Source organism: Arvicola amphibius, chromosome 2, assembly GCF_903992535.2.
Source record: "Arvicola amphibius chromosome 2, mArvAmp1.2, whole genome shotgun sequence".
NCBI lineage: Eukaryota > Metazoa > Chordata > Mammalia > Rodentia > Cricetidae > Arvicola > Arvicola amphibius.
The window spans coordinates 20,440,743-20,512,831 of record NC_052048.2 but is presented as its reverse complement, the minus strand read 5'-3'; positions in this window follow the sequence as shown (position 1 = coordinate 20,512,831).

The following is a 72,089-nucleotide window of genomic DNA, read 5'->3' as shown; positions in this document are numbered from 1 at the left end:
CACAGAGCCCCAGGCCTTTCGGGGGCGGAGGGGTGGGGGGGTCAGACTCAGGTCTGAAGTTTTCCTGGAGAGGAGAACTTGAGGAAATTAACCTTACTTTGACAAGGCAGGGTACAGCAGTCAATCTAAAAGTGTCCACAGTTTGTGCAGGATCCTGGTGGCAGGTGAGCACGAGGCAGTTTTCCCAGTGGTTAGCATTACCACAGTCCAGGAGGAGTCATTGGTGTAATGTTTTATCTGTCTTCCTTGGAGACCTTAAAGTTTTCTCGTTGGAGGGGAGGGTGTGTGTGTGTGTGTGTGTGTGTGTGTGTGTCTGTTTATTGTGGGAAGTTTTGATTGAAAAAATTTAAATGCCTTATTCATCAGGTCTCTGAGGAGTTTGAGGTCCATTATCTATTAAGTGTACCTGGACCAGATAAATTTTGTTTCAAGTTATTTATTTCGAAGACTTAACTTTGAACACACACACATATATTTATGGCTAAATAAAGTTTATTTTTGTAGTTAATCATGACTGTAAGTACAGCTATCATATTAAATATAAGTATAGCTAATCATATTAAAGAATATGATTATTTGTGAATAACTGATAATTAACTTGCATGTTTTAATTATCTTTAACAGTTTTTAGTAAGTTAATGCAGTTTTTATAAAATTAGGATTTGCATTTTTATCCCTGTTAAGTTTGAGTTGAAGATTTTATTGGAGATATCTAATATGAAAATCATGAACCATAATGTAGTAAACTTTTGTCAGAATATTATAGTGAAGGAAGTGTCAGGACAGGAAAGGGTTAAGGTGAGAAAGTGGCAGCTGCCAGGACCTTGACTGAGGGAGGTGTGATCAGGTTAGAATAATCTATATTCTATTTTGTGTATGTATATGACTAGGCCATAACTGAAAGTATAGGTATTTATATAGGCGTGTGTGTGTGTGTGTGTGTGTGTGTATGCAGGCCAAAAAAAAAAAAAAAAAAAAAGACTTCTAGACACCAAGTGAAACTGCTGCTGGTTAGCATAAGACTTTAAATGCAAATTCATCCAAAGCAAGGCTCTTCTCTAGCTTCTTCTGTACTAAAGTCACACCAACACTCAGGAAAATGCCAAAACTGTGATGGAAAACGCTAAAAGTGTTGCTGTTCCAGCTGCAGAACTTTCCACTGCAAACTAAACTAGGTCAGTTGTGTGTGTGTGTGTGTGTGTGTGTGTGTGTTTCCACAGGAAATACCAACCACAAAGATCTCCTTAGAAACAGACTTTTGTAATTACGGGTGGCAGGCATGCCACCTGTGGATTAATAAGGCACTACCCACTCGCCTGAAGTCTCTGGGGATGGGAAGAACTAAAATTCTTTTTCCACCGGTTGTAATGGCTCAGACTTTTAATCCCAGCACTGAGGGGGGAGGCAGGCAGAGCTGCTTAGTGAGTTTCATGCTGGGTCATTGTAATAAGGTCTTTTCTCAAACACAAGCGAACAAAGAAAACCCCAAACCACACACATGCACACACAAAACCAAAAGTTGTCTTTCCCAAGCTAATAATGGTGTTTATTTTATTTGATTTTTTTAGCATAATGTAGGTCACATAATTCTGTGAGATCGAAAACAAAGGGCTGTAGATGAGAGCAAGGCAGCTGTAGAAGTCAAAATTCTGAGTTCCCCTTTTATGAAGCAATGTAACCATTCAGTCAGTCAGTTGCTAATGAACGTTCATTCATGTTACCCTCCGTATTATTTGTCGGGAGAGACACACATAAAAGTGGAAGTATGAAACTCAAGTGCATGACATAAGCTTGGCAACAGGAAATGTAAAGCAAAAAGCTGCATCTCCATAATTAAAAGTAGAAGCTGGAGTAGCTGCTTGCCTGGTGTTATACAGATGGTTGTGGTGTTGGGGGTGAAAATCAGAGAGTTTACAGAAAACACAGGAAGTCCCAAGCTAGCAGCCAGGAGGCTTTAGCTTTGTAATTCTGGTTGGTAGGTATGCTAAACACTAGAATATTAATAGGCCTATAACACTTGACTGAAGTCTGTGGGGATAGACAGTGTTAAAATTTTCTTTTCACCAGGCATAGTGACTCATACAGTTAACTCTAGCACTCTATAGCAGAGGCAGGCAGATCTCTGCAAATTGGAAGATAGAAATTTATATAAACAAATTTCTATGTCATTTATTATTAAGTATTTATGATGAATACACAAAATACATGCATGCAAATAGTCTCTAAAACTTCAGATCTACGTTTTACCTCGGAGGGAGCAAAATGGAAAACGACATCTTAAAAGTACATCTAATAAGATACATTTATTAAATACATTTTAATAAATATTTGATTTTAGACATTCACATTTTAGCCTGACACATGAGAGCGAAAGCCTTGATATATGCTGTAAGAGCCCTGTTGCGTTTTACTTTTAATTATTCATAGTTCTGTGCGGGCTTGTGCCCGTGAGTGCAGTGCCTGGGAGACTAGAAGAGGTGCATGCCGTCCGTACACATTCAGCCCAAGGTGCCTGGACCTTGGCAGCCATTGTTACAGCTCTCAGTCCCAGGTCTGAGACCCTTGTCTATGAAGCTCGGTAGCACCGGTGGCTGTCTATCCTTCAGCCTCCCCTTCCTGCTCTCTCTTGTCATCTTTCTTCTGTCTTCCTTATTCTTCCGGTCTTGGTCCTCGCAAACGGTTTGACTGTCTTCCTTTAACTGTCGAGCCGGAACTGCCGGGTTGCTTTCGAAGCGTAGGGTACTGACTTCTGTTTCTGCTTCTGCCATTGTGCTTCTACCATCAGCCTCGAATCACCCAGATGTGCTCAGGGCACGCCTGTGAAGGTTCGCTAGACTGGGGGAGCCTCTGAGCAGGGATGTGAGGGATCGTCTCAGCAACGCTAATGGATGCAGGAAGACCCATCTTTATAGGGGGCAGGAGCATTCCTGGATGAGGATGGGGGTGGTTGTGAGAGGGACAGACAGACAGACATACAGACAGAGGGAGACAGAGACAAAGACAGAGACAGGAAACCGAAAGCGGACGGGGGGGGGGGGGGGGAGGGACAGGGGACTGGAGGGATGGTGTATGGAGGAGGGGAGATAGGGTGCTCGCCCTTGCTGGTGGGCTCCTTGAAAGAGGTGTGGCACGCTGGGGAGGAGTTGTGCTCAGGAGAACCGAGGGAGGACCCGCAAGAACCAACAGTGTCTAGAAAATGCGTGAGGAGTAGAAGTTTATGAACCGGGCGAAGAGGATGAGATTGAAGAGAAGGAGAGTGGGTGCTTTGCTGGAATCCTCAGTTCTTTGTCACATTTCAGACAGACAAATAGAAACCATCAGGCCACTTACGTCATCAAAATGAAACGTTAACTATTGAGTTAGAGAGCCTGTTAAGTGCCGGTTCTGGTGGCGCAGGCCGGTAGGATTTGCTGAAGGAGGCAGAGGCAGGTGGATCTGGAGTTCGAGGACAGCCTGGTCTACACATTTTTTCCCCCTGTAATTGAATTTACGGCTGCACAACTCTCACAACCAACAAATCCCCGAACATTGGACTGCTCCACATGCTCCTTACACCCAATCCTTTTCGCCCACTCAACTCGACCCGGACCAGCGCCTCCAGACGTACCGGAGCCCGCTCCACACCGCCGCTCACAAGCCCTTGCCCAAGCCCACGCCCGACCCTCACGCCAGTCCGCGCCTGCACCCCGCAACCCTCTCCGGACACGCTCCCCTCCCCACAATCCGGCCGCTCAGCCCGCCCGACTCTCAGGTTCCTTTTCTCTAGTCCTGCAGGGCGAAACGACGAGTCAACAGCCACCGCTCTCAGCACAAATGTTCGCAAAAAAGAGTCTGCTTTTATTTTTTGTTTTGTTTTTTTAAATCTCGAGTCTTTAGTTTTCTGCACGACCCGAGAAAACGAAGATTCTTTGGAACTGAAAAGGAAAAGGCGGCGTGTGGAGGCGTGGTTGCGCAACGACTGCTGACTACTTGAGGAAAAGAATGCGAGCTGCTCGCGGGCTGGAGAGATGGCTCAGCCGTTAAAGGCTAGGCTCACAACCAAAAATATAAGAGTTCGGTTCCCAGCACCCACGGCTGTCTCTCCAGCCACCTTTTTTGTCCTCCACCGCACCCACGGACACGGACGGCATACACAAAAACAATCTTAAGAAGGAAAGAAAAGAAAGCAAGCTAAAAGAAAGAGAAAACGAGTAAAAAGATAAATGGAGAAAACCCTATCTCTCCTCGTTAAAACTCTCTCATTTCATTTGAAAAGGCCAGCTCACCAATGTAGCTGCCCCGAAATCCTCAGTCTCTTTCAGTTAACCTGTTTAAAAGCCAGCTTTTAACCAGCACCACCCGCAGCGCTCACTCTCAGAGACCTTGAGCCGCACTCTCCCGCTGCCCTGCGCCGTCTCGTTTGTGCCTGGCGTTCTTGACGTCAACGTCAGGGCTCGCAGTGTGGGGCTCGCAATGCAGTGAACACCCAGCATCCCACACACCCTGCGTGTGACCCACGGATCTGTGCTCTGTGACTTCTCTGTTCACTTAGCTCCACGACCGCCTTCATCTTCACTGGACCGGGAGCCTTTTCTTCCATCCCTCCCGGTGACTCCAAATCTCCTCCCCATCCCCCTTCCTATTACTCCTTTCCTTACCCTTTCTCCCCTTTTGAAAAACATTTTGGGCATCCATGACCTTCCCTCAAGCCATCAGGACCTAAGAACTAACTCCCAAGAGCTTTCTCGTTCTTCTGGACACTTGTGCTCAGCTGTGTCCAGCTATTCACCAGGTTTTCCAGAGTTCTCCCTTCCCTAGACGTCTGTGGCAATCCCACCACAAGCAGGATGAAAGACCAACTCTTGTCCATGGCAGCCATCGTGATTTTCTGCTCACTGACCATTTTCTCCCATGTGTCAAGTCCGACTGGTTCAACCTCGCAACTGCACGCATTCCTAAGGTCTGTCAAAGGTGGTGTGTGATGCAGGCTACCAGCAGGACCCTGGCAGAAGTGCTCCTGCTAAGGGGGATGAGGACAGCCCTTCCATCCTAGGCTGAAGAATTTCTGGCCCTATGCATACATTATTTACAAAGTAGTTAACCAACCATTCCTAGGAACAAGCAAATTTGCCTGTTGCTTTGGCCCCTGGGCTGTTAGGGATGCTGTTGCCATCAGCATGAGTGATTGAGTATGCACCTGTTGAGGACCCCGAATTTACATTCACAACCATGGGTGCATGTGCCCCATAAGAGTTACAAATACAACAAATATGTAAACTTACTTAAAACAGTGTGTGTGTGTGTGTGTATGTGTGTGTGTGACTCAATACAATGGATTTCAAGGGTGAATTTTTGCGACGCCGCTGTCCTGCTGCAACTTCAAAAAGTTGGACATACTGTGTCAACACTGAATGGGTCAGGATGCTGAAGCGTGGGACTTGGTGGGATTCCTTGCTGGCTCCCCTCTTCACTCTTGATTCCCGTTTCACCTTTTCACACATGCTTCTTCCCTTGGGATGCTGTTTTCTTGAGCCCCTCACCAAGGGCTAAATTCATGAAGTCACCTACTCTTGGGTTAGTGTTGCAGGGAAGGCTGCTTGTTGGTTCCCAGCCGCTCAGCCCCAAAATAATCACACAGAAACTATATTAGTTAAATCACTGCTTGGCCTATTAGCTCTAGCTTCTTATTTGCTAACTCTTACATCTTAGTTTATCTCATCTCCATTAATCTGTGCATCACCACGAGGTCGTGGCCTACCAGCAAAGTTTCAGCACATCTGTCTCCAGCAGGGGCTCCATGGCTTCTCTCTGACTCTGCCTCCTTTCTCCCAGCATTCAGTTTAGTTTTCCTGCCTACCTAAGTTCTGGCCTGCTATAGGTCCAAATCAGTTTCTTTATTAATTAACCAATTGTATTCACAGTATACAAAGGGGAATCCCACATCAGGTTAGCCTTCAAAACTATGAACCAGAGAAAATCCTTTTCATGAAAGTAGAAGTGTTATTTGTGAAGGGGTGGTCAATATGACCAAAACATTGTATGTGTATACATGGTCATGTCACAAGGAAGCCCGTTGTCTTGTATAATTAGCAAACTCTTGCTGGGTGTGGTAGTGCATCCCTTTATCCCAGCAGTTTTCTTTATTTATATTACCTCACTTAAATATTTCAATTACTGCAATTACAAAAAAATAGACATACAAATGATGTCTTCAAATTGGGGGGAAAACCTAACTCCAAACAAAATACTATATTCATCACAAGTAAAGACGACAGTTAGAAGGTGGCTCAGCTACCAAACATGCTGGCTTTGCAAGTCAGACTGCCAGAGTCTGGTTCCTGGAACCCATGTTGAAAGCCATGTTTCCTAGTACATCCCACATTTCCTTCTGCTGTTCTTTCTTGATGGTTATATTTGGTTTTGTTGAAGCTGAAGTTTTAGTGATTTAATATAACAACCGTTGTTTTACGTGACAGTCTGCAGGTCAGAAGGGTGAGGTAGCTGAACTGGCTACTCTTGTTTGGTTAAAAGCATCACCTCAGTCCCTAACATCCTTATCCAAAAAAGTCTGGAAGATTTGATTGGGGGTTTTCACTCCAGTCCCCTGGCATCCATTTTGAAATTTTGGCTGGAAAGTTCCATCTAAAAGCTCCCTCCCTTGGGAGTTGCCTCAGTCCAAACTCCACCTTCAAGAAAGCTCATCAAAAGGTGACCCCCTCCCCAGGGACGGTCAAGACCCCTCCCCAGGCTATTTAAACTACCCCCCAGAGAATGAACACATGGCCTCCCTGTTTTTTGTGTTTTTTTTCCGGTTCTTCTCCCCCCCCCCACTCCATGTTTCCTGGGGGTGGGGGAGACACCCAGGAGCCCTGGCATGCATTAAACCTGGGCGTCTTCTAATTCCGTTGGAATAGTCTGATTGGGATTATTGTCTCAAGGGAGAGGTTTGTTGGTCAGAAAAAACTTAACGACTCTCACCAAGTTTCTTTCAAGACTTCAATCAAGGAACATAGCAGGACTGACATGGTCTCAGGCACAGGTGGGAAATACGGCAGAACTAGGACAGACAGAGGGGCTCAAGTTGTTGCTCAGATGCTGGAGTGCTTGATTGAGATGGGAGATTCTGAGGTTGATACAGAGAGCTTGCACACACACATACGCACACGCAGACATGGGTGCACAGGAAGAGAGAACTGGAGACTTCCTTTCAAATACATAAGAGTTCACAATGTGCCCACTGAAGTTGCTTGGAGGCCCTGTTTTTGCCTCTATTCTGGTCCACAATCCATAGGAAGACAGCAGGGATTGAGGATGTTGTCTGCTTTGGTAAAGAGAACTAAGGAAATTACTGTTGGGAGAGGGTATTCCATCACACTGTGAACCCTGAGTTTGCATTCCCTAAAATAAACTAACCGTGGGTCAGGAGGTTGAGTTAGTAACTAGTTGACAGGACATAATCATAGAGCATAGGGGGCAACTGTAAGAGTAAAGGAGATACATAGGAAGTAGTCAGGATGGATTTGGGGTGGCCTGACTTTTTACACTTAGGTAGAGCTGAGGGCAGGGGCTCTCAGAGACGCCAGCAAGGAGAGAGGGTTAGCTAGTTGCTACTCAGCCTCTCTGAGCTTGCAGGTTTTCATCCCAGCCTTTGAATTTCGAGTCTTATTTAGAAATAGAACAATAGAGATTTAAAACTACCTTTAGTAACAGCAACAGGGCCAGTGCCTGTGGGAACAAAATTCCTACCAGGTTGTGGCCTGAGCGGCCAGGCTGTTGCCAGAGAAGCAAGCCAGTAACTGCAGAGTCACAATTGCTGGCTGAAATAGCAGTAGATCGCCACTGTGTGGATGGCAAAACAACAAATTACAGTCTGGTTCTTTCTTTCTTTGGGGAGGGGGGCTCATGGGCGTGGCTGTTATTCAGTTTATGCCTCCTGAAATTTTGGGCACATGGGTATAGTCCTATATGGTCTCTGTTAGGTTTAGATTTAGTATAGTGCCCTGCAGAGGCCCAGCGGGGGGAGGCTTGGTCTCAGATGACGGATGCATTCAGTGAGGGCTCAGCCTCCACCAATGGATCCACCCACACATGGCTTCATAATTTAGTAGTCTTATCAAATCAGTTAAGCGAGGGAAGCTTCCTAAGGTGGGGTCTCAGGGCTGAGAGACACTGGAGGTGTCTCTTTGGGAGCGATGTCTCGCTGCTCCGTGCTGAGGGAAGCTTTGCTCTGCCACAAGCAGTCTGTCATCTCCATGGGCCCAGAAGGAACTTGTTAAGACTAAAACTCCAAAACTAAGTGGAACGAAGTACCTTCCCACCTACACCTCTGCTGCGCTTTTCACCGAGATGAAGTCTAATGCATTGTAGAGAGACACACATTCCGAACCCATTTTTGAACATCACTATTATTGTAAAGCTTTCACAAAGCACTCCCGGATCCAGAACAATGCATTGTTAATATTTTAGGACGTATGCTCAAGAAGTTTTCCTTTTCTTTCTATTATATTTTTTTTTTCCTTTTAGGTAACAAAACAGTAATGGTTAAGTGTTAACGGACAACCTTGGACTGTCTATGAAAGAACTGAACTAGATTTTTGTCCACACTCCGTTTCCTTGGGCTTAAAGATTGAAAATTAATAACATCTTGCTACAACCAAGTTCAGGGCTTGCACAAATGGGGAGATGTCCTGAACCCACTCTTGGCAAGGACGCTTAAAGCTGGGGGTGTGGAGGTCCACCTGAGCAGGTGGGCACCTTGAAGGGGTTATTTACAGCTGAAGGAAGGCGAGTGCTCTGGTGATGGTGACGGGGACCACTGGGTAAGAGCCAGCGGTGTCCACGCACTGCTTTATTTCCATATCGAGTTCTCTGCCCTTCCTGACTTGGCCTCTCCTGGAGTCCCGCACGTGGAAATCAGTGTCAAGCCTCCAAGGGCTAGTGGCCGTAGCAGGTCCCCGGGGATTGAGTTTTGAGACCTGTCAGTCATCCCTGAGGAAGGCCACCTCCAAGTGCAGCTCCTTTCAGTCACTGATCTTCCACTGTGAATGTGGAGGGCGACAGGGCAGAGGGATGGCGAGTCCACGTGGGCTGCCGGGCAGAGCGCTGGGCAGCAGGGGCCCGGGACTTAACGGGATTGTGCAGGTGTGGTTCCCCGGAGTGAGGGCGGCGGGCGTGAGGCCGGAGAGTGCAGGCGTTCAGCGGAGTGTGTGCGTAAAGCTGGTGGAGAGCGTAGGTTTGGGGCTGAGAGGAGACCTTGTTGACGCCATTGAAGCTGCAGTTCTTCCACAGAACGAACGTTAGCTTGCGTCACTGTGAGAATCTTCAAAAGTATTATTTACACCACACTTACCGCCGGTTCTGGTGGCGCAGGCCGGTAGGATTTGCTGAAGGAGGCAGAGGCAGGTGGATCTGGAGTTCGAGGACAGCCTGGTCTACACATTTTTTTTCTTCAACTTTTAAGAATTAAATCTATCCAACACCCACAACCAACCCCCAGCATAGAACCACTCCCCAATGCTCCTGGATCCTCTTCGCCTACACACGTCCCGACCCAACTCAACCCGCACCTGGTCCTCCAGACGCACATTGATATTGAAAATTATACGAGATTTGTTCACATAAACCTTTGTCTTTAATGTTGGTGTATGTTGTTACTCTAGGTTTACTATAACGAAGAACTATGTATTCTACAGTCCTTACAAGTCCAGAGGAAAACATGGCCAACTCAAGATAACTATGAGAAAATCCTAAACACTAAGAGTGGCTGTTCTCTTCCTCCCCAGATTGAAAATTACTGGTGAAACTAAAATAAACAGCCATGTCTCCGTCTCAAAGGACAACGTGATTTCTGAGGGCTGTGCTTCGCGCAATAATTGGACCTGCCAAAAGGAACCAAACCTGAAACCTCGTGTAACGACTCCTGACTGCGAATCCCGTCGATTACTTTATCATACAGATCTCTGCACTCAATCTGTCTAGGCTGTCGGTCCCCACTCCACCCAGTGCATAGTGACTCCATAAAACTGGAGCGTAAGCTTGCCTGTCCGGAATTTTCTTGATTAATGAGAAGATGATCATACATAGTATAAGAAGGCAAACTGAGCAAGCCAGGAGGAGAAAGCCTCTAGTAAGTAGCCACCAGTCCATGGCTTCTACTTAAGCTCCTGCCTCCAGGTTCCTGCCCTGAGTTCTTCACCTGACTTTGCTTCAAAGGCTTACTGTAAAGCATAAATTGAAACGAACCCTTTCCTTCCCAAGTTTCTTTTAGTCATGGTGTTTATCATAGCAACAAAACCCTGACAAGGATACCTGGCAATGAAGGGTTCCACAATAGGTAGTTACTGACAAGCACACTGATTAAGCCAATACAAAGTTTTGTGTAGGCGCAATCGATCTTTACGATGAATAACCAGACCAGCTCAGCTCAAGAACAAGCTATATTTTAATAATTGGAAAAAAAGGAGTGGGGGAACTCATGTTACAAGAGAGGGTGGTTCGAAATCCAAAGTGGTCCCGCGAGCACCGCGTGGAAAGGGCGAGCGCACCTGGATCTCCAGGTTTCCTTCCCTGGGGACCAGGTCGCCATGCCCCAATTCACTGTGATTGGTTAACAGAGTTTCCCCATCAGTTTTGAGTCTTTTATTAACCGCCAGACAAGAATGGGTTCTTTCTCTGGAAGGTTTTTTGGTGCTTGAGCTCAGGGGTACAGTGCTTTAGAAGACAAAAACCATAATTACATCAGTGCTGGGGAGGTATATTACTGAGGGATGTAGAATTGCCTAGTAACATCTTCTTTCTCTACCAGGCTTGTGGGTATCTTCCAGACACTACACAATACACACGAACCATAGTCAAGGTCATGGACAGTCCCAGAAGAATCAACCCTGTGAATGTGGCTGTTGGAGGTGGAAGGCTGAGAAGTGACCAGGCAGGCACAAAGTATATTAGGACAGGACCCTGTTACTCTCGTCAGTTCATATAACTAATGTTACTTAGACATTTCATTTAAAACAACGACACCAATTATAGCAAAATCTGAAGGAACTATTATCATGAGCTTGCTTGCTTCTTTGCATGGTGTTGGAAACAACTTGGAATGATATTGGCAACAACTTAGCAATAAATTTAGAAATAAACCAAATTATCATGCAAATACTTTATATAGTGGAAGTCAGAAAGCATTGCTGAATCAAATTAAAGCAAACACTAATAAATGACATCTTGGGTTAATGGATTGGATGAATAAATATTGGGACGTCCATACTAACAAAGCGATCACAGATTCAAAGCAATCCCTATCAAAACCTTAATAATGTCTATTAGGGCTGCATGGATTTGAAACATTCAAAACACTTTGAAAACACACAGAGCTGTAGGAGTTAGGTAGGCTTATGTAAAAATATATTAGCAACCTATTATAACGAAATAAATATGGTACTGACATCGAGCTGCGGCTTAGACTGAGGAGCTGTCGGGCGGTGCGGGAGTGTTTCCCGGAAGACCGGCAGGGGTGGCGAGCGGGCATCGTCTCCAGGCTGCGTTCCCTTCAGGTAAAGAGCGGATAGGAAGGCCTGCCTAAAGTTCAGGTTTGGATTACGGGAAGGTGGGGTTTAGGACTGCATCTAAGACTCCGCTCTCCTCCTCCGGGAGGCGGTGCTAGTGGCGTCACTGGAATTAATCCTCAAGTAACAGTTTAACAAGTAATACCGTTGCCGGTTCTGGTGGCGCAGGCCGGTAGGATTTGCTGAAGGAGGCAGAGGCAGGTGGATCTGGAGTTCGAGGCCAGTCTGGACTACACATTTTTTTCTTCAATCTTTATCAAAAATTTTTAATCGATCGCTATACAACACCCACAAACAGCCAAAGACCGCTCCCCATTCTCCTTTCACCCGGATTTCCGGATCCTTTTTGTCTACCCGGGTCTCCACCCAACTCAACCCGCCCCAGGTCCTCCAGACACACACGTTACTACTGACAAGCACACTGATTAAGCCAATACAAAGTTTTGAGTCTTTTATTAAAGGTCAAACAAGAATGGGCTCGAGCCTCTGAAAGGTTTCCCTTTCATGGTACCCCAGCTCATGGGTACAGCGTTTTAAAAGACAAAACCATAATTACGTCAGTGCTGGGGAGATACATTACTGAGGGATTTAGAGTTCCCTAGTAACAGCTTCGTTCTTTACCAGTCTCGTGGGTATCTTCCAGACACTACACAATACATAAGAACCATAGTCAAGGTCGCGGACAGTCCCAGAAGCATCACCACCGTGAGTGTGACTGTTGAAGTGACCAGGCAGGCACAAAATAATGTTGGGACAGCACGGTGTTACCTTCGTCTTTTCAGTAACGCAATGACACCATCAGAGCACAAATTTGAAGGAAATAGTCCCATAAATTATCATTTGCATGCTCACCTCCTCTCATGGTACTGGTAACAACTTAGCATGGTGTTGGCAACAACTTTTTGGCACTGTTCATGACAGCTGAGTCCTTCCTGATGGCTCATGAGTCATCTCTCACACACAGATATTACATATGAAATCAAGGCACATTGGATGTTTTCCCATGACCTCAAAGAATTAGATTTCCTGTCTCCATCACTTCAGCTTCAGCCCTAATTTACTATTGGATCGGATCCTACTGAGATCATCTCTGAACTCCAGCTATAGAGGTGAAATTCCACCAGGAAAGCCTGTGAAACTTCAGGTCTAATTCAGATGTCACAGGTGGTCACTGAGCCCTGTCAGATCTGAGTCAGTGATTATCCACATAAACTATCTGCACCTCTAAGTCACTTCCAGAGGATGCAATTCCAAGCCCGCCTCCTGTCAATTATAAAACAAAACAGAGATGAGTGCTCATGAGGATACGGAGAAAAGATCAAGTGCCTACACTGGTGGGAATGAAAGCTGCCGTGGCTGTGATGCACAACAGTAAGGGAGTCCTCAAAAATTCAAGACACATCCACTTTACCGTCATACAATCTCATTCTGTGCCTATATCCTAATAAAAGAAAAACTGTGGAATTGTTTTACTTTTAACTTTCAAGGTTGGAGGATAGAAAAAGAAGAGATAGGGGATTTAATTAGTTATTAGCTATTAGTTCAAGGATTGCCATCAGATCCTTTTGCCTCTGCGTTTCGAGTGCAGGGTTTAAAGGCCTGGCCCCAAGACGTCAGTATGTGTCTTGATACCGTTCTGTGAATCCTGTCAGGGACCCTGCCTTCTAAGGCATCTTACATTTTTTTCCCCTATATCCAGGCTTTGAATTATGAAGTTTTTCTTTCACGCCAGAGTGTTAGCTCATAAATTTCAAAGGGGAGTCTGTCGCCGCCTTGCTTCCATAATGCGCAACTGCAACTTTGAATGCATAGCGCATTGTGGAGAAATTTCACATTTACCACCTGATGGAACCTTGGCAGCCCCTGCGGTGTAATATGGTCATAAAACGAGTGATGTCCCCATTTAAAAATTTTTGGAGGAATTTGTTCAGCAATAGATAGCACTTTTTAATAGGACAGATAATCAGACCAGCTTTATCTGCTTGCTTCTTCTGCCCGAGTTCAGCTGTCTGGTGGTGGCCTTAATGATGTGTCAACATCTCTGGATGTTTCTGTTTACACAAAAACAAAGTAGAGAACGTCTTGATCCAAACAAGCTCATTTCTTAAGCTCTTACCCACTCAAGCAGTTATAACACCCGCTGCTTCCCACAAGTGCATCCTTGGTGAAATCTTGTTTCCCATGGCTGAAGTGAACACTGTAATCATAAGGTTTCCAATACCATTTACCTTTTCCTATATTTAACTCCTTGTGCTTGCTTTGCAGATGAGGCAAAATCTGTGAAAGTGAGATATTGTATACTAGAAGTCTTTAAGTCCTCCTGCCACGTCCAGATGGCGTTTCTCTATGTAATAGCTTTGTCTATCCTGAAACTCGCTTCATTTCCCAGGCTGGCCTAGGGACTCAGGCAGATCCTGCTGCCTCTGCCTGCCCTGTGCAGGGTTTAAAGGCGTGAACCACACCCAGCAAATGTTTTCTAAATAGAGATGCCATATGTATATACCCTCCCAAAGACGGGTAAGGGTTTACTCTTCTGAGATGACCTAAGACAGGAGAGTCTTCTGTTTTATAAAAAATTTAGGAGGGAGATGTTGGGACTAATGAGTCCTGGCCTTGAACTGCTCTTTCCTGCTAGAACCTTCTAATTGAAGTTACTAGAAGCTGTGCCTAGCTTTGAGGATCAGAGGATGGGATTTTCACCTGTTGGCCATTGACTGCAGTGTATTTAAGCCTCCATGGTGCTATTAAAGATGGGCTTTTTGATACCAGTGTGTGAAGGTCTACGTGTCGGTCTGTCTCTGCGTGTGTATTCTCAACCTCCAGCCCCTTTCCCGAAGCTCGCGAACTGCGTTCTAGCGCACAGAGCGCAGACACGGGGGCGCGGTGCGCGGCAATTGGAGGTTCCCACTGAGATTTCGGGAACTAGGGAACGCTGAGAGGTCGCCCTCAGAAGGTGAGGGTGGTTTGGGGTATGTGTTAATCCTGACGTCCTTTGCTCGGTTTCTGTTCCAGGCCATGCAGGAAGCAAGTGGAAGTCCAACCGAGAAAGAGGGGTAAGCAGACAGAATTGTCCCCGGCCGGAGGGGACATATGTATTGGGGAAAGATAGAATATCTCAATATATATCTCAAAAAGATAAATGTGTACAGATGTATGATATGTTGATCGTGTTGTCTTTTGTGTTCTGGACTGGAGAAAGACATTCGATTCTAGGAACTGCCAAGAAAGGTATTTTGACTTTAAAGTGTGGGCTTAAGGGTTTGATGTTTTGGAAAAGAGGTGTGTGTGTGTGTGTGTGTGTGTGTGTGTGTGTGTGTGTGTTTTTGTCTCCACAGATGATGAGAACCTGAGGATTTATTCGAGATTCATGTGGTTTGAATCACCGAGACCTCCTGATATGTTGCAGTAAATACCCCTAAGAATGTAGCGTCCCTGCTCAGCAGGAAGTAGCCAGACAGATTGACAACGCCCAAATTCCCCTAAAAGATTGCTTAAGTGGGGCCCCTTCAGTGGTTGCATGTAGCGTGCGTGGTCGGCCGGCAATGGGAAATAACCAAACTAGCCTTATATGAAATACTCAGCTTTAATAAAGGGAGGAAATGGGAGAAACTTACAGAACCAGAGTTCCATCGAAGAGCAGGGACCCAAGAGGGAGCTTACCAAAACACGATCTTTTAAAGGTATTTTGTGCCCTGGAGGGGTCACGACTCTCAGACAAGGGATTGGTCAGCTACCCCATCAGTTGCAGAGCAGCAAGCCTGCTTCCCTGAGTTCCGCTCCACTCCATGCACCAGTTTGGACCCTGAATGTATGCAGCTGGGGCTAGAAGGCAGCTGGAGCAGAGCTTTGCTAGGTGGCTGTGGTGGAAGGCATATTGCCTCAGCCCAGTCAGTGCCTAGCCTGGCGGATGCCACAGCAGTGCCAGGAATATCAGCAAACGCAACAACAGGTGCTGGAGCTGAGACAAGCTGGAGCACAGACCCCACTGGGCTGCCCGAGAACGCAGCAGCGGGACAAGGAGAAGGCAGTGGCAGTTCTAGGCTCTGCATGCCGAAGAGTCTGCGGCAGAGCGAATTTAAATCAAGAGACTGCCCTATTGTAGGAGCAAGTGGACTTACAGCTAGTACAACAAATGTCTGTAGAACTTTAAGACAATTCTGAAGCCATTTCTGACAACTCTCAGTACTTCCCTTCCTCCCCTGGGAACCAAGGACATAACAGCTATGCATGCACATACTAAGATGTTGGGAACTTTCCATCTCCCTGATAGGGGGAAGATAACCCTTAGGTGTTGACTCAGTTACTGATGTTTTGACTTAGTTCCTGGGAAGGGGCAAAGTGACCCTCAGAAATTTCCCTTTACCTCATCTGATCTGGAAACCACTCTCCAGCCAATTATTGGTAATAGTCTTTTTGAATAAGCCAATCATAATAGTTAAAGAACAACCCCCAGACACCCCTTCCTTTTGTGGTTTTTTCTTTAAAAATAGCCTGTACCAGACATTCAGGGTCTTCTAGCCTCCTGACTTCTAGAAGACCCTGTCATGACAGAATTAATAAAATCCTCATGCTTTTACATCAGCTGTGATATGAGAGATGGTCTCTTGGGACGACTCCTCCTCCTCGGTGATTGGACGCTAGGGTCCAACAATGTCTTGTTATTTCATTTGTATGACATCTGTTAATATTGTTAATGCCTCTTATGTGGTGAAACGACTCAACGGTTACTTGAATAACCCTTGAAAGGTTACAATTAGCACACCAGATTGTAACTGTTTAGCCAAAGGGATAGTGAATACCATAGCTCAAATGGGAGGCTGGGTCCAGTGGTGATTGGGGACCCTATTGCTGGCAATCTTAACACCTGTCACCATGGGCACTCTTTTCTGAATTCTGTGTAAGATCAGACAACCCATGAGAATGCAGCACTGAGCCAGTTTACTGGACCTAGAACATATTATGTATAAAAACTCTAGAAGATTCTCTTTCTGTGTCTCTCTGTCTCTCTGTGTTTGTGTCTGTCTGTGCGCCTGTCTGTCTGTCTGTGGGAGATTAGAGTCCATTGTCACAGGATAGAGGTAACAAGCAGACATGGCAGCTGGAGCAGAAAGCTAAGAGCTCACTTTTTGAAACACAAGCATGAAACAGAGCAAACAGGAAGTAGGGTGGGACTTAGAATAGAAAGTCTGTCCCCAGTGACAGACTTCCTGCAGCAGGGTCACACCTTCTAACCCTCCCCAGACATCACCACCATCTGGGGCCCGGGTGTTCAAACATACAGGACCACACAGGACATTCTTATCTAAACCACCACAGTCACCTGTGTACATCACTTACCATGAGCAATTCGAAGAGAAAGTTAAAATAACTCCATAACGATACCATGGAAGAGGTTAAAATAGGAATAAACCAAACTGTAATGAGAATACTTTATATAGTGGAGGTCAAAACACAGAAAAAAATTAAACACTAATAAATGGCATCTTGGGTTAATGGGTTGGATGGATAGATATTGGGACGTACATACTAACAAAGCGATCTACAGCTTCAAAGCAATCCCTATCAAAACCTTAACACTGTCTACTAGAATTGCATAGATTTGAAACATTCAAAACACTTAGAAAACACAGAAAGTTGGATGACTCAGGTAGGCGTATATGAAAATATATTAGCAACCTAAAAAAACAAAATAAGTATTGTACTGACAGAGAAAATTAAAGCAAGGTAGAGGATTGCAGAACAGTGAGTATTAAATGTTCACGTCTGTAGACATAGGATCTTGATCATGGGAGTGAGGGGGACAGCCTCTTGGGCCAATAGCGATGGGAGAACTGGATGAGCACGCAGGTTTGGGTGGTGTTGTTCACCATATACAGCAATGAAGTCAGAATTAAGGAGCTAAAAGCCTATGATTGCAAATTCCTGTAAGAAAAGGTAGGAAGTACTAATGAGATTGTATTTTGCGCTGACTGGTTGGATATGTGGTAAAGAGCAGTGTGAAGACAGTAAGTAGGCGACTGAGGCTCGGTGAATGTTGAAGGTTTTTCTGCGGTGAGAGTTGAGAGTGAATGCAAAGCTGCGGGGTGTTTCCCGGGGAGACCGGCACGAGTGGCGCGAGTGGACGGCGTCTCCAGGAGTTGAGAGGCTGCGGTTCCTTAGAGACAGTGTGCAGAAGGCTAGTGTTGTGCTCAGATTTAGATTGCAGGAATTAACTTGGCTTTAGTTTTCTTGCTAAGGTTCGGCCCTCTCCCTTCAGGGGTGGAGACATTGACGTCACGGAATTCTTCCTCAATTACCAATTAAACAACGAGTATTCCTGCCGGTTCTGGTGGCGCAGACCGGTAGGATTTGCTGAAGGAGGCAGAGGCAGAGTGGATCTGGAGTTCGAGGCCAGCCTGGACTACACATATTTTTTTCAATTTTCAACAGGAATTCTTCAATCTATGTCTACAACACCCACAAACAACTAACAACTAACGCCCAACATTCACAAGACCGCTCACCCTTCTCCTTACACCGGGATCCTGCTCGCTTACCCTCGTTCCTGCACCAGCCCCTCCAGATGCATAGGCGCCTGCTCCAGACGCTGCTCACAAGCCCTGCCCATGCACTGGCCCGACCCTCACTCATGCCCATTATAGCCATTGTCTCTAAGGATATAGGATCTGCCTTTTTAGAGAGTTTACATAGGGAGAGAGAATGCATTCCATAAGCTACACCTGCTTTTTTTTTTTTTTTTTTTAACCGTTCAGACCTTCAATCTGTAGCTCTCCAATCAACCTGAACATACCCTTGAGGCTGCTGATCACTTGCAGGCCACACTGCATAATACCTGGGAACACCTGTGGAGGTGTCCTTATGACTCTAGGCAACCATTCCTCAAATCCCTCAAAAGGTGGACCTGCAATGAAACATTTCACTTTCTTCTGTAGGAAAATTTTTCCTTTCCATTCTCTCTCCTTCTCATTTTTCTACTGGGAAGATTTCCCTTTGCGTTTCCGTAGTTTTCCTTTTCTTTACTGGGAAGTTCCCTTTTCTGTCTGTCTCAGGAGTTCTTGTGTTTTTAAACGTGCAGTCTTCTTCTCAACCTTTCTAATTCCTAAATCTGTTGTTTCTAACGAAGGCGGAGGAAGAGTCATCTCCTGTGCTGTGGTTTTCCTCCCTTTTACTGTCCTCTGAACCGGCTTTCTTATCGCGCTGTGAAGGAGCATTCTCTGCGGGCTGACCGTTTCTAGCCCGAGAGTCTTCCCTTGTACTCTCCTGTTCTACTCCTGATGCAGCTTAAGTGACTCCTTACTCTGCAATGGCTCCACAGCGTTTGATATTAAATTACATGAAGTACAAAATTTTAGTGGTATGGGCTCTCCTTTTTGATGAGCTCTCTTCAAAGTCGCCCCCGAGATGGGAAGTTTCCCATGACCCTGCCAATCCTGGGGTCCTCTGTCCGTGGGAGCATTCCCTCTAGTTCTCAATGCCCCCGGCTTCGCTGTCCTTTAAGCCTCAGTTGGGCGACAAAATGACGCGAATATTTTTGGTGCAGGTCTGAGAAAGAAGACTTCAGAGATACTTGAGAATGAACGTAACCTCTGCGACTTAGGGAGGCTCAGTCTCGGAGACCTGAAGCGCTTTCCCTGCCCCTCTCAGCATCTCCCCCCCCCACACACACACCCTGTTACATTTTAGCTGGTAGATTTCCATATGTGAAAACTAACTGATAGAAACTTCTGTATCCATGGTAAATGAAAAGTCTTTACGACCCAACAAACCTCTCCGCAGATGCAATAATCCAAATCAGACCAAATCAAACAAAATTAGAAAAAGCCCAGGTTTAATGGACGCCAGCCCTGGTAAGATTCAAGCAGGGAAGGAAAGGTCTTTGTAACACAATGCAAGTCCTAGGGGCTGTGTGAAAATTCAGGGGCCAGTACAGGTATAACCCGGGGGTGTCTAAGGGCTACTGAAGGATTTGCTTGTTCTCCCTATGGCCTGGTGCCCAAGGGAAATTATGACACAAAATATGAGTGATATCTATAGTGGAAGTCAGAAAACACTGCTGAATCAAGTTAAAGCACACTAATAAATGACGTCTTGGGTTAATGGATTGGATGAATAGATATTGGCACGGCCATACTAACAAAGCGATCTACAGATGCAAAGCTATTCCTATCAAAACCTAATACTGTCTACTAGAACTGCGTAGATTTGAAACATGCAAAACACTTGGAGAACACACAAAGTTGGAGGACTTAGGTATAAACAACCTATCAAAACAAAGCAACCTATAAAACAAGGCAACCTATAAAAACAATATATATGATACTGACATAGAGAAAAACAAACCAAAGTAAAAGATTACAGAACAATGAGCATTATCAAATGTTCACTTATACGGTCTCACGATTTTGACAAGGGTACCAACACCACATTGTGGGAGTGAGGGGGACAGCCTCTTGGGCCAATGACGATGGGAGAACTGGACGAGCACGCAGGTTTGGGTGTTATTGTTCACCATATAAAGCAATGAATTCAGAATGAATTAAGGAGCTAAAAGCCTATGATTGTAAATTCCTGTAAGAAAAGTTAGGAAAGTACTAATGAGATTGTATTTTGCGCTGACTCGTTGGATGTGTCATAAGGAGCAGTGTGAAGACGGTAAGTAGGCGACTGAGGCTCGGTGAATGTTGAAGGTGTTTTTCTTCAGTGAGAGTTGAGAGTGAATGCAGAGCTGCGGTTTAGGCTGAGGATCTGTCGGGCGGTTTGGGAGTGTTTCCCGGTGAGACCGGCAGGTGGGGCGCGAGAGGACTTCGCTTCCAGGCGCTGTGAGGCAGCGGTTCCCTGGAGAGAAAGGCATGTGAGGCCTTGTATGGGAGACCCGTGTTGAGCTAAGGTTTAGATGCAAGAAGGTGGGACTAAATCCTGCAGCTACGGCTCCACACTCGTTCTCCGCGGATGGGGCTAGTGACGTCATCGTACTTCATTCTCAAGTAGCAGTTTAAGACGCTTGGCTCTCGCTGGTTCTGGTGGCGCAGGCCGGTAGGATTTGCTGAAGGAGGCAGAGGCAGGTGGATCTGGAGTTCGAGGACAGCCTGGTCTACACATTTTTTTTCCCTTCAATTCTCAACGAAAACACCTTTAGGCTACTCAACACCCACAAACAACCCCCAACAACCACAAGGCTGCTTTCCATCGTTTTCTTTGCCTACCCTCGTCCTCACTACACGCAAACCTCCACAACTCCTCTGTGCGCACATTGTTACTGAAAATTATACTGTAGATTTATTCATACAAATTTTGATCTTTAATGCTCTTGTATGTTGTTATTTTGGGTTTACTATGATTAATAACTATGTACTCTACAGTCTTTAGAATTCCAGAGGAAAACATGGCAAACTCAAGATAAGTATGAGGAAATTAGAAACACTAACAGTGGCTGTTCTCTTGCTCTCAGATTACAAATCACTGTTGTGCGGGGAGGTGGTGGTGCAGCCTTTATTCCCAGCACTCAGGAGGCATCTCTGTGATCCGAGATCTTTGGAGAGAAAGAGACAGTTGTGTCTCAGCCTCAAAGGACAAAGTGATTTCTGAGGGCTGTGCTTCACACAACAATTGGATCTGCCAAAACAAACCAAAACATCTGAAACTTCGTGTAACAACTCCTGACTGGGAATTCAGTCTCGATTACTTTACCATACAGATCTCTGCACTCACTCTGTCTAGGTTGTCGCTCCCCACCCCAGCCACTGCATAGTAACTGGCACAAAGCATGGATTCATAAAACTGGAGTGCAAGCTAGCCTATCTGGAAGTTTCTTGATTAATGAGAAGATGATCCTACATTGCAAACTGAGCAAGCCAGGAGGAGAAAGCCTCTGGTAAGGTGCCGGGGTCCATGGCTTCTACTTAAGTTCTGCCTGGAGATTCTTGCCTTGAGTTCTTCACCTGACTTTGCTTCAAAGGTTTACTGTAAACTATAAACTGAAACGAACCCTTTCCTTCCCAAGTTGCTTTTGGTCATGGTGTTTATCATAGCTACAAACAAAACCAGGACTAAGATAGCTGGCAACAAACTGGTGGTCCACAAGAGGTAGTTACTGACAAGCACACTGATTAAGCCAATTAAAAGTTTTGAGTCTTTTATTAAATTCCAGAGGCTCGAGCCTCTGGAATGTTTCTTGGTACCTGAGCTCAGGGATAGATACAGCGTTTTAATAGACAAAACCATAACTACATCAGTGCCTTGGCAGTCTCTGCGCTGTATTATAGTCATAGATGTTAAAGTGATCTAGAACATTTTGGAGGCATTTGTTCAGCAATAGATAGCACTTTTTAATAGAACAGATAATCAGAACAGCTTTATCTGCTTGTTCCTTCGGCCCGAGTTCAGCTGTCTGGTGGCCTTAGTGATATGTCAGCATCTCTGGATGTTCCTATTTACACAAAAACAATGTAGAGAACGTCTTTGTCTAAACAAGCTCATTGCTTAAGCTCTTACCCACTCAAGCAGTTATAACACCCGCTGCTTCCCACAAGTGCATCCTTGGTGAAATCTTGTTTCCCATGGCTGAAGTGAATGCTGTAATCATAAAGTTTCCAATACCATTTACCTTTTCCTATATTTAACTCCTTGTGCTTGCTTTGCAGATGAGGCAAAATCTGTGAAAGTGAGATATTGTATACTAGAAGTCTTTAAGTCCTCTCCCCCACGCCCAGATGGCGTTTCTCTATGTAACAGCTTTGTCTATCCTGAAACTCGCTTCATTTCCCAGGCTGGCCTAGGGACTCAGGCAGATCCTGCTGCCTCTGCCTGCACTTTGCTGGGATTAAAGGCGTGAACCACACCCAGCAAATGTTTTCCGTACATATGTATACAGTGTGTGTGAGTGTGTGTGTGTGTGTGTGTGTGTGTGTGTGCGTGTGTGCAGTGTATGCACACGATAAGAAAGTAACTGTGTTAGGAGTCCTTATTGTCCACCTGATCTCAAAATAATCAATTCAATGAAATAAGCAACTGAATATTTTTGAAATTCAATTTCTCTTTATTAATAAGAACATTAAAAGCAGTGATAATCTCTCTCTCGTACAAAGATTTGGTTAGATACATAACAGTGCCAGTAATTTTTGTTGAATTATTATTATTAATTTTATATTATGTGTATGGGTGTTTTGTGTGCTTGTATATCGTTGTACCATTTGCAGGCCTGGTGCTTGGAAAAGGCAGAAGAGATCAGATGGCCTGGAACTGGTGTTCGAGATAGTTGTGAGCCATCATGTGGGTGCTGGGAATCAACCTGGGTGCGCTGGAAGAGCCACCTGTGCTCTTAACCCCTGAGCCATCTCTCCAGCTCCAATACTATTTGTTATAAATACTCAGTATTATTATTTGAATTAATTATTGAAATTACTTCAAATAATAAAGGATTGGGTTTTTGAGGAAAAAAATGACGTATTCCTTGAGATGGAGAAAACAAAGTTCACAGGCCTGTGTTATTATTTGTATCACAGTTCATTACAGACTAATGCTACTTTACTCTGGATTTTAGCAAGTGTAGAATTTCAGGACAAACGTGCCTTTATGATTTGTTTCTAAAAATTTTACATATGCTTAAAACGTTTTGCTTTTCCACATCTTGTACATTAAAGTTCACCTCAGGATAGATTTACTTACTGAAGGAATGCTGATAGACCGGTAACAGAACAGCTACCAAATAGCATGAAAAGATGGGGCTGACAGGTCTACCAGTCAATCAGAGCTGAGGGCTGATGAAAATGTGTGAAAAAATAGGCTGAGTAGCAGAAGGTGGCGGGAGTGGGGAGGAGGTGGGGGGATGCGAGGGTGGGAGGTAGGTGGCGAGGCGGTGGGTGGTTGTGGGGGGTGTCTGGGCATGTGTCAACAGTAGGAGGATGAAGACAGGCGGAGGCGCTCTGTGACATTTTTCCCAGTCTCTGTGGTTTGTGGAAGTGCCTTCAGAGGCCAGATCGTAGATGAACACGCAGAAAGAATCAGAGATGTTTGGAATTGGAAAGTGAACCTTATTGCATCACTTGGATGGCAGCTTTCTTTCTAAAAAGTATTTTTATTATTTTTTAATTGCATGTGTGCACTCTCAAAGGCCAGAGTCCTTGGATTCCCCTGGAGCTGGAGTTACAGATGGCTGTAGATCACCTGTTGTAGGTGTTGGGAACTGAATCATGTCCTCACAAACTATCAACAAGAGCATCACGTGGTCTGAAGGACCAGCCAGGCTCTCCAGCCCCTGGTGGGAGCCTCTTGCTGTCTGAGAGCAGCTCAACTTCTCACTTAGACTCTCAAATGATGGACATCCATTTATCAGGACAACGATGATATCGGTTTTGTCTTCGACATGTCCTTTCAGTCAGAAAGTGCAAACTTCCAGGTCTTTTTTTACCTCCTTGCTGTTGCTGTGCCTTGGTACCTGGAAAGGTCGCTTCCTTCACAGGGTGACAGTGGCTTTTTTTTCATGGAATGTCTTTGAGAAAAGTAAATTTCCATGTTCATGTCATGAAGGAATTGCTTTATGTGGAAAAGTCGTTTCTATCTGTTTAACAGTAAGACTGGTTCTGCCTGGTCACACCTGCTCTGTGTGCCCAGAACGGCCTGCTAATGATCCTCCAAGGCAGAGTTATTGCTAGGCTTCTGCAACTGAATCCCTGTTGGCCACGGAAGACCCGGTTTCATCATTTTTTAGTATTTGAGTTCTGTGTGTTTTCTCTATTCTTTTTAAGTTAAAGACTAAAATTTCAAAGTTATTTAGTGACATCCTCAGGGAAGTAGCAAGCAGTGACCAAAACCCCTAGACACAGCTCTATTTGTAAGAAGGATGGCCTTTTACCTTTCTCTCTGGCGTTAGGAACATTGAAATCAGTCTCACAGACTGACTTGAATTCAGACAGAAGGTCATTTCCCCAGATTCAGTTTTCATAGCCTGCGTGATAATTTCAGATATATCATTACAAACTGAAATTACCCTTACATAAAAAAACATAAATAAATAAATATGACTTACAAAATAGCTCTACCAAATGCTCCTTCCCGTTATCCAAATCCTCTACTCCACTCTCCCGATTCCTGTGTAAAGACTGTAGTGAAACCTGGGAGACTAAAATGTTTTCCCTGACTAAAAACATTGACAATTTAATTTTTTGTAAAACCAGAAAGAGTCATGACCCACACACTTGCCACAACTGAAGGCATATCTCATTGGGAACAGCCTTATGGCTGATGTCAGGGCCCTTACTTAGAATGGGATACTGCAGCATGGTGTTGTGCTCATATTTTCTGGCCAGGCTTCTGGTCTCTTCTCTTCCATCCCTAGGTCATGCCCCTCATGTATGACCTCTTGTTAACCTTCCTTCCACATTTCTTTCACTCGGCTTACTGAGTCCTCTGAAAGACAGGAGAGCTGATTTCAACCCGTGTGGAACACAAGGATATTTCTGCACATGAAAACCAATACAGCACACAATGTTGATAGAGAGAAGACGAGAGACTCATGCTCATCTCAGGAAACACAGAAACAGCATTTGACAAAATCTGTTTTTTTGTCAAATTTTTGACAAAATCACCACTTGATGGTGAGGCATTTAACAAACTAGAGGAAGAATCCCCTCCACTCACATAGTGAACACCATTTATGAAAAGCCAGAACTCAGAGCATGTGTGCGTACCCCTGCTGGTCAATAAACACACTGCTGTTCAACATAGGACTGGAGGTCGTACGTGTATAACCCAGCCACGACAAGCTCAATAGTGTTCTGAGTCTCAGTAGTTTACCCTAAGGCAATACTTGTTTCGAAGAAAGACCAGAAACTGAGACCACACAGAAGCAAAGGAAATTTCTAATGTGTGTAGAGAGGATCACCTGCCAGCACACACCCATCCCTTTCCACCAGGATACCCCTAGACAAATGTCAGCCAATCAGGGGTTCTGAATCTTTAAAATTCTTCACCTCAACCTCTGCTATTATAAAAACCCCACCCAGTTGTGCTCATGGCTCTCAGATCACTAATACATCAGGCACACTAGAGCTTGATTTTTCCAGCTTGTGTAAGAATAAAGGCTCTTTGCTTTTACATATGGGATTCAGTCTCCCTGTTAGTTTTGGGGGACTCCACACATCTGGGTGTAACAATAGGCACACAAAAGAGGTAAAAAGCAAAGATATCTCTATTAGAGAAGATATCAAACCTTTCTCTGTTAGCAGGGAACAAACTCTTTAAAAGTTACATTTTATTTATTTATTTGTGTGTGCGCATATAGTGTGTACATGTGTTTACCCGTGTACATGTCATGGCACACATGTGGAGCTCAGGGGACAACTAACAGAAGTCTACTACATGGGTCCTGGGGGTCAAACTCTGGGTCCTCCTGCTTGGCAGCAGGCACTCTGGTCACTGAGCCAACTTACAGGACCTAGAACACATTATGTATAAAAACTCTAAAAGATTCTCTCTGTGTGTCTCTCTGTCTTTCTCTGTGTTTATGTCTCTCTGTCTGTCCATCTGTCTGTCTGTCTGTCTGTCTGTCTGTCTGTAGGAGATTAGAGTCCATGGTCGCAGGGCAGAGGGTAGCAAGCAGACATGGTAGCTGGGGCTGGAAGCTAAGAGCTCACACCTTGAAACACAAGCATGAAACAGAGCAAACAGGAAGTAGGGTGGGACTTAGGATAGAAAGTCTGTCCCCAGTGACAGACTTCCTGCAGCAGGGTCACACCTTCTAACCCTCCCCAGACATCACCACCTGGGGCCCGGGTGTTCAAACATTCAGGACCACACAGGACATTCTTATCTAAACCACAGTCACCTGTGTACATCACTTACCATGAGCAATTTGAAGAGAAAGTTAAAATAACTCCATAACGATACCATGGAAGAGGTTAAAATAGGAATAAACCAAACTGTAATGAGAATACTTTATATAGGGGAAGTCAGAAAACAGAATCAAATTAAAGCAAACACTAATAAATGGCATCTTGGGTTAATGGGTTGGATGAATAGATATTGGGACGTCCATACTAACAAAGTGATCACAGCTTCAAAGCAATCCCTATCAAAACCTTAACACTGTCTACTAGAATTGCATAGATTTGAAACATTCAAAACACTTGGAAAACACAGAAAGTTGGATGACTCAGGTAGGCGTATATGAAAATATATTAGCAACCTAAAACAACAAACATAAGTATTGTACTGACACAGAGAAAATTAAAGCAAGGTAGAGGATTGCAGAACAGTGAGTATTATTAAATGTTCATGTCTATGGTCACAGGATCTTGACACCGTGGGAGTGAGGGGGACAGCCTCTTGGGCCAATAGCGATAGGAGAACTGGATGAGCACGCAGGTTTGGGTGTTATTGTTCACCATATACAGCAATGAAGTCAGAAAGAATTAAGGAGCTAAAAGCCTATGATTGCAAATTCCTGTAAGAAAAGGTAGGAAGTACTAATGAGATTGTATTTTGCGCTGACTGGTTGGATGTGTGGTAAAGAGCAGTGTGAAGACGGTAAGTAGGCGACTGAGGATTGGTGAATGTTGAAGGTGTTTTTCTGCGGTGAGAGCTGAGAGTGGATGCAGAACTGCGGGAGTGTTACCAGGGGAGACCGGCAGGGGTGATGCGAGCAGGCGCCGTCTCCAGGAGTTGAGAGGCTGCGGTTCCTTAGAGACAGTGTGCAGAAGGCTAGTGTTGTGCCCAGTTTAGATTACAGGAATTAACTTGACTTTAGTTCTGTGGCTAAGGTTCGGCCCTCTTCCTTCAGGGATGGAGCCACGGCCGTCACGGAATTCTTCCTCAACTACCAGTTTAACAAGCAGCAATTGTGTTGGTTTTGGTGGCGCAGACCGGTAGGACTTGCTGAATGGAGGCAGAGGCAGGTGGATCTGGAGTTGGAGGCCATCCTGGGCTACACATTTTTTCTTCCTCCAATTTTTTCAACAAGAATTCTTCAATCTATGTCGACAACACCCACAAACAACTAACAACTAACGCCCAACAATCATAAGGCCGTCCACCCTTCTCCTTACACCGGGATCTTGCTCATTTACCCGCGTTCCCTCACCAGTCCCTCCAGAAGCACAGGCGACAACTACACATGCTGCCCACAAGCCCCTGCCCATGGACTCGCCTGACCCTCACTCATGCCCATTATAGCCATTGTCTCTAAGAATATAGAATCTGCCCTTTTAGACAGTTTAAGCAGATGCCCACTAGAACCCAGAATAACTGATAATGGTATGATCAACATATTATAACTTTCCAAAATCTATTAAATGAAATACATCCATTTGCCAACTTTTATTTTATTTTTGCATACCTTAGGATTTGGTTTTGCAGGTAAAGGAATTTGATTATAAAAGGAACAAACAGGACAGCTTTTTATAATTTTCTTAGCTTGTTGCCAAGTAACATATTTTTTTCTTTAATCCCCTACTGTTACCATGATGTATCTTATGAAATTTAGAGACTTTCAACACACTTCCTATTAATAATGGGAAGGAGTTCCAGTGAATACTGAAATCGTCCACGTTTAATTTCTAATTCCTTAAAATAATCCAACCCTAATAAGTAGGAGAAAGATAAAACAAACAAAAAACAAAACCCAAACTAAACAAAAACAAAAAACAAACAAACAAACAAAAAAACCACTGCATTAACATGGTACAAGGAAATGAACAGACCACTGTAAGGTTGGGTGCTACATCCGTAGTTGAACATTTTGTTGCTAGAATCAAGCAAACCATGCTTTTACCCAAGACCAAAACATTCTGTAGGCAAAACACGCCCTGAGTAGAATCCATTGTTATCTCCCTAAGGGAACTGGAACCTTAGTTGACTCCCTAGACTTTTGTTTGAGGTAAAACATATCTACTTCTCTATTACTAAAATATAAGGGCTGGATATTAGCCACACCTGATGACAATAATCTTGAGAGAGCAAAGGTGAGACCTTTGTTTAAGGTAAAAACACAATAACATTAAAAGAATAGAGATTAGTTACAACTCCTTGAATAGAGTCGAGTTCCAGCTCACAGCTCACAGACCTTTGGTCAAGGTGGAAATAGGCTCACATATTTGGGCCTCCACAGTAATTGATCAATTTTTGCTTTTTTTTCCCTTTGCTAATGGTCCAGGCAATCCAGTATAAGATCGAATCTTTGTAATATAAAGTGGACAATTTCTTTTTCAGATTGTGTGTTGTAGTTACACAAATAATAGTTAATTCTGAATCATTAGGAATAGGTTTAACAGTCTCTATAAGCAACACAATTTTTTTGCATATTGAGAATCAGTAATTATGTTGAGAGGTTCCTTAAAATCTAGTAAAACCATCAGAATGGCGTACAGCTCTGAGTTTTGGACTGAGTCATGTGGACTTTGAACAACCTTACTGTTGTTCCCTGCTTTATAAACAGACATTTCTGATTTGTTTGCACCAGTATAAAATGTAACAGCCTCAGAAATAGGTGCCCTTCTCACTATGCAGGGAAGCATCCAGTTAGTTCTTTTTATAAACTGAATTTGTTTACTTTTTGGATACTTGTTAACATTTTTAAAGAAATTAATACAAGCTCTTTGCCAATTATTAATCCCCCACATTTGCCTAATTTCAGCATTGGTATATGGTATATACCATAATCCTAGCTGGATCCATACCTGACAATTGACAAAGTCTTAATCTTCCTTCTATATTTACTTTAGAAATTTTTTATATGGGTCTTTGATTTTTTTTTACTGTTTGTGAGCTAAGAAATCCATTCCAAAATATTATTCTCTCTCTCTGCATAACAAGCTCAATATGGAAATGTTTTGAAGGTAAAACTGCCAAAATAAACCTCTTTGTGATGTCTAATCTATCCACTTAGGCTTTTGTAATTTTTGTTTTACTAGAGACAATTGTTTTTGTCAGCCTCAGATGTTAACTGTCTTGGATTGTTTAATTCTGAGTCACGTGGCAAAATTTGAAACAAATTAGTTAATTTTTGAGTACACAATTCAGTCGTAGGCCACAACTAGTTCACATCTCCTAATAACCTTTGAAAATCATTAAGAGTATGCAATCAGTCCCTTATAATTTGTGCCTTCTGTGGTTGAATTTTTAGTTTACTTAATTTATAGCCTAAGTAGCTTAGAGAATCTCTTCTTCGTATTTTTTAAAATTTTTAGATCTGTAATCTCCAATAAGGTAAATTTTGTGTACTGCATTAAACATTTTTTAAGGTATCTGTATCAGAAACACCCAATAAAATAATGTCCAGATACTGACAGATAATAAAATGAGGAAAATGTTTAGGTACTGGTTTTAGTGGTTGATTTACAAACTATCGTCCCAAAGCTTAGCTATTTACCATACCCTGTGGAAGGATATTCCAGTGATATCTCCTTACTGGTTGAGAATTGTAAAAGCAATTCTTTTTTTTTTTATCCTGTTCTTGAAAAGGAATAGTAAAAAAGCAATCCTGCTAATCAATAACTATAATAGGCCTGTTTTGGGTCATAAAGAAGGTAAAGGGATCCCAATCTATAAAGGTCTCATATGTTGAATTATTTTATTAATAGTTCTTAGATCAGTTAACAATTTTCATTTTTCAGATTTTTTAAAGAACTGGTTTTTATTTTTATTTTTACTTTTTATTTTCTCCACTCGTTTCCCTATGAATACAGCATGCATGCCTGCAGGTCAGAAGAGGGAAGCAGATCTCATTAGAGATGGTTGGGAGCCACCATGTCATTGTTGGGAACTGAACTCAGGACCTCTAGAAGAACAGCCCAAGCTCTTAACCCCTGAGCCATCTCTCCAGCCTGATTCTTTTTTTAAATACAAATACTGGGGAATTTTAAGGACTAGTAGTTTCCTCAGTGTGTTTTCTTCTAACTGTTTCTAACTGTTTTTTCACAAGTTCCTAAAAGGGCCTGCAATTGTTCTTTAGTTAAGGGCCACTCCTCTATCCACACAGGCCTCTTTGTTAGCCCTTTGAAAGGCAGAGCATTGGGGTTGTCAGCAGTGACCCCTGCTATAAATTTGGACAGCCGATTGCTGTCCTGTTTGCCTTTGTATAACTTGCAGAGCCTGTGAACTTCCTTTATACTTTTTCCTTATGCCCCTTCCAGAAATATATCCCAATTTAAAAATCAAATTACAAGCTGATTCTGAAATTGTAGGAATATTAATTTGAGCTTCCCATTGTTGTAACAAATCTCTTCTTCATAGATTTATGGCCATATCAGCCACATAAGGCTTCAAAGTTTTTACTTGTCCTTTAGGCCCTATACATTTAATCCATTTTACACTCTGTTTTACCTGAGATGAGGTTCAATACCACAATTGAGTGGAGACTTCTTGTAGAGGCCAGTTGAGATACCAAGATTCTCGTGAAATTATAGATGCACAAGCACCAGAATCCAATAATCATTTCATCTTAACCCCATTTAATTTTACTCTCAATTTAGGCCTTTCTTCATTAATGCCCATTAGCCAAAATACCCTTTTCAGTCCCTCCCAAGCCTCCTGTCCTGGTCACTGGAGCTGCTTTGACTTTTAGCTATGGGAATGTCAGCAACTGAGCGATTCTATCACCAGCCTCTATTTGTACACTCCTTTCTACATGTGCCATAATTGTAATTTCTCCCTGGTAATCTTCATCTATAATTTCCTTGAGATATTGGAGTGCTTCTACCAAAAATTATTCCTTCTGTTCCTTGGGGGAAGGGGACCATACACCCCAGTTGTTATACAAGGGTGAAGGGGAAGCCCAGCCAATCACCTTGTTTTTAAGGCGTGTCCCCCTTAGGCTAATATTTACTTATAAAATCTTGTCGTCCTGTGGCCCGCCTGCTCTTTGTTTTTCCTGTGCTCCTTGCTGGAACCTTGGATTTTTAAGTTCCCTTTTCTTTCCTTTATTAAAGCTGAATATTATATATATATATATATATTAAAGCTAGTCTGGTTAATCATAATTGCCGATCAACAACGCCACTTCATTGTGGCGTCCAACTTGGGGCATTTGGGAGCCTTTAGTTCCTGTTCCCATGCTGCCTGGCAGGGATTCGGCCTTGGGCGTTTGATTGCTTCAGTGGGTCGCCCTGCACGCAATTTTGCCCTGCAGCCACATGCATGCTCCTGCACTGGATCTCAGTGCAGTTTCCCAGACTAGCCCGTCCCAACCCTGCTTGTACAGAGCACAGGATGCGTGCGCTTGACTCAGCTGGAGCTCGCTAACCCCTCAGGGGGCACCAGTCCTGGCTGAGTTCGGCCTCGGCCCTGACCTGCCAGAGACAAGCAGTTACTGCCTGCATCCTGGAGTTTGATCTTATGCAGCAGCCACTGAATGAGCATCATCCTGCTACCATTACAGGGCACGCCTGACTAGCATCCCAGATTCCTCCACCGGTAACGCGGACTTGGTTTGGCACTCCTGCCTAGCGGTTACTGCCCATGCTGCGATTGTGGAAGTAAGGAATGAGCAACCAAGCCGGATCGTGAGCCAGCAAATGGACTGCAGGGCACGTGACTCGACCCGAGCTCACTCCCATGGCCACCTTATCCCCTCAGGTGGCACCCTCCCCAGCCCAGCTATAACCCACAAGTGCGTGGTCTGTGAGCTTCTATTTTTTAGAATTTCCTTTCCAGTTCTGACTTTTTCGGCTGCATGGATCCAGGTGCACCCTGCCACCTACTGGCAGGCAACAGTCATTACAGGTAAAATTTCTTTAGATTAAAAAAAAAAGTCTGACCATATCACCATTGAAGGCTTCTGCAGCCTATTTAATTATACTATGGTAGAGATATTGCAGGATATATATGATATTCCCATAACTTGGATATTTATAGATCTTGCAATTTTTCTCGTACTTGGTTTCTTCCTTACATGGTTTGATAATAAAGAAATGATAAAGTCCTTACAGAATGAAACCAGGATTCTTAGGGCAGAGGGTTAATGCTTAAGAGCAGAAGTTGAAAGCTTAAGAAAGGGCACAACTGTTTTGAGTGACAACTTTAAGTCAGTTGAGGTATTTGCAAACACAATTCAGACTGACACCAACCTCCTCAAGACAGAGTTTGAAGTTCTCAAGGAAGGGAATAAGTCTTAGTCTGATATGATTCTGTCAACTGAGCAAAATTTAGAAAAGGTACAGTCTGATATTAAGGAGAGGTTCATTGCTGTAGAGGAGGGAACAGCTGATTTGGATCGTAAACTTCAGTCCCTGTCTCTGTCTGTAGGAACTGAAACATTATTAGAGAGAATTAAAACTGCTGAATGTAACAATGGAACTTTTTCTAAAGGATATGACAGATTGGCTGACAGATTGTCAATACAAAAAGGCACAATTCATGCCATGAAAATTCTATCCAAGGATGAGATATTAACTCTACTGGACAAACATCATATTTTGGAATCCTCCATGAAGGCCTTGAAGCATAATTCTGGACAGGAGATCCAGGCCTTACAGAAGGCAATGGTAAGCAGATTTGAAAAGATTGAGGAAATTATAGACTCTGATGAACAGGAGCAAATGGTAGAAAGGCAAAATTTAACTCCGTCAATGAGTAAAACTCTCCGGGATAATTTCCATAAAGTTCTACCTGCCTTTCCAATAATAACATCAGAAAAGGTGACTGGTTCCAAAAACGCTAGGGTCATCAAAGAATATACATGGGAACCTGTCCATATGAATGATCTCAAAGAAATTAAACAAGCCATTATGAATTTTGGGCTACATTTGTCCTTTGTTAGAGAGATGCTCAAAACTTGGTCTATAAGCAACAAGAAAAGCCCCACGATTGGGTACAATTAGTATCAGCTGTTCTAGAGAGCGGATCACAATTAATTTGGAAATGCATGTTCAGACAAGAGGCTAGACTTTTAGAACAGCAGGAAAGAGCGAAGAGAATTGAGATTTCCCTAGATCAAATTCTAGGTGAAGGACTTTTCTCCAATCCTCTAGAACAAGCTAATTATGATGAACACACCTTATCCATATGTACTACAGCAGCCTTAAAGGCTTGGGACAGGATTCAAAACCCAGGACAGAAAATGGAATCATATATCAGCGTTAAATAGGGTCAGAGAGAACACTTTAGTGATTTTTTTACAAAGACTAATGAAAGCTGTACAAATAGGGATATCTGACCCAGAAGCAAGACGTATAATAATTGAGTCTTTGGCTTATAAGAATGCCAATGTAGAGTGCAAAAAAATCCTGGGGCCAGGCGGATGCCTTTAATCCCAGCACTCGGGAGGCAGAGGCAGGCGGATCTCTGTGAGTTCGAGACCAGCCTGGTCTACAAGAGCAAGTTCCAGGACAGGCTCCAAAGCCACAGAGAAACCCTGTCTCGAAAAACCAAAAAAAAAAAAAAAAAAATCCTGGGGCCTTTAAAGATCAGATCAGCACCCTTGGACGAATGGGTCTTGCATACAATGAATGTTGATACATTTGACTATGGCACTGAAGCATGGGTAGAAGAAGCAATTTCTAATGTAAAAAGGAGGCATCAAGTTACCAACTGTTTTAATTGTGGCAAAATGGGACAAATGAATAGGAATGGCAGACAACGAATTTCCAGAAATAATAATAATAATAATAATAATAATAATAATAATACCTCTTCTAGAAATAACAGACGTAGGTGGACTCAGCCTTCGGGTTTATGTAGGAGATGTGGAAAAGGCAGGTACTGGACGAATGAGTGTAGGTCAACAAGAGATAGACAAGGCAACCTGTTGCCATTGGGAAACGCAATGGGGGCCCTCTCGCAGGCTCCCATGGCGAATGTGGTCCAGTCATTACCGGTTACTGCAGAGAATATGCCTCGTCAGGAAAATTAGAAAGCCCCATGCCTGCTGTTAAAAGCAAAAATGGCCTGAAAGATGAGTTACGTGTATTTTGGCAGACTTCTATAAATGAACAAAGACCAAAGTTAAGAGTGTATGTAAATGGCGTTTTTATTACTGGCCTACTGGACACAGGTGTGGATGTAAGTATCATTACTCCAGAATCTTGGCATCCATATTGGACTCTTCAGGATGTAAATGTTCAGTTCCTGGGTATTGGAAGCCTATCTTGAGTAAGGCAAAGCACGAGATGGGTTGAATGCATAGGGACAGAAGGACAAATGGGAAAATTAAGGCCATATGTAGCTATTATTGCAGTGAATTTATGGGGCCGTGACCTATTGCAGCAATGGAATACCTAAATTAATATTGCTGCTACATCTAGAGCCTATATTTCTGAGGAAAATATTAAAAGATATTACAGATGGTGAAAACCAGCCGTTCAGGCTGTACAAGAACACAAAGCACTTGATGCCCCTTCAGAAATACCAACAGCCCTACCTCTAAAATGGTTGACTGAGAAGCCAATATGGACAAAGCAATGGCCTTTAGCTGAAGAAAAGTTGCAGGCTTTAGAACAGCTGGTACAAGAGAAATTGGATGCTCGACATATAGAAGAATCTACCAGTCCTTGGAATTCTCCTGTATTTGTGGTTAAGAAAAAATCTGGTAAATGGAGAATGATGACAGATCTCAGGGCTATCAACAAGGTTATTCAACCTATGGGCTCTCTGCAATCTGGAATTCCTCTGCCCTCTTTATTACCAAAAATATGGCCTCTCATAGTTATTGATTTAAAGGATTGTTTCTTCACTATACCTTTACAAGAAAAAGACAGAGAAAAGTTTGCCTTCACAGTGCCTACTTATAATAACTCTCAACCTACCAGGAGATACCAGTGGACCGTCCTCCCACAGGGCATGTTGAACAGTCCCTCCCTGTGCCAATACTTTGTAAATCAACCATTGCAAATAATATGCAAGCAATTTCCCAAGTCTATAATTTATCATTACATGGATGATATTCTGTTATCTGATTCAAACATGGATACCTTAGAAAGACTGTTGGAAGAAGTAAAAATACTTTTACCTAAATGGGGATTGCAGATTGCTCCTGAAAAAATTCAGAGAGGAGATTCTGTTGATTATCTAGGTTATAAAATAGGTTTGCAAAAAATTAAGACACAAAAGGCACAAATTAGGAGAGATTAGCTACGGACTCTCAATGACTTTCAAAGGTTGTTAGGAGACATTTCCAGCTTATGACTGGCTGTTGGGATAACACCTGATCTGATAATTCATTTAAATAAAACCTTGGATGGTAAAAAAGACTTAAACAGTCCCAGAGAATTAACAGCTGAAGCAGAAAAGGACCTGACAATGATTGAGGAGAAATTACAAGAGGCACATGTGGACAGGTTGAATCCAGAACTCAGTTGTATTCTCATCATATTGCCTTCCAAAATTTCTCCTACAGGAGGGGTTTTAATGCAGAGAGATGATATTATCTTAGAATGGATCTTTTTATCACATAAACCAAGTAAGAAATAAAAACTTATGTGGAAAAAGTCTCTGAATTAATTATAAAAGGCAAATTGAGACTTCGTCAACTAGCAGGCATAGACCCAGCAGAAATTATAGTGCCTTTCACTGCTGATGAACTAAAAAAGTTGTGGGAAGATAACGAACCATGGCAAAGAGCTTGTGCTAATATTTGGGAGAAATCAATAACAACTATCCAAAAAGCAAGAGGCTTAACTTTATAAAGAGAACTTCTTGGATTCTTCCTCGAATCATCAGTGGTGCTCTGATAACCGGAGCCCGTACATTTTATACTGATGCTAATAAATCAGGGAAGGCAGGTTACAAATCAGAAGATTTGAGTAAAGTGGAACAAAGTCCTTATGATTCTGTCCAGAAGGCAGAATTATATGCCATTCTTATGGTGCTAAGGGATTTTAAAGAACCTCTTAATATAGTTACTGACTCACAATATGCAGAAAGTTATCTTATATATTGAAACTGTTGAATTCATTCCAGATGACACAGAGTTGACTTCATTGTTTATCCAGGTACAAGATGTAATTAGGAATAGGCTTTGTCCAATGTACATAACACACATCCGGTCCCACACGGGTCTGCCTGGTCCTCTAGCACAAGGTAATGGTAAAATTGACCAATTATTGATTGGAAGTGTGTTGCAGGCCTCAGAATTTCATTAAAAACATCAAGTCAATAGGAAAGGCTTAAAGAAAGAGTTTTCCATTACATGGCAACAAGCTAAAGACATTATAAAGAGATGTCCTACTTGTTCTTTCTATAATCAAACACCATTGCATTCAGGGAGTAACCCAAAGGGTACTCAAAGGAATGACATCTGGCAGATGGATGTGTTTCACTTTGCAGAATTTGGCAAATTAAAATATGTACACCACACCATTGACACTTATTCAGGTTTTCAATGGGCAACTGCTTTAAGCTCAGAAAAAGCTGATTCAGTAATCACTCATTTATTAGAAGTTATGGCCATCATGGGTATACCTGCACAAATAAAGACAGATAATGGTCCAGCTTATGTCTCTAGGAAAGTGAAACGGTTTTTTGCTTATTACAATATTAAGCATGTTACAGGTATACCATACAATCCTACAGGTCAAGAAGTCATAGAAAGATCAAATAGAACTATAAAGGATATGTTAAACAAACAGAAAGGGGTGGAAAATACCCCTAGAAATAGGTTACATAGTGCTTTATTAACCTTGAATTTTCTCAACGCTAATGAGAAGGGGACAATGGCTGCAGAAAGACATTGGATAATGGAAAAGTCTGCTGAATTAAATCAACCAGTTTATTTCAAGGATGTGCTGACCTCGCAATGGAAGCCAGGAGATGTGCTGCGTTTGGGAAGGGGTTTTGCTCTTGTCTCCACAGGAGAGGAAAAATTGTGGATACCGTCAAAATTAATAAAGGTTCGGTTTGAAGAGGAGAAGCCCCTTGGAAAAGAAAAATAATTCATTCACAAGGATGACAATCATACTGATGATGGTAAGAAAAACATATAGGTTGGAGGCAGGGTTCTTTTCTTATCTCCACAGGAAACCACTCATCTTCAAAGAACTTAAGGGACCCTGGATATTTAAATACTGAAGGATGAACACTAGTTACAACCCAATATGGATCAACACGGAACCTGAATAGGTTTAGTAAGTATAAAACATTTTTTTATACACACATACACACACACACACATACACACACACACATACACATACATATATATATATATATGCATTACTGTGCTTTTATTTATACGTATGTAGAGCTGGTTTTGGAGTTGGACTATGGCTCAGTCCCTCTTCAATTCCAAGCCTGTTGATAAGAGATATCTCAGAGTTTCTGTCTCAGGTCAGGAGCCATTAAATGGGACAGAATAATAATAATAATAATAATAATAATAATAATAATAATAATAATACTTGATAAACTTTCTTTGTCTTTCCTCATATCTGTGTCTGTCTTTATTAAACCTTCCATTGAATATATATATATATATATATGTATATGTCTTTGTAGACAATGTTTACCTTTTCTGTAACAAACAACAAATTTTCCTTCAGTAATCTTTGAAGTTTCCAGGATGAAGATGGGGCCCCACAACATCAATTTCACCTGGTTACTATGACATCATGTTTTTAATAGTGCTAAAATTAGACCTGTTTTTTGGTACCAACCGCACAAGACAGTTTCGAATGGTGCACAATTTTGACAACACTCTGGCCGGACCTCCTCAAAACACTCAGAGGCTAGTTACAATTTTCTTGACCTAATGTTAATCTGGGAATTTTACTCTCATTTGTTTTCACAGGACCCCCTGAGAAGAACGTCGCCCCCATGTCAGCTGGAAGCAATCTTAGAGGATGACGCCCCCTCTCCCAACAGAGTTTGCCCTCAAATTTAGGGACATCAATTAGTAGTTGGTATAGGGTTGAGGGGATGGGGGAGGTATTATATGGACTCAGGGATGTTTATTGAAAAAAAAAAGGGGGGGATTAACTGGTTTGATGGGATGATTGGTATTTGTGAATTATTGTTTTTAGAAAATTGCATTGGTGTTGATTCTTGTATATTGAACATTGAATGTGCGTATGCTTCTACTTCTGTTTAAAACAATTGTTGTATGGAGATATTTACCATATTGCAATGTACATTTCTACTTCTGATATTATTTATGTAATGACATTGTTTACATTTGGAGACCATTGTCCTCATTTATTGCACAGTTGTTTAATTCTCTTAGTCTCCAAGTTAGATAGGTATTGAGAATTATATATCAATAGTCATATATGTTTGTCATATTTATATTTAGGATATTCAGGTTTTTTAGATACATAGAAATTATATTTAGCATAGATAGTATAATCTTCGACCTCTTTGAAGAGCTTTAGAAAATGGCCTTTAATCTAACCTAGAGTTTTGTACTTATGAGACACAGTCACTCCTGGCAACACCGCTCTACTCCCGAGAGAACGTTGAGCACCAAAGGCACTCCACTGGGAGGTGTCTTCTTCTTGGCAGAACTGGCATTTAGGCAAAGAAAAGCCCATACCTCAACTACTGACAAAGATACAGAATATCCATAACTGGATAAAACAGGATTGTCTTATCTTGCCAAGACAGGGTAGGATAGTTCTACAAAAAGTTCCTTGCCTTTGAAAAATGTTATGTCAGTTGTGTTAGGCCTTAGCCAAAGTTCGTTGCCTCAACATTGCAAAACGAAACTTTGGGTGATGGCCCAGGTAGTAGGTGTCTCTGTCATTTGTTGCACATTTTGGAAGATTCTCGTTTGTACTTCCTGGCTGCTTAAGTAATATTATTTCCCTTCTCAAATCTTTGATGGGGTTGAAGATTAGATAATTGTAGTTACCCTCTACAGTATTTAGACTCCTTGAAATAGAATGTTTAGGAAAACCTTTGTTCTATGTTTCTTGCTTAATATTATTTGTTGTTTGTAATTTTCTATATATTATTTGTTCCTATTGGATATAGTTGTATTTGGTTTGGTTCTGTCATATTTAGACAAAAGGGGGAGATGAAGGGGAAGCCCAGCCAATCACCTTGTTTGTAAGGCGTGTTCCCCATAGGCTAATATTTACTTATAAAATCTTGTGGGCCTGGGGCCGGCCTGCTCTTTGTTTTCCTGTGCTCCTCACTGGAACCTTAGATTTGAAAGTTCTCTTTTCTTTCCTTTGTTAAAGCTGAATATTATCTATGTTAAAGCTAGTCTGGTTAATCATAACTGCTGATCAATGAAGGCACTTCACAGGGGATCTGTGGGGACAAAGTTAGATGTCTGTCCACTGGCAATTGTAAAGCAGCACTCCCTGAAGCAGCACCATCAAACCACTATTGCTGAGTCTATGTCCCCTGGTGGCTCTGTTGATGAGCCACACAATTGCTGACGGAAAGCTGCGAGCTCTTGTCTGTTAATGGCCCCAGCTAGGCCCCTCATCCAGGTTCCTGAAGGTAAAGGACTACCATGCACATCTCTCTTTGATCTACACTCCTTAGTCCAGTGTTTACCTTTCCCACATCTCTTTCAAGTTCCCGGGGAATGAGGCTTTCCATACGATCATCCTCTAAAGAGGTATCCTTTTTGGTAACAGAACGGTCACAGGTTTTCCTTAAATGTCCCAGTCTCCCACAGTTAAAATATCATGTGTTCGGGATTTAAGGCCATTAGCTATAGCTTATCCAACCATATTAGCATCATATTCTGTGGAGCCAATATTAGCAGTAGGCTTTAACCTACTCCTCTGAAGGAGCTCCCTGAGCCTTCAAGGGCTTTATGGCCTTTGACATTCTGTAGTAGCATTCTCAAAAGCCAAAGATTCAGATAAAACCTTTCTAACATCTGGATCAGCTGCTGTTCTATGCACTGCTGAAGTTAATCTTTATAAAAAGGCAATGTAGATTTCTTCTGCACTGGTGCGGCTTTGAATCTTTTCCCTGGCTCCTCAACCTTATCCCAAGCCCTTAAAGCCACTAGGCAAGAATGCACTACAGTGGCATGAAACTGTGTTTGTCTTTGGAGATTAGCATACTGTCCCTCTCCTGGTAACGGTCCTTTACTCTTTTTACTCCTCTAGTCTGACTGCCCTGTTCCACAGCCACTGCTTCCTCTTTCCACCAAGTAAGCAATTGAGGATTAGCTTCTAGTATAGCTGCCAAGAGGTCCTTCCAATCTTGCAGAATAACTCTATTCTGAGTAGCCTAGTTACTTAAAAACCTGTTTTACATAGGGAGAATGCATTCCATAAGCTACACCTGCTATTTTAATCCGTTCAGAACTTTAATCTGTAGCTCTATAATCAACCTGAACATACCCTTGAGGCTGCTGATCACTTGCAGGCTACATTGCATAATACCTGGGAACACTGTGGAGGTGTCCTTATGACTCTAGGCAACCATTCCTCAAATTCCTCAAAAGGTGGACCTGCAATGAAACATTTCCCTTTCTTCTGTAGGAAAATTTTTCCTTTCCATTCTCTCTCCTTCTCATTTTTCTACTGGGAAGATTTCCCTTTGCGTTTCCGTAGTTTTCCTTTTCTTTACTGGGAAGTTCCCTTTTCTGTCTTTTGTCTCGGGAGTTCTTGTGTTTTTAAACGTGCAGTCTTCTTCTCAACCTTTCTAATTCCTAAATCTGTTGTTTCTAACGAAGGCGGAGGAAGAGTCATCTCCTGTGCCGTGGTTTTCCTCCCTTTTACTGTCCTCTGAACCGGCTTTCTTATCGCGCTGTGAAGGAGCATTCTCTGCGGGCTGACCGTTTCTAGCCCGAGAGTCTTCTCTTTACTCTCCTGTTCATCTCCTGATGCAGCTTAAGTGACTCCTTACTCTGCACCGGCTCCACAGCGTTTGATATTAAATTACATGAAGTACAAAATTTTAGTGGTATGGGCTCTCCTTTTTGATGAGCTCTCTTCAAAGTCGCCCCCGAGATGGGAAGTTTCCCATGACCCTGCCAATCCTGGGGTCCTCTGTCCCTGGGAGCATTCCTTCTAGTTCTCAATGCCCCCGGCTTCGCTGTCCTTTAAGCCTCAGTTGGGCGACAAAATGACGCGAATATTTTTGGTGCAGGTCTGAGAAAGAAGACTTCAGAGACACTTGAGAATGAACGTAACCTCTGCGACTTAGGGAGGCTCAGTCTCGGAGACCTGAAGCGCTTTCCCTGCCCCTCTCAGCATCTCCCCCCCTCCCCCCCACACCCTGTTACATTTTAGCTGGTAGATTTCCATATGTGAAAACTAACTGATAGAAACTTCTGTATCCATGGTAAATGAAAAGTCTTTACGACCCAACAAACCTCTCCGCAGATGCAATAATCCAAATCAGACCAAATCAAACAAAATTAGAAAAAGCCCAGGTTTAATGGACGCCAGCCCCGGTAAGATTCAAGCAGGGAAGGAAAGGTCTTTGTAACACAATGCAAGTCCTAGGGGCTGTGTGAAAATTCAGGGGCCAGTACAGGTATAACCCGGGGGTGTCTAAGGGCTACTGAAGGATTTGCTTGTTCTCCCTATGGCCTGGTGCCCAAGGGAAATTATGACACAAAATATGAGTGATATCTATAGTGGAAGTCAGAAAACACTGCTGAATCAAGTTAAAGCACACTAATAAATGACGTCTTGGGTTAATGGATTGGATGAATAGATATTGGCACGGCCATACTAACAAAGCGATCTACAGATGCAAAGCAATCCCTATCAAAACCTAATACTGTCTACTAGAACTGCGTAGATTTGAAACATGCAAAACACTTGGAGAACACACAAAGTTGGAGGACTTAGGTATAAACAACCTATCAAAACAAAGCAACCTATAAAACAAGGCAACCTATAAAAACAATATATATGATACTGACATAGAGAAAAACAAACCAAAGTAAAAGATTACAGAACAATGAGCATTATCAAATGTTCACTTATACGTTCTCACGATTTTGACAAGGGTACCAACACCACATTGTGGGAGTGAGGGGGACAGCCTCTTGGGCCAATGACGATGGGAGAACTGGACGAGCACGCAGGTTTGGGTGTTATTGTTCACCATATAAAGCAATGAATTCAGAATGAATTAAGGAGCTAAAAGCCTATGATTGTAAATTCCTGTAAGAAAAGTTAGGAAAGTACTAATGAGATTGTATTTTGCGCTGACTCGTTGGATGTGTCATAAGGAGCAGTGTGAAGACGGTAAGTAGGCGACTGAGGCTCGGTGAATGTTGAAGGTGTTTTTCTTCAGTGAGAGTTGAGAGTGAATGCAGAGCTGCGGTTTAGGCTGAGGATCTGTCGGGCGGTTTGGGAGTGTTTCCCGGTGAGACCGGCAGGTGGGGCGCGAGAGGACTTCGCTTCCAGGCGCTGTGAGGCAGCGGTTCCCTGGAGAGAAAGGCATGTGAGGCCTTGTATGGGAGACCCGTGTTGAGCTAAGGTTTAGATGCAAGAAGGTGGGACTAAATCCTGCAGCTACGGCTCCACACTCGTTCTCCGCGGATGGGGCTAGTGACATCATCGTACTTCATTCTCAAGTAGCCATTTAAGAGGCTTGGCTCTTGCCGGTTCTGGTGGCGCAGGCCGGTAGGATTTGCTGAAGGAGGCAGAGGCAGGTGGATCTGGAGTTCGAGGACAGCCTGGTCTACACATTTTTTTCCTTCAATTCTCGACGAAAACACCTTTAGGCTACTCAACACCCACAAACAACCCCCAACAACCACAAGGCTGCTTTCCATCGTTTTCTTTGCCTACCCTCGTCCTCACTACACGCAAACCTCCACAACTCCTCTGTGCGCACATTGTTACTGAAAATTATACTGTAGATTTATTCATACAAATTTTGATCTTTAATGCTCTTGTATGTTGTTATTTTGGGTTTACTATGATTAATAACTATGTACTCTACAGTCTTTAGAATTCCAGAGGAAAACATGGCAAACTCAAGATAAGTATGAGGAAATTAGAAACACTAACAGTGGCTGTTCTCTTGCTCTCAGATTACAAATCACTGTTGTGCGGGGAGGTGGTGGTGCACGCCTTTAATCCCAGCTCTCAGGAGGCAACTCTGTGATCCGAGATCTTTGGAGAGAAAGAGACAGTTGTGTCTCAGCCTCAAAGGACAAAGTGATTTCTGAGGGCTGTGCTTCACACAACAATTGGATCTGCCAAAACAAACCAAAACATCTGAAACTTCGTGTAACAACTCCTGACTGGGAATTCAGTCTCGATTACTTTACCATACAGATCTCTGCACTCACTCTGTCTAGGTTGTCGCTCCCCACCCCAGCCACTGCATAGTAACTGGCACAAAGCATGGATTCATAAAACTGGAGTGCAAGCTAGCCTATCTGGAAGTTTCTTGATTAATGAGAAGATGATCCTACATTGCAAACTGAGCAAGCCAGGAGGAGAAAGCCTCTGGTAAGGTGCCGGGGTCCATGGCTTCTACTTAAGTTCTGCCTGGAGATTCTTGCCTTGAGTTCTTCACCTGACTTTGCTTCAAAGGTTTACTGTAAACTATAAACTGAAACGAACCCTTTCCTTCCCAAGTTGCTTTTGGTCATGGTGTTTATCATAGCTACAAACAAAACCAGGACTAAGATAGCTGGCAACAAACTGGTGGTCCACAAGAGGTAGTTACTGACAAGCACACTGATTAAGCCAATTAAAAGTTTTGAGTCTTTTATTAAATTCCAGAGGCTCGAGCCTCTGGAATGTTTCTTGGTACCTGAGCTCAGGGATAGATACAGCGTTTTAATAGACAAAACCATAACTACATCAGTGCCTTGGCAGTCTCTGCGCTGTATTATAGTCATAGATGTTAAAGTGATCTAGAACATTTTGGAGGCATTTGTTCAGCAATAGATAGCACTTTTTAATAGAACAGATAATCAGAACAGCTTTATCTGCTTGCTCCTTCGGCCCGAGTTCAGCTGTCTGGTGGCCTTAGTGATATGTCAGCATCTCTGGATGTTCCTATTTACACAAAAACAATGTAGAGAACGTCTTTGTCTAAACAAGCTCATTGCTTAAGCTCTTACCCACTCAAGCCATTATAACACCCGCTGCTTCCCACAAGTGCATCCTTGGTGAAATCTTGTTTCCCATGGCTGAAGTGAATGCTGTAATCATAAGGTTTCCAATACCATTTACCTTTTCCTATATTTAACTCCTTGTGCTTGCTTTGCAGATGAGGCAAAATCTGTGAAAGTGAGATATTGTATACTAGAAGTCTTTAAGTCCTCTCCCCCACGCCCAGATGGCGTTTCTCTATGTAACAGCTTTGTCTATCCTGAAACTCGCTTCATTTCCCAGGCTGGCCTAGGGACTCAGGCAGATCCTGCTGCCTCTGCCTGCACTTTGCTGGGATTAAAGGCGTGAACCACACCCAGCAAATGTTTTCCGTACATATGTATACAGTGTGTGTGAGTGTGTGTGTGTGTGTGTGTGTGTGTGTGCGTGTGTGCAGTGTATGCACACGATAAGAAAGTAACTGTGTTAGGAGTCCTTATTGTCCACCTGATCTCAAAATAATCAATTCAATGAAATAAGCAACTGAATATTTTTGAAATTCAATTTCTCTTTATTAATAAGAACATTAAAAGCAGTGATAATCTCTCTCTCGTACAAAGATTTGGTTAGATACATAACAGTGCCAGTAATTTTTGTTGAATTATTATTATTAATTTTATATTATGTGTATGGGTGTTTTGTGTGCTTGTATATCGTTGTACCATTTGCAGGCCTGGTGCTTGGAAAGGCAGAAGAGATCAGATGGCCTGGAACTGGTGTTCGAGATAGTTGTGAGCCATCATGTGGGTGCTGGGAATCAACCTGGGTGCGCTGGAAGAGCCACCTGTGCTCTTAACCCCTGAGCCATCTCTCCAGCTCCAATACTATTTGTTATAAATACTCAGTATTATTATTTGAATTAATTATTGAAATTACTTCAAATAATAAAGGATTGGGTTTTTGAGGAAAAAAATGACGTATTCCTTGAGATGGAGAAAACAAAGTTCACAGGCCTGTGTTATTATTTGTATCACAGTTCATTACAGACTAATGCTACTTTACTCTGGATTTTAGCAAGTGTAGAATTTCAGGACAAACGTGCCTTTATGATTTGTTTCTAAAAATTTTACATATGCTTAAAACGTTTTGCTTTTCCACATCTTGTACATTAAAGTTCACCTCAGGATAGATTTACTTACTGAAGGAATGCTGATAGACCGGTAACAGAACAGCTACCAAATAGCATGAAAAGATGGGGCTGACAGGTCTACCAGTCAATCAGAGCTGAGGGCTGATGAAAATGTGTGAAAAAATAGGCTGAGTAGCAGAAGGTGGCGGGAGTGGGGAGGAGGTGGGGGGATGCGAGGGTGGGAGGTAGGTGGCGAGGCGGTGGGGGTGGTGGTGGGGGGTGTCTGGGCATGTGTCAACAGTAGGAGGATGAAGACAGGCGGAGGCGCTCTGTGACATTTTTCCCAGTCTCTGTGGTTTGTGGAAGTGCCTTCAGAGGCCAGATCGTAGATGAACACGCAGAAAGAATCAGAGATGTTTGGAATTGGAAAGTGAACCTATTGCATCACTTGGATGGCAGCTTTCTTTCTAAAAAGTATTTTTATTATTTTTTAATTGCATGTGTGCACTCTCAAAGGCCAGAGTCCTTGGATTCCCCTGGAGCTGGAGTTACAGATGGCTGTAGAATCACCTGTTGTAGGTGTTGGGAACTGAATCATGTCCTCACAAACTATCAACAAGAGCATCACGTGGTCTGAAGGACCAGCCAGGCTCTCCAGCCCCTGGTGGGAGCCTCTTGCTGTCTGAGAGCAGCTCAACTTCTCACTTAGACTCTCAAATGATGGACATCCATTTATCAGGACAACGATGATATCGGTTTTGTCTTCGACGCGTCCTTTCAGTCAGAAAGTGCAAACTTCCAGGTCTTTTTTTTACCTCCTTGCTGTTGCTGTGCCTTGGTACCCGGAAAGGTCGCTTCCTTCACAGGGTGACAGTGGCTTTTTTTCATGGAATGTCTTTGAGAAAAGTAAATTTCCATGTTCATGTCATGAAGGAATTGCTTTATGTGGAAAAGTCGTTTCTATCTGTTTAACAGTAAGACTGGTTCTGCCTGGTCACACCTGCTCTGTGTGCCCAGAACGGCCTGCTAATGATCCTCCAAGGCAGAGTTATTGCTAGGCTTCTGCAACTGAATCCCTGTTGGCCACGGAAGACCCGGTTTCATCATTTTTTAGTATTTGAGTTCTGTGTGTTTTCTCTATTCTTTTTAAGTTAAAGACTAAAATTTCAAAGTTATTTAGTGACATCCTCAGGGAAGTAGCAAGCAGTGACCAAAACCCCCAGACACAGCTCTATTTGTAAGAAGGATGGCCTTTTACCTTTCTCTCTGGCGTTAGGAACATTGAAATCAGTCTCACAGACTGACTTGAATTCAGACAGAAGGTCATTTCCCCAGATTCAGTTTTCATAGCCTGCGTGATAATTTCAGATATATCATTACAAACTGAAATTACCCTTACATAAAAAAACATAAATAAATAAATATGACTTACAAAATAGCTCTACCAAATGCTCCTTCCCGTTATCCAAATCCTCTACTCCACTCTCCCGATTCCTGTGTAAAGACTGTAGTGAAACCTGGGAGACTAAAATGTTTTCCCTGACTAAAAACATTGACAATTTAATTTTTTGTAAAACCGGAAAGAGTCATGACCCACACACTTGCCACAACTGAAGGCATATCTCATTGGGAACAGCCTTATGGCTGATGTCAGGGCCCTCACTTAGAATGGGATACTGCAGCATGGTGTTGTGCTCATATTTTCTGGCCAGGCTTCTGGTCTCTTCTCTTCCATCCCTAGGTCATGTCCCTCATGTATGACCTCTTGTTAACCTTCCTTCCACATTTCTTTCACTCGGCTTACTGAGTCCTCTGAAAGACAGGAGAGCTGATTTCAACCCGTGTGGAACACAAGGATATTTCTGCACATGAAAACCAATACAGCACACAATGTTGATAGAGAGAAGACGAGAGACTCATGCTCATCTCAGGAAACACAGAAACAGCATTTGACAAAATCTGTTTTTTTGTCAAATTTTTGACAAAATCACCACTTGATGGTGAGGCATTTAACAAACTAGAGGAAGAATCCCCTCCACTCACATAGTGAACACCATTTATGAAAAGCCAGAACTCAGAGCATGTGTGCGTACCCCTGCTGGTCAATAAACACACTGCTGTTCAACATAGGACTGGAGGTCGTACGTGTATAACCCAGCCACGACAAGCTCAATAGTGTTCTGAGTCTCAGTAGTTTACCCTAAGGCAATACTTGTTTCGAAGAAAGACCAGAAACTGAGACCACACAGAAGCAAAGGAAATTTCTAATGTGTGTAGAGAGGATCACCTGCCAGCACACACCCATCCCTTTCCACCAGGATACCCCTAGACAAATGTCAGCCAATCAGGGGTTCTGAATCTTTAAAATTCTTCACCTCAACCTCTGCTATTATAAAAACCCCACCCAGTTGTGCTCATGGCTCTCAGATCACTAATACATCAGGCACACTAGAGCTTGATTTTGCCAGCTTGTGTAAGAATAAAGGCTCTTTGCTTTTACATATGGGATTCAGTCTCCCTGTTAGTTTTGGGGGACTCCACACATCTGGGTGTAAACATAGGCACACAAAAGAGGTAAAAAGCAAAGATATCTCTATTAGAGAAGATATCAAACCTTTCTCTGTAGCAGGGAACAAACTCTTTAAAAGTTACATTTTATTTATTTATTTGTGTGTGCGCATATAGTGTGTACATGTGTTTACCCGTGTACATGTCATGGCACACATGTGGAGCTCAGGGGACAACTAACAGAAGTCTACTACATGGGTCCTGGGGGTCAAACTCTGGGTCCTCCTGCTTGGCAGCAGGCACTCTGGTCACTGAGCCAACTTACAGGACCTAGAACACATTATGTATAAAAACTCTAAAAGATTCTCTCTGTGTGTCTCTCTGTCTTTCTCTGTGTTTATGGTCTCTCTGTCTGTCCATCTGTCTGTCTGTCTGTCTTCTGTCTGTAGGAGATAGATAGTCCATGGTCGCAGGGCAGAGGTAGCAAGCAGACATGGTAGCTTGGGGCTGGAAGCTAAGAGCTCACACCTTGAAACACAAGCATGAAACAGAGCAACAGGAAGTAGGGTGGGACTTAGGATAGAAAGTCTGTCCCCAGTGACAGACTTCCTGCAGCAGGGTCACACCTTCTAACCCTCCCCAGACATCACAACCTGGGGCCCGGGTGGTTCAAACATTCAGGACCACACAGGACATTCTTATCTAAACCACAGTCACCTGTGTACATCACTTACCATGAGCAATTTGAAGAGAAAGTTAAAATAACTCATAACGATACCTGGAAGAGGTTTAAATAGGAATAAACCAAACTGTAATGAGAATACTTTATATAGGGGAAGTCAGAAAACAGAATCAAATTAAAGCAACACTAATAAATGGGCATCTTGGGTAATGGGGTTGGATGAATAGATATTGGGACGTCCATACTAACAAAGTGATCACAGCTTCAAAGCAATCCCTATCAAAACCTTAACACTGTCTACTAGAATTGCATAGATTTGAAACATTCAAAACACTTGAAACCACAGAAAGTTGGATGACTCAGGTAGGCGTATATGAAAATATATTAGCAACCCTAAACAAACAAACATAAGTATTGTACTGACACAGAGAAAATTAAAGCAAGGTAGAGGATTGCAGAACAGTGAGTATTATTAAATGTTCATGTCTATGGTCACAGGATCTGACACCGTTGGGAGTGAGGGGGACAGCCTCTTGGGCCAATAGCGATAGGAGAACTGGATGAGCACGCAGGTTTGGGTGTATTGTTCACCATATACAGCAATGAAGTCAGAAGAATTAAGGAGCTAAAAGCCTATGATTGCAAATTCTGTAAGAAAAGGTAGGAAGTACTAATGAGATTGTATTTTGCGCTGACTGGTTGGATGTGTGGTAAAGAGCAGTGTGAAGACGGTAAGTAGGCGACTGAGGATTGGTGAATGTTGAAGGTGTTTTTCTGCGGTGAGAGCTGAGAGTGGATGCAGAACTGCGGGAGTGTTACCAGGGGAGACCGGCAGGGGTGATGCGAGCAGGCGCCGTCCTCCAGGAGTTGAGAGGCTGCGGTTCCTTAGAGACAGTGTGCAGAAGGCTAAGTGTTGTGCCCAGTTTAGATTACAGGAATTAACTTGACTTTAGTTCCTGTGGCTAAGGTTCGGCCCTCTTCCTTCAGGGATGGAGCCCACGGCCGTCACGGAATTCTTCCTCAACTACCAGTTTAACAAGCAGCAATTGTTGTTGGTTTTGGTGGCGCAGACCGGTAGGACTTGCTGAATGGAGGCAGAGGCAGGTGGATCTGGAGTTGGAGGCCATCCTGGGCTACACATTTTTTCTTTCCTCCAATTTTTCAACAAGAATTCTTCAATCTATGTCGACAACACCCACAAACAACTAACAACTAACGCCCAACAATCATAAGGCCGTCCACCCTTCTCCTTACACCGGGATCTTGCTCATTTACCCGCGTTCCCTCACACGTCCCTCCCCCAGAAGCACAGGCGACAACTACACATGCTGCCCACAAGCCCCTGCCCATGGACTCGCCTGACCCTCACTCATGCCCATTATAGCCATTGTCTCTAAGAATATAGAATCTGCCCTTTAGACAGTTTAAGCAGAATGCCCACTAGAACCCAGAATAACTGATAATGGTATGATCAAACATATTATTAACTTTCCAAAATCTATTAAATGAAATACATCCATTTGCCAACTGTTATTTTAATTTTTGCATACCTTAGGATTTGGTTTTGCAGGTAAAGGAATTTGTATTATAAAAGGAACAAACAGGACAGCTTTTTATAATTTTCTTAGCTTGTTGCCAAGTAACATATTTTTTCTTTAATCCCCTACTGTTACCATGATGTATCTTATGAAAATTTAGAGACTTTCAACACACTTCCTATTAATAATGGGAAGGAGTTTCCAGTGAATACTGAAATCGTCCACGTTTAATTTCTAATTCCTTAAAATAATCCAACCCATAATAAGTAGGAGAAAGATTAAAACAAAACAAAAAACAAAACCCAAACTAAACAAAAACAAAAACAAACAAACAAACAAAAAAACCACTGCATTAACATGGTACAAGGAAATGAACAGACCACTGTAAGGTTGGGTGCTACATCCGTAGTTGAACATTTTGTTGCTAGAATCAAGCAAACCATGCTTTTTACCCAGAGACCAAAACATTCTGTAGGCAAAACACGCCCTGAGTAGAATCCATTGTTATCTCCCTAAGGGAACTGGAACTTAGTGACTCCCTAGACTTTTGTTTGAGGTAAAACATATCTACTCTCTATTACTAAAATATAAGGGCTGGATATTAGCCACACCTGATGACAATAATCTTAGAGAGCAAAGGTGAGACCTTTGTTTAAGGTAAACAACACAATAACATTAAAAGAATAGAGATTAGTTACAACTCCTTGAATAGAGTCGAGTTCCAGCTCACAGCTCACAGACCTTTGGTCAAGGTGGAAATAGGCTCACATATTTGGGCCTCCACAGTAATTGATCAATTTTTGCTTTTTTTTCCCTTTGCTAATGGTCCAGGCAATCCAGTATAGATCGAATCTTTGTAATATAAAGTGGGACAATTTCTTTTTCAGATTGTGTGTTTGTAGTTACACAAATAATAGTTAATTCTGAATCATTAGGAATAGGTTTAACAGTCCTCTATAAGCAACACAATTTTTTTGCATATTGAGAATCAGTAATTATGTTGAGAGGTTCCTTAAAATCTAGTAAAACCATCAGAATGGCGTACAGCTCTGAGTTTTGGACTGAGTCATGTGGACTTTGAACAACCTTACTGTTGTTCCCTGCTTTATAAACAGACATTTCTGATTTGTTTGGCACCAGTATAAATGTAACAGCCTCAGAAATAGGTGCCCTTCTCACTATGCATGGGAAGAATCCAGTTAGTTCTTTTTATAAACTGAATTTGTTTACTTTTTGGATACTTGTTAACATTTTAAAGAAATTAATACAAGCTCTTTGCCAATTATTAATCCCCACATTTGCCTAATTTCAGCATTGGTATATGGTATATACCATAATCCTAGCTGGATCCATACCTGACAATTGACAAAGTCTTAATCTTCCTTCTATATTACTTTAGAAATTTTTTATATGGTCTTTGATTTTTTTTTACTGTTTGTGAGCTAAGAAATCCATTCCAAAATATTATTCTCTCTCTCTGCATAACAAGCTCAATATGGAAATGATTTGAAGGTAAAAACTGCCAAAATAAAACCTCTTTGTGATGTCTAATCTATCCACTTAGGCTTTTGTAATTTTTGTTTTACTAGAGACAATTGTTTTGTCAGCCTCAGATGTTAACTGTCTTGGATTGTTTAATTCTGAGTCACTGTGGCAAAATTTGAAACAAATTAGTTAATTTTTGAGTACACAATTCAGTCCATAGGCCACAACTAGTTTCACATCTCCTAATAACCTTTGAAAATCATTAAGAGTATGCAATCAGTCCCTTATAATTTGTGCCTTCTGTGGTTGAATTTTTAGTTTACTTAATTTATAGCCTAGTAGCTTAGAGAATTCTCTTCTTCGTATTTTTTAAAATTTTAGATCTGTAATCTCCAATAAGGTAAATTTTGTGTACTGCATTAAACATTTTTTAAGGTATCTGTATCAGAAACACCCAATAAAATAATGTCCAGATACTGACAGATAATAAAATGAGGAAAATGTATTAGGTACTGGTTTTAGTGGTTGATTTACAAACTATCGTCCCAAAGCTTAGCTATTTACCATACCCTGTGGAAGGATATTCCAGTGATATCTCCTTACTGGTTGAGAATTGTAAAAGCAATTCTTTTTTTTTTTATCCTGTTCTTGAAAAGGAATAGTAAAAAAGCAATCCTGCTAATCAATACTATAATAGGCCTGTTTGGGTCATAAAGAAGGTAAAGGGGATCCCAATCTATAAAGGTCTCATATGTTGAATTATTTTATTAATAGTTCTTAGATCAGTTAACAATTTTCATTTTCAGATTTTTTTAAAGAACTGGTTTTTATTTTTTATTTTTACTTTTTATTTTCTCCACTCGTTTCCCTATGAATACAGCATGCATGCCTGCAGGTCAGAAGAGGGAAGCAGATCTCATTAGAGATGGTTGGGAGCCACCATGTCATTGTTGGGAACTGAACTCAGGACCTCTAGAAGAACAGCCCAAGCTCTTAAACCCCTGAGCCATCTCTCCAGCCTGATTCTTTTTTTAAATACAAATACTGGGGAATTTTAAGGACTAGTAGTTTCCTCAGTGTGTTTCTTCTAACTGTTTTCTAACTGTTTTTTCACACGTTCCCTAAAAGGGCCTGCAATTGTTCTTTAGTTAAGGGCCACTCCTCTATCCACACAGGCCTCTTTGGTTAGCCCTTTGAAAGGCAGAAGCATTGGGGTTGTCAGCAGTGACCCCTGCTATAAATTTGGACAGCCGATTGCTGTCCTGTTTGCCTTGTATAACTTGCAGAGCCTGTGAACTTCCTTTATACTTTTTCCTTATGCCCCTTCCAGAAATATATCCAATTTAAAAAATCAAATTACAAGCTGATTCTGAAATTGTAGGAATATTAATTTGAGCTTCCCATTGTTGTAACAAATCTCTTCTTCATAGATTTATGGCCATATCAGCCACATAAGGCTTCAAAGTTTTTACTTGTCCTTTAGGCCCTATACATTTAATCCATTTTACACTCTGTTTTACCTGAGATGAGGTTCAATACCACAATTGAGTGGAGACTTCTTGTAGAGGCCAGTTGAGATACCAAGATTCTCGTGAAATTATAGATGCACAAGCACCAGAATCCAATAAGTCATTTCATCTTAACCCCATTTAATTTACTCTCAATTTAGGCCTTTCTTCATTAATGCCCATTAGCCAAAATACCCTTTTCAGTCCCTCCCAAGCCTCCTGTCCTGGTCACTGGAGCGCTTGACTTTTAGCTATGGGAATGTCAGCAACTGAGCGATTCTATCACCAGCCTCTATTTGTACACTCCTTTCTACATGTGCCATAATTGTAATTTCTCCCTGGTAATCTTCATCTATAATTTCCTTGAGATATTGGAGTGCTTCTACCAAAAATTATTCCTTCTGTTCCTTGGGGGAAGGGGACCATACACCCCAGTTGTTATACAAGGGTGAAGGGAAGCCCAGCCAATCACCTTGTTTTTAAGGCGTGTCCCCCTTAGGCTAATATTTACTTATAAAATCTTGTCGTCCTGTGGCCCGCCTGCTCTTTGTTTTTCCTGTGCTCCTTGCTGGAACCTTGGATTTTAAGTTCCCTTTTCTTTCCTTTATTAAAGCTGAATATTATATATATATATATATATTAAAGCTAGTCTGGTTAATCATAATTGCCGATCAACAACGCCACTTCATTGTGGCGTCCAACTTGGGGCATTTGGAGCCTTTAGTTCCTGTTCCCATGCTGCCTGGCAGGGATTCGGCCTTGGGCGTTTGATTGCTTCAGTGGGTCGCCCTGCAACGCAATTTTGCCCTGCAGCCACATGCATGCTCCTGCACTGGATCTCAGTGCAGTTTCCCAGACTAGCCCGTCCCAACCCTGCTTGTACAGAGCACAGGATGCGTGCGCTTGACTCAGCTGGAGCTCGCTAACCCCTCAGGGGGCACCAGTCCTGGCTGAGTTCGGCCTCGGCCCTGACCTGCCAGAGACAAGCAGTTACTGCCCTGCATCCTGGAGTTTGATCTTATGCAGCAGCCACTGAATGAGCATCATCCTGCTACCATTACAGGGCACGCCTGACTAGCATCCCAGATTCCTCCTCCACCGGTAACGCGGACTTGGTTTGGCACTCCTGCCTAGCGGTTACTGCCCATGCTGCGATTGTGGAAGTAAGGAATGAGCAACCAAGCCGGATCGTGAGCCAGCAAATGGACTGCAGGGCACGTGACTCGACCCGAGCTCACTCCCATGGCCACCTTATCCCCTCAGGTGGCACCCTCCCCCGCCCAGCTATAACCCACAAGTGCGTGGTCTGTGAGCTTCTATTTTTAGAATTTCCTTTCCAGTTCTGACTTTTTCGGCTGCATGGATCCAGGTGCACCCTGCCACCTACTGGCAGGCAACAGTCATTACAGGTAAAATTTCTTTCGATTATAAAAAAAAAAGTCTGACCATATCACCATTGAAGGCTTCTGCAGCCTATTTAATTATACTATGGTAGAGATATTGCAGGATATATATATATTCCCATAACTTGGATATGTTATAGATCTTGCAATTTTTCTCGTACTTGGTTTCTTCCTTACATGGTTTGATAATAAAGAAATGATAAAGTCCTTACAGAATGAAACCAGGATTCTTAGGGCAGAGGGGTTAATGCTTAAGAGCAGAAGTTGAAAGCTTAAGAAAGGGCACAACTGTTTTGAGTGACAACTTTAAGTCAGTTGAGGTATTTGCAAACACAATTCAGACTGACACCAACCTCCTCAGACAGAGTTTGAAGTTCTCAAGGAAGGGAATAAGTCTTAGTCCTGATATGATTCTGTCAACTGAGCAAAATTTAGAAAAGGTACAGTCTGATATTAAGGAGAGGTCATTGCTGTAGAGGAGGGAACAGCTGATTTGGATCGTAAACTTCAGTCCCTGTCTCTGTCTGTAGGAACTGAAACATTATTAGAGAGAAGTAAAACTGCTGAATGTAACAATGGAACTTTTTCTAAAGGATATGACAAGATTGGCTGACAGATTGTCAATACAAAAAGGCACATTCATGCCATGAAAATTCTATCCAAGGATGAGATATTAACTCTACTGGACAAACATCATATTTTGGGAATCCTCCATGAAGGCCTTGAAGCATAATTCTGGACAGGAGATCCAGGCCTTACAGAGGCAATGGTAAGCAGATTTGAAAAGGATTGAGGAAATTATAGACTCTGATGAACAGGAGCAAATGGTGAAAAGGCAAAATTTAACTCCGTCAATGAGTAAAACTCTCACCGGGGATAATTTCCATAAAGTTCTACCTGCCTTTCCAATAATACATCAGAAAGGTGACTGTTCCAAAAAACTCTAGGGTCATCAAGAATATACATGGGAACCTGTCCATATGAATGATCTCACAGAAAGTTAACAAGCCATTATGAATTTTGGGCTACAATTTTGTCCTTTGTTAGAGAGATGCTCAAAACTTGGTCTATAAGCAACAAGAAAAGCCCCACGATTGGGTACAATTAGTATCAGCTGTTCTAGAGAGCGGATCACAATTAATTTGGAAATGCATGTTCAGACAAGAGGCTAGACTTTTAGAACAGCAGGAAAGAGCGAAGAGAATTGAGATTTCCCTAGATCAAATTCTAGGTGAAAGGACTTTTCTCCAATCCTCTAGAACAAGCTAATTATGATGAACACACCCTTATCCATATGTACTACAGCAGCCTTAAAGGCTTGGACAGGATTCAAAACCCAGGACAGAAAATGGAATCATATATCAGCGTTAAATAGGGTCAGAGAGAACACTTTAGTGATTTTTTTACAAAGACTAATGAAGCTGTACAAATAGGGATATCTGACCCAGAAGCCAAGACGTATAATAAATTGAGTCTTTGGCTTATAAGAATGCCACTGTAGAGTGCAAAAAAAATCCTGGGGCCAGGCGGATGCCTTTAATCCCAGCACTCGGGAGGCAGAGGCAGGCGGATCTCTGTGAGTTCGAGACCAGCCTGGTCTACAAGAGCAAGTTCCAGGACAGGCTCCAAAGCCCAGAGAAACCCTGTCTCGAAAAACCAAAAAAAAAAAAAAAAAAAAAAAAAAAAATCCTGGGGCCTTTAAAGATCAGATCAGCACCCTTGGACGAATGGGTCTTGCATACAATGAATGTTGATACATTTGACTATGGCACTGAGCATGGGTAGAAGAAGCAATTTCTAATGTAAAAAGGAGGCATCAAGTTACCAACTGTTTTAATTGTGGCAAAATGGGACAAATGAATAGGAATGGCAGACAACGAATTTCCAGAAATAATAATAATAATATATAATACCTCTTCTAGAAATAACAGACGTAGGTGGACTCAGCCTTCGGGTTTATGTAGGAGATGTGGAAAAGGCAGGTACTGGACGAATGAGTGTAGGTCAACAAGAGATAGACAAGGCAACCTGTTTGCCATTGGGAAATGCAATGGGGGCCCTCTTGCAGGCTCCCATGTCGAATGTGGTCCAGTCATTACCGGTTACTGCAGAGAATATGCCTCGTCAGGAAATTAGAAAGCCCCATGCCTGCTGTTAAAAGCAAAACGGCCTGAAAGATGAGTTACGTGTATTTTGGCAGACTTCTATAAATGAACAAAGACCAAAGTTAAGAGTGGTATGTAAATGGCGTTTTTATTACTGGCCTACTGGACACAGGTGTGGATAGTAAGTATCATTACTCCAGAATCTTGGCATCCATATTGGACTCTTCAGGATGTAAATGTTCAGTTCCTGGGTATTGGAAACCTATCTTGAGTAAGGCAAAGCACGAGATTGGTTGAATGCATAGGGACAGAAGGACAAATAGGAAAATTAAGGACTATGTAGCTATTATTGCAGTGAATTTATGGGGCCGGTGACCTATTGCAGCAATGGAATACCTAAATTAATATTGCTGCTACATCTAGAGCCTATATTTCTGAGGAAAAATATAAAAGATATTACAGATGGTGAAAACCCAGCTGTTCAGGCCTGTATAGAACACAAAGCACTTGATGCCCCTTCAGAAATACCAACAGCCCTACCTCTAAATGGTTGAACTGAGAAGCCAATATGGACAAAGCAATGGCCTTTAGCTGAAGAAAAGTGCAGGCTTTAGAATAGCTGGTACAAGAGAAAATTGGATGCTCGACATATAGAATAATCTACCAGTCCTTGGAATTCTCCTGTATTTGTGGTTAAGAAAAAATCTGGTAAATGGAGAATGATGACAGATCTCAGGGCTATCAACAAGGTTATTCAACCTATGGGCTCTCTGCAATCTGGAATTCCTCTGCCCTCTTTATTACCAAATAGATGGCCTCTCATAGTTATTGATTTAAAGGATTGTTTCTTCACTATACCTTTACAAGAAAAAGACAGAGCAAAGTTTGCCTTCACAGTGCCTACTTATAATACTCTCAACCTACCAGGAGATACCAGTGGACCGTTCTCCCACAGGGCATGTTGAACAGTCCCCTCCCTGTGCCAATACTTTGTAAATCAACCATTGCAAATAATATGCAAGCAATTTCCCCAAGTCTATAATTTATCATTACATGGATGATATTCTGTTATCTGATTCAAACATGGATACCTTAGAAAGACTGTTGGAAGAAGTAAAAATACTTTTACCTAAATGGGGATTGCAGATTGCTCCTGACAAAATTCAGAGAGGAGATTCTGTTGATTATCTAGGTTATAAATAGGTTTGCAAAAAATTAAGACACAAAAGGCACAAATTAGGAGAGATTAGCTACGGACTCTCAATGACTTTCAAAGGTTGTTAGGGAGACATTTCCAGCTTATGACCAGGCTGTTGGGGATAACACCTGATCTGATAATTCATTTAAATAAAACCTTGGATGGTAAAAAAGACTTAACAGTCCCAGAGAATTAACAGCTGAAGCAGAAAAGAGGACCTGACAATGATTGAGGCGAAATTACAAGAGGCACATGTGGACCGGTTGAATCCAGAACTCAGTTGTATTCTCATCATATTGCCTTCCAAAATTTCTCCTACAGGAGGGGTTTTTAATGCAGAGAGATGGATATTATCTTAGAATGGATCTTTTTATCACATAAACCAAGTAAGAAATAAAAACCTTATGTGGAAAAAGTCTCTGAATTAATTATAAGAGAGGCAAATTGAGACTTCGTCAACTAGCAGCATAGACCCAGCATAAATTATAGTGCCTTTCACTGCTGATAGAACTAAAAAAGTTGTGGGAAGATAACGAACCATGGCAAAGAGCTTGTGCTAATATTTGGGAGAAATCAATAACAACTATCCAAAAGCAGAGGGCTTAACTTTATAAAGAGAACTTCTTGGATTCTTCCTCGAATCATCAGTGGTGCTCTGATAACTGGAGCCCGTACATTTTATACTGATGCTAATAAATCAGGAAGGCAGGTACAAATCAAAGATTTGAGTAAGGTGGAACAAAGTCCTTATGATTCTGTCCAGAAGGCAGAATTATATGCCATTCTTATGGTACTAAGGGATTTAAAGAACCTCTTAATATAAGTTACTGACTCACAATATGCAGAAAGTTATCTTATATATTGAAAACTGTGGAATTCATTCCAGAGTGAACCAGAGGTTGACTTCATTGTTTTATCCAGGTACAAGATGTAATTAGGAATAGGCTTTGTCCAATGTACATAACACACATCCGGTCCCATACGGGTCTGGCCTGGTCCTCTAGCACAAGGTAAGGGTAAAAAATTGACCATTATTGATTGGAAGTGTGTTGCAGGGCCTCAGAATTTCATAAAAAACATCAAGTCAATAGGAAAGGCTTAAAGAAAGAGTTTTCCATTACATGGCAAACAAGCTAAAGACATTATAAAGAGATGTCCTACTTGTTCTTTCTATAATCAAAACACCATTGCATTCAGGGAGTAACCCAAAGGGTACTCAAAGGAATGACATCTGGCAGATGGAGGTTTTCACTTTGCAGAATTTGGCAAATTAAAATATGTACAACCACACCATTGACACTTATTCAGGTTTTCATGGGCAACTGCTTTAAGCTCAAAAAAGCTGATTCAGGAATCACTCATTATTAGAAGTTATGGCCATCATGGGTATACCTGCACAATAAAGACAGATAATGGTCCAGCTTATGTCTCTAGGAAGTGAAACGGTTTTTTGCTTATTACAATATTAAGCATGTTACAGGTATACCATACAATCCTACAGGTCAAGAGTCATAGAAAGATAAAATAGAACTATAAAGGGATAGTTAAACAAACAGAAAGGGGTGGAAATACCCCTAGAAATAGGTTACATAGTGCTTTATTAACCTTGAATTTTCTCAACACTAATGAGAAGGGGACAATGGCTGCAGAAAGACTTGGATATGGAAAAGGTCTGCTGAATTAAATCAGTTTATTTCAGGATGTGCTGACCTCGCATGGAAGCCAGGAGATGTGCTGCGTTGGGGAAGGGGTTTTTGCTCTTGTCTCCACAAGGGAAGGAAAAATTGGTGGATACCGTCAAAATTAATAAAGGTTCGGTTTGAAGAGGAGAATCCCCTTGGAAAAAGAAAAATAATTCATTCACAAGGATGACAATCATACTGATGATGTAAGAAAAACATATAGGTTGGAGGCAGGGTTCTTTCTTATCTCCACAGGAAACCACTCATCTCAAAGAACTTAAGGGACCCTGGATATTTAAATACTGATGGATGAACACTAGTTACAACCCAATATGGATCAACACAGAACCCGAATAGGTTTAGTAAGTATAAAACATTTTTTACACACACACACACACACACACACACACACACACATGCATTACTGTGCTTTTATTTATACATATGTAGAGCTGGTTTTGGAGTTGGACTATGGCTCAGTCCCTCTTCAATTCCAAGCCTGTTGATAAGAGATATCTCAGAGTTTCTGTCTCAGGTCAGGAGCCATTAAATGGGACAGAATAATAATAATAATAATAATAATAATAATAATAATAATACTTGATAAACTTTCTTTGTCTTTCCTCATATCTGTGTCTGTCTTTATTAAACCTTCCATTGAATATATATATATATATGTAATGTATATGTCTTTGTAGATAATGTTTCCTTTTCTGTAACAAACAACAAATTTTCCTTCAGTAATCTTTGAAGTTTCCAGGATGAAGATGGGGCTCCACAACATCAATTTCACCTGGTTACTATGACGTCATGTTTTTAATAGTGCTAAAATTAGACCTGTTTTTTGGTACCAACCGCACAAGACAGTTTCGAATGGTGCACAATTTTGACAACACTCTGGCCGGACCTCCTCAAAACACTCAGAGGCTAGTTACAATTTTCTTGACCTAATGTTAATCTGGGAATTTTACTCTCATTTGTTTTCACAGGACCCCCTGAGAAGAACGTCGCCCCCATGTCAGCTGGAAGCAATCTTAGAGGATGACGCCCCCTCACCCAACAGAGTTTGCCCTCAAATTTAGGGACATCAATTAGTAGTTGGTATAGGGTTGAGGGGATGGGGGAGGTATTATATGGACTCAGGGATGTTTATTGAAAAAAAAAGGGAGGGATTAACTGGTTTGATGGGATGATTGGTATTTGTGAATTATTGTTTTTAGAAAATTGCATTGGTGTTGATTCTTGTATATTGAACATTGAATGTGCGTATGCTTCTACTTCTGTTTAAAACAATTGTTGTATGGAGATATTTACCATATTGCAATGTACATTTCTACTTCTGATATTATTTATGTAATGACATTGTTTACATTTAGAGACCATTGTCCTCATTTATTGCACAGTTGTTTAATTCTCTTAGTCTCCAAGTTAGATAGGTATCGAGAATTATATATCAATAGTCATATATGTTTGTCATATTTATATTTAGGATATTCAGGTTTTTTAGATACATAGAAATTATATTTAGTATAGATAGTATAATCTTCGACCTCTTTGAAGAGCTGTAGAAAATGGCCTTTAATCTAACCTAGAGTTTTGTACTTATGAGACACAATCACTCCTGGCAACACCGCTCTACTCCCGAGAGAACGTTGAGCACCAAAGGCACTCCACTGGGAGGTGTCTTCTTCTTGGCAGAACTGGCATTTAGGCAAAGAAAAGCCCATACCTCAACTACTGACAAAGATACAGAATATCCATAACTGGATAAAACAGGATTGTCTTATCTTGCCAAGACAGGGTAGGATAGTTCTACAAAAAGTTCCTTGCCTTTGAAAAATGTTATGTCATTTGTGTTAGGCCTTAGCCAAAGTTGGTTGCCTCAACATTGCAAAACGAAACTTTGGGTGATGGCCCAGGTAGTAGGTGTCTCTGTCATTTGTTGCACATTTTGGAAGCTTCTCGTTTGTACTTCCTGGCTGCTTAAGTAATATTATTTCCCTTCTCAGATCTTTGATGGGGTTGAAGATTAGATAATTGTAGTTACCCTCTACAGTATTTAGACTCCTTGAAATAGAATGTTTAGGAAAACCTTTGTTCTATGTTTCTTGCTTAATATTATTTTTTGTTGTTTGTAATTTTCTATATATTATTTGTTCCTATTGGATATAGTTGTATTTGGTTTGGTTCTGTCATAGTTAGACAAAAGGGGGAGATGAAGGGGAAGCCCAGCTAATCACCTTGTTTGTAAGGCGTGTTCCCCATAGGCTAATATTTACTTATAAAATCTTGTGGGCCTGGGGGGCCGGCCTGCTCTTTGTTTTCCTGTGCTCCACACTGGAACCTTAGATTTGAAAGTTCTCTTTTTTCCTTTGTTAAAGCTGAATATTATCTATGTTAAAGCTAGTCTGGTTAATCATAACTGCTGATCAATGAAGGCACTTCACAAGGGATCTGTGGGGACAAAGTTAGATGTCTGTCCACTGGCAATTGTAAAGCAGCACTCCCTGAAGCAGCACCATCAAACCACTATTGCTGAGTCTATGTCCCCTGGTGGCTCTGTTGATGAGCCACACAATTGCTGACAGGAAACTGCGAGCTCTTGTCTGTTAATGGCCCCAGCTAGGCCCCTCATCCAGGTTCCTGAAGGTAAAGGACTACCATGCACATCTCTCTTTGATCTACACTCCTTAGTCCAGTGTTTACCTTTCCCACATCTCTTACAAGTTCCCGGGGAATGAGGCTTTCCATACGATCATCCTCTAAAGAGGTATCCTTTTTGGTAACAGAACGGTCACAGGTTTTCCTTAAATGTCCCAGTCTCCCACAGTTAAAATATCATGTGTTCGGGATTTAAGGCCATTAGCTATAGCTTATCCAACCATATTAGCATCATATTCTGTGGAGCCAATATTAGCAGTAGGCTTTAACCCACTCCTCTGAAGGAGCTCCCTGAGCCTTCAAGGGCTTTATGGCCTTTGACATTCTGTAGTAGCATTCTCAAAAGCCAAAGATTCAGATAAAACCTTTCTAACATCTGGATCAGCTGCTGTTCTATGCACTGCTGAAGTTAATCTTTATAAAAAGGCAATGTAGATTTCTTCTGCACTGGTGAGGCTTTGAATCTTTTCCCTGGCTCCTCAACCTTATCCCAAGCCCTTAAAGCCACTAGGCAACACTGCACTACAGTGGCATGAAACTGTTTGTCTTTGGAGATTAGCATACTGTCCCTCTCCTGGTAATTTGTCCTTTACTCTTTTTACTCCTCTAGTCTGACTGCCCTGTTCCACAGCCACTGCTTCCTCTCTCCACCAAGTAAGCAATTGAGGATTAGCTTCTAGTATAGCTGCCAAGAGGTCCTTCCAATCTTGCAGAATAACTCTATTCTGAGTAGCCTAGTTACTTAAAAACCTGTTTTACATAGGGAGAATGCATTCCATAAGCTACACCTGCTATTTTAATCCGTTCAGACCTTTAATCTGTAGCTCTATAATCAACCTGAACATACCCTTGAGGCTGCTGATCATTTGCAGGCTACATTGCATAATACCTGGGAACACTGTGGAGGTGTCCTTATGACTCTAGGCAACCATTCCTCAAATCCCTCAAAAGGTGGACCTGCAATGAAACATTTCACTTTCTTCTGTAGGAAAATTTTTCCTTTCCATTCTCTCTCTCTCATTTTTCAACTGGGAAGATTTCCCTTTGCGTTTCCGTAGTTTTCCTTTTTTTACTGGGAAGTTTCCTTTTCTGTCTTTTGTTTCAGGAGTTCTTGTGTTTTTAAACGTGCAGTCTTCTTCTCAACCTTTCTAATTCCTAAATCTGTTGTTTCTAACGAAGGCGGAGGAAGAGTCATCTCCTGTGCCGTGGTTTTCCTCCCTTTTACTGTCCTCTGAACCGGCTTTCTTATCGAGCTGTGAAGGAGCATTCTCTGCGGGCTGACCGTTTCTAGCCCGAGAGTCTCTCTTTTACTCTCCTGTTCTACTCCTGATGCAGCTTAAGTGACTCCTTACTCTGCAACGGCTCCACAGCGTTTGATATTAAATTACATGAAGTACAAAATTTTAGTGGTATGGGCTCTCCTTTTTGATGAGCTCTCTTCAAAGTCGCCCCCGAGATGGGAAGTTTCCCATGACCCTGCCAATCCTGGGGTCCTCTGTCCGTGGGAGCATTCCCTCTAGTTCTCAATGCCCCCGGCTTCGCTGTCCTTTAAGCCTCAGTTGGGCGACAAAATGACGCGAATATTTTTGGTGCAGGTCTGAGAAAGAAGACTTCAGAGACACTTGAGAATGAACATAACCTCTGCGACTTAGGGAGGCTCAGTCTCGGAGACCTGAAGCGCTTTCCCTGCCCCTCTCAGCATCTCCCCCCCCCACACCCTGTTACATTTTAGCTGGTAGATTTCCATATGTGAAAACTAACTGATAGAAACTTCTGTATCCATGGTAAATGAAAAGTCTATACGCCTAACAAACCTCTCCGCAGACGCAATAATCCAAATCAGACCAAATCAAACAAAATTAGAAAAAGCCCAGGTTTAATGGACGCCAGCCCCGGTAAGATTCAAGCAGGGAAGGAAAGGTCTTTGTAACACAATGCAAGTCCTAGGGGCTGTGTGAAAATTCAGGGGCCAGTACAGGTATAACCCGGGTGTCTAAGGGATACTGAAGGATTTGCTTGTTCTCCTGGCCTGGTGCCCGAGGGAAATTATGCCACAAATATGAGTGATATCTATAGTGGAAGTCAGAAAACACTGCTGAATCAAGTTAAAGCACACTAATAAATGACGTCTTGGGTTAATGGATTGGATGAATAGATATTGGCACGGCCATACTAACAAAGCGATCTACAGATGCAAAGCAATCCCTATCAAAACCTAATACTGTCTACTAGAACTGCGTAGATTTGAAACATGCAAAACACTTGGAGAACACACAAAGTTGGAGGACTTAGGTATAAACAACCTATCAAAACAAAGCAACCTATAAAACAAGGCAACCTATAAAAAAATATATGATACTGACATAGAGAAAAACAAACCAAAGTAAAAGATTACAGAACAATGAGCATTATCAAATGTTCACTTATACGTTCTCACGATTTTGACAAGGGTACCAACACCACACACGTGGGAGTGAGGGGGACAGCCTCTTGGGCCAATGACGATGGGAGAACTGGACAAGCACGCAGGTTTGGGTGTTATTGTTCACCATATAAAGCAATGAATTCAGAATGAATTAAGGAGCTAAAGCCTACGATTGTAAATACCTGTAAGAAAAGTTAGGAAAGTACTAATGAGATTGTATTTTGCGCTGACTCGTTGGATGTGTCATAAACAGTGTAAAGACGGTAAGTAAGCGACTGAGGCTCGGTGAATGTTGAAGGTGTTTTTCTTCAGTGAGAGTTGAGAGTGAATGCAGAGCTGCGGTTTAGGCTGAGGATCTGTCGGGCGGTTTGGGAGTGTTTCCCGGGAGACCCAGGTGGGGCGCGAGAGGACTTCGCTTCCAGGCGCTGTGAGGCAGCGGTTCCGTGGAGAGAAGGGCTGTGAGGCCTGTGTGGGAGACCCGTGTTGTAAGGTTTAGATGCAAGAAGGTGGGACTAAATCCTGCAGCTACGGCTCCACCCTCGTTCTCCGCGGATGGGGCTAGTGACATCATCGTACTTCATTCTCAAGTAGCCATTTAAGAGGCTTGGCTCTCGCCGGTTCTGGTGGCGCAGGCCGGTAGGATTTGCTGAAGGAGGCAGAGGCAGGTGGATCTGGAGTTCGAGGACAGCCTGGTCTACACATTTTTTTTCCCTTCAATTCTCAACGAAAACACCTTTAGGCTACTCAACACCCACAAACAACCCCCAACAACCACAAGGCTGCTTTCCATCGTTTTCTTTGCCTACCCTCGTCCTCACTACACGCAAACCTCCACAACTCCTCTGTGCGCACATTGTTACTGAAAATTATACTGTAGATTTATTCATACAAATTTTGATCTTTAATGCTCTTGTATGTTGTTATTTTGGGTTTACTATGATTAATAACTATGTACTCTACAGTCTTTAGAATTCCAGAGGAAAACATGGCAAACTCAAGATAAGTATGAGGAAATTAGAAACACTAACAGTGGCTGTTCTCTTGCTCTCAGATTACAAATCACTGTTGTGCGGGGAGGTGGTGGTGCACGCCTTTAATCCCAGCTCAGGAGGCAACTCTGTGATCCGAGATCTTTGGAGAGAAAGAGACAGTTGTGTCTCAGCCTCAAAGGACAAAGTGATTTCTGAGGGCTGTGCTTCACACAACAATTGGATCTGCCAAAACAAACCAAAACATCTGAAACTTCGTGTAACAACTCCTGACTGGGAATTCAGTCTCGATTACTTTACCATACAGATCTCTGCACTCACTCTGTCTAGGTTGTCGCTCCCACCCCAGCCACTGCATAGTAACTGGCACAAAGCATGGATTCATAAAACTGGAGTGCAAGCTAGCCTATCTGGAAGTTTCTTGATTAATGAGAAGATGATCCTACATTGCAAACTGAGCAAGCCAGGAGGAGAAAGCCTCTGGTAAGCAGCCACAGTCCATGGCTTCTACTTAAGTTCTGCCTGGAGATTCTTGCCTTGAGTTCTTCACCTGACTTTGCTTCAAAGGTTTACTGTAAACTATAAACTGAAACGAACCCTTTCCTTCCCAAGTTGCTTTTGGTCATGGTGTTTATCATAGCTACAAAACCAGGACTAAGATACCTGGCAAAACTGGTGGTCCAAGAGGTAGTTACTGACAAGCACACTGACTTAAGCCAATTAAAAGTTTTTGAGTCTTTATTAAATCCAGAGGGCTAGACTCGAGCCTGCTGGAAGTTATTCTTGGTACCTGAGAGCTCAGGGATAGATTACAGCGTTTTATAGACAAAACCATAACTACAAATCAAGTGTCCTTGGCAGTCTCTGCCGCTGTATTAGAGTCATAGATGTTAAAAGTGATCCTAGAACATTTTGGAGGCATTTGTTCAGCATAGATAGCACTTTTAATAGAACAGATAATCAGAACAGCTTTATCTGCTTGCTCCTTCGTTGGGCCCGAGTTCAGCTTGTCTGGTTGGCCTTAGTGATATGTCCGCATCTCTGGATGTTCCTATTTACACAAAAACAATGTAGAGAACGTCTTTGTCTAACAAAGCTCATTGCCTTAAGCCTCTTACCCACTCAAGCCATTATAACACCCCTCTGCTTCCACACAGTGCATTCCTTGGTGAAATCTTGTTTCCCATGGCTGAAGTGTGATGCTTGTAATCATAGGTTTCCAATACCATTTACCTTTTCCTATATTTAACTCCTTGTGCTTGCTTTGCAGATGAGGCAAAATCTGTGAAGTGAGATATTGTATACTAGAAGTCTTTAAGTCCTCTCCCCCACGCCCAGATGGCGTTTCTCTATGTAACAGCTTTGTCTATCCTGAAACTCGCTTCATTTCCCAGGCTGGCCTAGGGACTCAGGCAGAATCCTGCTGCCTCTGCCTGCTAACTTGCTGGGATTAAAGGCGTGAACACACCCAGCAAATGTTTTCCTACATTATGTCTACAGTGTGTGTGAGTGTGTGTGTGTGTGTGTGGTGTGTGTGCTGTGTGTGCAGTGTATGCACACGATAAGAAAGTAACTGTGTTAGGAGTCCTTATTGTCCACCTGATCTCAAAATAATCACTTCAAGAAATAAGGCAACTGAATATTTTGAAATTCAATTTCTCTTTATTAATAAGAACATTAAAAGCAGTGGATAATCTCTCTCTCGTACAAAGATTTGGTAGATACCTAACAGTGCCAGTAATTTTTGTTGAATTATTATATATAATTTTCTATTATATGTTATGGGGTGTTTTGTGGTGCTGTATATTCGTTGTACCATTGCAGGCCTGGTGCTTGGAAAAGGCAGAAGAGATCAGATGGCTGGAACTGGTGTTCGAGATATTTGTGAGCCATCATGTGGGTGCTGGGAATACAACCTGGGTGCGCTGGAAGAGCCACCTGTGCTCTTAACCCCTGAGCATCTCTCCAGCTCCAATACTATTTGTTATAAATACTCAGTATTATTATTTGAATTAATTATTGAAATTTACTTCAAATAATAAAGGATTGGGTTTTTGAGGAAAAAAATGACGTATTCCTGAGATGGAGAAAACAAAGTTCACAGGCCTGTGTTATTATTTGTATCACAGTTCATTACAGCTAATGCTACTTTACTCTGGATTTTAGCAAGTGTGTAGAATTTCAGGACAACGTGCCTTTATGATTTGTTTCTAAAAATTTTACATATGCTTAAAACGTTTTGCTTTTCCACATCTGTACATTAAAGTTCACCTCAGGATAGATTTACTACTGAAGGAATGCTGATAGACCGGTAACAGAACAGCTAACCAAATAGCATGAAAAGATGGGGCTGACAGGTCTACCAGTCAATCAGAGGCTGAGGGCTGATGAAAATGTGTGAAAAATAGGCTGAGTAGCAGAAGGTGGCGGGAGTGGGGAGGAGGGTGGGGGGATGCGAGGGTGGGAGGTAGGTGGCGATGGGCGGTGGGTGGTTGTGGGGGGTGTCTGGGCATGTGTCAACAGTAGGAGGATGAAGACAGGCGGAGGCGCTCTGTGACATTTTTCCCAGTCTCTGTGGTTTGTGGAAGTGCCTTCAGAGGCCAGATCGTAGATGAACACGCAGAAAGAATCAGAGATGTTTGGAATTGGAAAGTGAACCTTATTGCATCACTTGGATGGCAGCTTTCTTCTAAAAAGTATTTTATTATTTTTTAATTGCATGTGTGCACTCTCAAAGGCCAGAGTCCTTGGATTCCCCTGGAGCTGGAGTTACAGATGGCTGTAGATCACCTGTTGTAGGTGTTGGGAACTGAATCATGTCCTCACAAACTATCAACAAGAGCATCACGTGGTCTGAAGGACCAGCCAGGCTCTCCAGCCCCTGGTGGGAGCCTCTTGCTGTCTGAGAGCAGCTCAACTTCTCACTTAGACTCTCAAATGATGGACATCCATTTATCAGGACAACGATGATATCGGTTTTGTCTTCGACGCGTCCTTTCAGTCAGAAAGTGCAAACTTCCAGGTCTTTTTTTACCTCCTTGCTGTTGCTGTGCCTTGGTACCCGGAAAGGTCGCTTCCTTCACAGGGTGACAGTGGCTTTTTTTTCATGGAATGTCTTTGAGAAAAGTAAATTTCCATGTTCATGTCATGAAGGAATTGCTTTATGTGGAAAACTCGTTTCTATCTGTTTAACGGTAAGACTGGTTCTGCCTGGTCACACCTGCTCTGTGTGCCCAGAACGGCCTGCTAATGATCCTCCAAGGCAGAGTTATTGCTAGGCTTCTGCAACTGAATCCCTGTTGGCCACGGAAAGACCCGGTTTCATCATTTTTTAGTATTTGAGTTCTGTGTGTTTTTCTCTATTCTTTTTAAGTTAAAGACTAAAATTTCAAAGTTATTTAGTGGACATCCTCAGGGAAGTAGCAAGCAGTGACCAAAACCCCCTAGACACAGCTCTATTTGTAAGAAGGATGGCCTTTTACCTTTCTCTCTGGCGTTAGGAACATTGAAATCAGTCTCACAGACTGACTTGAATTCAGACAGAAGGTCATTTCCCCAGATTCAGTTTTCATAGCCTGCGTGATAATTTCAAATATATCATTACAAACTGAAATTACCCTTACATACAAAAACATAAATAAATAAATATGACTTACAAAATAGCTCTACCAAATGCTCCTTCCCGTTATCCAAATCCTCTACTCCACTCTCCCGATTCCTGTGTAAAGACTGTAGTGAAACCTGGGAGACTAAAATGTTTTCCCTGACTAAAAACATTGACAATTTAATTTTTTGTAAAACCGGAAAGAGTCATGACCCACACACTTGCCACAACTGAAGGCATATCTCATTGGGAACAGCCTTATGGCTGATGTCAGGGCCCTCACTTAGAATGGGATACTGCAGCATGGTGTTGTGCTCATATTTTCTGGCAGGCTTCTGGTCTCTTCTCTTCCATCCCTAGGTCATGCCCTCATGTATGACCTCTTGTTAACCTTCCTTCCACATTTCTTTCACTCGGCTTACTGAGTCCTCTGAAAGACAGGAGAGCTGATTTCAACCCGTGTGGAACACAAGGATATTTCTGCACATGAAAACCAATACAGCACACAATGTTGATAGAGAGAAGACGAGAGACTCATGCTCATCTCAGGAAACACAGAAACAGCATTTGACAAAATCTGTTTTTTTGTCAAATTTTTGACAAAATCACCACTTGATGGTGAGGCATTTAACAAACTAGAGGAAGAATCCCCTCCACTCACATAGTGAACACCATTTATGAAAAGCCAGGACTCAGAGCATGTGTGCGTACCCCTGCTGGTCAATAAACACACTGCTGTTCAACATAGGACTGGAGGTCGTAGGTGTATAACCCAGCCACGACAAGCTCAATAGTGTTCTGAGTCTCAGTAGTTTACCCTAAGGCAATACTTGTTTCGAAGAAAGACCAGAAACTGAGACCACACAGAAGCAAAGGAAATTTCTAATGTGTGTAGAGAGGATCACCTGCCAGCACACACCCATCCCTTTCCACCAGGATACCCCTAGACAAATGTCAGCCAATCAGGGGTTCTGAATCTTTAAAATTCTTCACCTCAACCTCTGCTATTATAAAAACCCCACCCAGTTGTGCTCATGGCTCTCAGATCACTAATACATCAGGCACACTAGAGCTTGATTTTTCCAGCTTGTGTAAGAATAAAGGCTCTTTGCTTTTACATATGGGATTCAGTCTCCCTGTTAGTTTTGGGGGACTCCACACATCTGGGGTGTAACAATAGGCACACAAAAGAGGTAAAAAGCAAAGATATCTCTATTAGAGAAGATATCAAACCTTTCTCTGTTAGCAGGGAAACAAACTCTTTAAAGTTACATTTTATTTATTTATTTGTGTGTGCGCATATAGTGTGTACATGTGTTTACCCGTGTACATGTCATGGCACACATGTGGAGCTCAGGGGACAACTAACAGAAGTCTACTACATGGGTCCTGGGGGTCAAACTCTGGGTCCTCCTGCTTGGCAGCAGGCACTCTGGTCACTGAGCCAACTTCAGGACCTAGAACACATTATGTATAAAAACTCTAAAAGATTCTCTCTGTGTGTCTCTCTGTCTTTCTCTGTGTTTATGTCTCTCTGTCTGTCCATCTGTCTGTCTGTCTGTCTGTCTGTCTGTCTGTAGGAGATTAGAGTCCATGGTCGCAGGGCAGAGGGTAGCAAGCAGACATGGTAGCTGGGGCTGGAAGCTAAGAGCTCACACCTTGAAACACAAGCATGAAACAGAGCAAACAGGAAGTAGGGTGGGACTTAGGATAGAAAGTCTGTCCCCAGTGACAGACTTCCTGCAGCAGGGTCACACCTTCTAACCCTCCCCAGACATCACCACCTGGGGCCCGGGTGTTCAAACATTCAGGACCACACAGGACATTCTTATCTAAACCACAGTCACCTGTGTACATCACTTACCATGAGCAATTTGAAGAGAAAGTTAAAATAACTCCATAACGATACCATGGAAGAGGTTAAAATAGGAATAAACCAAACTGTAATGAGAATACTTTATATAGGGGAAGTCAGAAAACAGAATCAAATTAAAGCAAACACTAATAAATGGCATCTTGGGTTAATGGGTTGGATGAATAGATATTGGGACGTCCATACTAACAAAGTGATCACAGCTTCAAAGCAATCCCTATCAAAACCTTAACACTGTCTACTAGAATTGCATAGATTTGAAACATTCAAAACACTTGGAAAACACAGAAAGTTGGATGACTCAGGTAGGCGTATATGAAAATATATTAGCAACCTAAAACAACAAACATAAGTATTGTACTGACACAGAGAAAATTAAAGCAAGGTAGAGGATTGCAGAACAGTGAGTATTATTAAATGTTCATGTCTATGGTCACAGGATCTTGACACCGTGGGAGTGAGGGGGACAGCCTCTTGGGCCAATAGCGATAGGAGAACTGGATGAGCACGCAGGTTTGGGTGTTATTGTTCACCATATACAGCAATGAAGTCAGAAAGAATTAAGGAGCTAAAAGCCTATGATTGCAAATTCCTGTAAGAAAAGGTAGGAAGTACTAATGAGATTGTATTTTGCGCTGACTGGTTGGATGTGTGTAAAGAGCAGTGTGAAGACGGTAAGTAGGCGACTGAGGATTGGTGAATGTTGAAGGTGTTTTTCTGCGGTGAGAGCTGAGAGTGGATGCAGAACTGCGGGAGTGTTACCAGGGGAGACCGGCAGGGGTGATGCGAGCAGGCGCCGTCTCCAGGAGTTGAGAGGCTGCGGTTCCTTAGAGACAGTGTGCAGAAGGCTAGTGTTGTG